General features: G+C 45.6%; 1 protein-coding gene and 3 long non-coding RNA genes across 5 annotated transcripts; 3 read left to right on the top strand and 1 right to left on the bottom strand.

Annotated features, from left to right (window-relative positions):
• Nucleotides 1-10954: 10954 nt before the first annotated feature.
• LOC139436260 (uncharacterized) lies at nt 10955-12390 on the top strand. Its single transcript, XR_011645355.1, has 2 exons — nt 10955-11129; nt 11744-12390. It is a non-coding gene; the product is annotated as an uncharacterized lncRNA (long non-coding RNA).
• Nucleotides 12391-16743: 4353 nt separating this feature from the next.
• Nucleotides 16744-22769, bottom strand: LOC111759066 (uncharacterized). The gene is made up of 2 exons (XR_002793161.2): nt 21169-22769; nt 16744-20881 (listed from the first exon to the last, which is right to left on the bottom strand). It is a non-coding gene; the product is annotated as an uncharacterized lncRNA (long non-coding RNA).
• IRF2BP2 (interferon regulatory factor 2 binding protein 2) lies at nt 22695-28526 on the top strand. Of its 2 annotated transcripts, none has more exons than XM_023582993.3 (2): nt 22695-24277; nt 24905-28526. In XM_023582993.3, the coding sequence occupies exons 1-2, from the start codon at nt 23221-23223 to the stop codon at nt 25618-25620; spliced, it is 1773 nt and encodes a 590-aa protein (XP_023438761.2). In that variant the 5' UTR covers nt 22695-23220; the 3' UTR covers nt 25621-28526. The 2 variants fall into 2 exon arrangements, with proteins under 2 accessions (XP_023438761.2, XP_058165504.1); XM_058309521.1 differs by having other exon boundaries at nt 22827-24229.
• Nucleotides 28527-31757: 3231 nt separating this feature from the next.
• LOC131280859 (uncharacterized) lies at nt 31758-44646 on the top strand. The gene is made up of 2 exons (XR_009188509.1): nt 31758-32034; nt 33585-44646. It is a non-coding gene; the product is annotated as an uncharacterized lncRNA (long non-coding RNA).
• Nucleotides 44647-71357: the final 26711 nt, after the last annotated feature.

A 71357-nucleotide genomic window follows, 5' to 3' on the forward strand; every position in this document is an offset into this window, starting at 1 on the left:
ATTGCAATTTGTGGTAACAACAGCATAAAGATGGAGGAAGACAGGAGGTTTAACAAAATATTTTACATGTGTTATTAAAATTAATATGGGGAAGTGGACTTGGCCCAGTGGTTGGGCATCCGTCTACCACATGGGAGGTCCGCGGTTCAAACCCTGGGCCTCCTTGACCCGTGTGGAGCTGGCCCATGTGCGGTGCTGATGCACACAAGGAGTGCCCTGCATAGGGGTGTCCCCCGCATAGGGGAGCCCCATGTGCAAGGAGTGCACCCTGGAAGGAATGCTGCCCAGCATGAAAGAAAGTGCAGCCTGCCCAGGAATGGTGCTGCACACAGGGAGAGCTGACACAACAAGATGATGCAATACAAAAAGTAACACAGATTCCCGTGCCTCTGACAACAGCAGAAGTGGACAAAGAACAAGATGCAGCAAATAGACACAGAGAACAGATAACCGGGGTGGGGGGTGGGTGGAGGGGAGAGAAAAAAATAAAATAAATAAGTCTTTAAAAAAATAAAATTAAATTAATATGGTAACAAATCAAATGAGACTGTTATAAGTTTAGGATGTTAAATTTAAGTCCCATGATAACCACAAAAAAAAAATTTTTCAAAAATATTCACAGAGAGAAATGAGAAGGGATTCTAAATGGCTCACTACAAGATCAACTAAACACAAAAGCAGGCTGTAATGGAAGAACCAAAGGGAATAATACATGACACAAAAACTAAATAGCAAAAATGCAGGAGAAAGTCCTGACTTACCATAAATGTAAATGGGTTACACTTTCTAGTCAAAAGACACCGATTGGCAGAATAGATCTTTATTAAAAAAAAAAAAAAAAAGCATTATCAAACTACATGCTGCTTATGAGAGACTCACCTTAAAATCAAAGAAACAAGTAGGTAGAAAATGAAAGGATGGGGGGAAAATTCCACACAAACAGTAACAAAAAAAGAACTTTGATGGTTATCTTAATATCAGATAAAATAGACATTAAGTCAATATCTGTTATTGGGGACAAAGAAGGACACTATATATTGATAAATTGTCAGTTATTTGAGAAGATACAACAATTACAAATGTATATGCACCAAACAACAGAACCCCCAAATATATGAAGCAAATATTGAAAGATTTGAAAGGAGAAATAGACTGTTATACATTAATAAGAGACCTCAATACACCACTCTCACTAATAGATAGAACATATAGACAGAAGACTGACAAGAAATAGATGATTTGAACAATGCTACAAACCAAATATTCCTAAGAGACATATACAGAAACCTTCATCCAACAAAAGCAGAATACACATTCTTCTCAAATGCACACAGATCATTCTCTAGAATAGACCACCACAAAACAGTCTCAATAAATGCAGAGACATGAAATCATACAAAGTATCTCCTCTAAACACAATGGAATGACGCTATAACAGAAGGAACACTGAAAAATTCAGAAATATGTGGAATTTAACAATACACTTTTAAACAGCCAGTGGGTCAAAGAAGAAACCACAAAGAGAATTTTGAAATATTTAGAGATGACAGAAAGCAAAAATACAACAAACCAAAACATATGGAGTGCATCAAAGGAAGTGATTAGAGGGAAATTTATAGCTGCAAGTGTTTATATTAAAAAAGAAGAAAGAACTCAAGTCATTAACCCAAGCTTGCTCCTGGAAGAGATAGAAAAAAGAAGAGCAAACTTAGCCCAATGTGATCAAAAAGAAGGAAATAATAAAGATTAAGGCAGAGATAATGGCAATAGAGAATAAACAATAGAGAGAACCAACAAAACCAAAAGTTGGTTTTTGAAGACATCAATAAAATTGAAAAACTTCAAGCTACACTGGCAAAGAAAAAAGAGATCCCAAATAACAAAAATCAGAAGTAAAAGGGGGGATATTACTATCAACTTTACAGAAATATAAAGGATTATAAGATATTACTATAAACACTTGCATGCCAACAAATTAAACAACCTAGATGAAATAGAAAAATTCCTAGAATCACACAAATTACCCTAAACTAACTCAGGAAGAACTAGAAGATCTCAGTGTACCAATAACAAGTAAAGGGATTGAAGGAGCAATAAAAAACCTTCCAACAAAGAAAAACCCAGGGCCAGATGGCTTCACGAGAGAATTTTACCAAAGAACCAAATAAGTATAAACACCAATTTTTCTCAAACTCTTCCAAAAAATTTGAGAAGGGAACACTTCCTAACTCATGCTATGAGGCCAGCATTACCCTAATACCAAAGCCAGATAAAGATATAGCAAGAAAAGAAAATTATAAATGAAGTACTAGCAAACTGAATCCAACAGCACATTAAAAGGATTATACACAATGACCAAGTGGAATTTATTCCAGGAAAGCAACGGCAACTCAACATAAGAAAAGCAGTCAATGTAATGTACCATATTAACAGAGTGAAGGCAAAAAAACTAAACAAAAACCCCACATCATCTCAATTTATTCAGTAAAGCCATTTTTCAAAAATCCAGCATCTTTTCAAAAAAAAAAACAAAAACACTCAGTAACCTAGAAATAAAGAATAAGTTCCTTAACACAGTAAAGAACCTTTGTTAAAAACATCCACAGGTAAGTTTATATTCAATGGTGAAAGACCAAAAGCCTTCCCCCTGTGATTGGGAACAAGTAAGATGCCTGCTATCATGACTGCTATTCAGCATTGTATTAAAGTTCTAGCTAGAGCAATCAGTCAACAAAAAGAAATAAAAAGCAACCAAATTTGAATGGAAGAATAAAATTATCCCTATTCACAGATGACATGATCCTATATATATATATAGAGAGAGAGAGAGAATCCTGAATAATCTATAAGAAGGCTACTAGGGCTAATAAATGAATTCAACACAGTGGTGGGGGTACAAGATCAAACCTCAAAAGTCAGTGGTATTTCTATACACCAGGAATGAACAATCTGAAAAGGAAATCAAGAAAACAATTCCATTTACAATAGCAGCTAAAAGAAGCAAACATTTATGAATAAATTTTACCAAAGATGTAAAGAATGTTATAATTAGACAACTACAAATTATTGCTGAAAGAAATTATAGAAAACCTAAATAAATGGAAAGGCATTCTATGTGCATGAGTGGAAGGCTAAATCTTGCTATGTTGTCAATACTACCTAAAGCACTTTACAGGCTCAAAAAAATCCCAATCAGAATTCCAACAGGCTTCTTTGCAGAATTGGAAAAGCTAATCATCAAATTCATAGAGAACAGCAAGGAACCCCAAATAGCTAAAACCATCTTGAACAAGAAGCTCAGAGTTGGAGGACTCACAGTTCCTGATTTCAAAACTAATTACAAAGCTACAGTAATCAAAACTTCTGGTACTGGCACAATGACAGATGAATAGTCTGATGGAATCAAATTGAGAGTCATAAGTAAACTCTCACATATATGGCCAGTTGATTTTTCACTAGAGTGTCAAGTCCAATTAATGGAGGAAAAACAGTCTTTTCAACAAATGGACCTGGGAAAACTGGACATCCACATGCAAAAGAATAATAGTGGATCCCTACCTCACACCATATAAGAAAATAAATAGGCTCAAAATGGATTAATGACCTAAATATAAAATCTAAAACTATAAATCTCCTAGAAGAAAACAGAGTAGAAAATCTTTAGGACCTTGTGTTAGGCAATGAACTTTACACCAAAAGCAGGGACAGCAAAAGGAAAAATAGACAAATAGGGTTTCACCAAAATTAAAAAATTTCTGTGCATCAAAGATCATTATCACAAAAGTGAAATGACAACTTATAGAATGGGAGGAAATATTTGGAAACCTTGTATCTGATAGGGTATGTATAAAGAATACCTACAATTCAACGAAAAGACCAAAAAAAAAAATTTTTAAGGGCTATCGACTTAAATAGACATTTTCTCAAGGAAGATATGTAAATGACCAACAAACACAAGAAAAGATATTCAACATCATCAGCTATTAGGAAAATGCAAATTGACACCACAATGAGCTGCCACCTCATACCACCTCATACAATAGAATGGTGATTATTAAAAAATGGAAAATAACTAGTGTTGTTAAGGATACAGAAAAATAGAGGAACTCATGCATTGCTGGTGGGAATGCAAAATGTGCTACCACTGGAAAAAGAGTTTGGCAGTTCCTCAGTAATTTAAGGAAGAATTATCATATGACTGGGATATTCCACTTCTAGGTATATATCCAACAGGATGGAGCGCAGGGAATTGGACAGTTATCTTTACACCAATGTACATAGAATACTATTCATAATATCCAAAAAGTGAAAACAACCAACCCAAGTGTCCATCAATGAATGAATGGATGAATAAAATATGAAATACTCGGGAATGTTATTCAGTTGTAAAAAGGGATGAAGTAACTGATACATGCTACAAGATGGATGAAGTTTGATGATGTCATATTAAGTGAAATAAGCCAAACACAAAGGGACAAATATCGTATGATCTCAGTTATAAGAAATAACTAGACTATGCAAATGTATAGAGGTAGACAGTAGATTACAAGGTACCAGGGGCCTGGGTGGTGTGGGGCATGGGGAGTGCTGGGGAGGTCACCGACATGCTCAGTGGCCTTCGCCCAGCCCTCACCTACTCCTGTCTTTTTCTACTGTGTATAGATGTTTCAGTATGTTTCCATTCTGAAGCCCAAAGGGGACTTTGGTCTAATGGAAAGGCCTGTCGGTACCTTGAATCCCAAACCAGAACAAGCAGCCTCAGCTCCTTATCAGCGCAGGAACTCTCAGTGGCAGGGCTTGTGCCCTCACTGGCGTCCTGGGGCAGCACAGCTTTGTCTTTCCTCTCCAAGGTGCAGTTGGGCGTTAGAGGCTCCGTCCACCAACCCTGACCTGAGCCGCTGGCCTCTCTGGGAGAGTGTCCCCAGTGCGCTCTCTTCCCCTGCTCTTTTGGACCCTTTTATGCTGTGTAAGTAATAAAGTGGTCATTTGTTGAGAACCCTTGTTTGCCTGAGCCTACGTTCCCACGACATACCATATAACAACTCGCTCTGTAGGGAATAAATACATATGGGCTATGGAGTTTCTGTTTGGTGTGATGGAAAAGTTTGGTAACAGATGCTGGGGAAACTTGGGTAAAAGGTATGTAGGATCTCTCTGTAGAATTTCTTACAACTGCGTGTGAATTTTCAATTCTCTCAAAACAAAAATTTAATTTTAAAAAATCAACTTGTAGAAAGGAGGTACTAATAATAAAACACACAGCAGAGAGCATTAATAAACTCTTTGTCAACAGCATATAAAAGGGAAGCGGTTGTGGCTCAACTTATAGATTGTCCGCCTACCATAAGGAGGGTCCAGGGTGTGATACCTAGGGCCTCCTGACCCATGTGGTGAACTGGCCCATGTGCAGTGCTGCCGTGCACAAGGAGTGCCGTGCCACCCAGGGTTGTCCCTTGCTTAGGGGTGCCTCACACACAAGGAGTACACGCTGTAAGGAGAGCACCCTTCAAGGAGAGCCACCCCTCACAAAAAAAGTATAGCCCACCCAGGAATGGCGCCACACACACACAGAGCTGATGCAGCAAGACGATGCAACAAAAAAGGCGACACAGTTTCCCAGTGCCACATGACAAGAATGCAAGCAGACACAGAAGAACACACAGCAAATGGACACAAAGAGCAGACAACAGGGGGAAGGGGAGGAAAATAAATAAAAATAATTTTTTTTAAAAAGTACATAAAAAGCAAGAGCATATTTGCAAACTCTATGCAAGTGCTTTAATGCCTGGGAGAAATTTTTCTGGATACTGTCAAATTTATAGTGACCTTTCCTATGAATTCACACATCCATTCAACAAATATTTACTGAGGGCTTCCTATGTGCCAGGCACTATTTGATACTGGAGACAGCTTTTGCCTCATGGAGCTTATAATCCGGCTGGGGAGATAGCCAATAAAGAAATGAACACATATATCAATGAGGCCGGTGAGATAGGCAGAATACAAATCAAGCAGGGCTTTGTATGCCATGATAAAAATAGGAATTTAATCCTAAGAAAAATTAGAAGTCATTAAGGTGTTTATAGCCAAGGGACATGACTTGATTTAAATCTTAAAATAATCTTTCTTAGAGCTATGGGAAGGACACATGTCTCTTTGAAGATCAGGTTCAGCTGCATGGGAAATAAAAAAGTAGCAGTTCATTGGCCAGAATTTAGTTACCTGACTATACTTAGCAGCAAGAGAGGCTAGAAAATACAGTCTTTCACTTACCATGTCTGCGTTAGTAAGGTAATTGTAACTTTTCGAATGAGCCCAACCCAAAATGCTTAATGGCTCAAACACAATAGGTTTATTTTTTTACCAATGTCAAGTCCAAAATGTTCTTCTTTGGCAGGTGCCTCTCCTCCAAGCAGTGCTTCTAGGACCCAGGTTCCTTCTATCTCATGTCTCTGCCATCTTCAATACTGTCTTTTTTAAAAATATATTTATTTATTTATTTCTCTCCCCTCCCCCCTGCCCCAGTTGTCTGTTCTCTGTGTCTATTTGCTGCGTGTTCTTCTTTGTCTGCTTCTGTTGTTGTCAGCAGCACGGGAATCTGTTTTTCTTTTTTGTTGTGTCATCTTGCTGTGTCACCTCTTCGTGTGTGCAGTGCCATTCCTGGGCAGGCTGCACTTTCTTTCGCGCTGGGCAGCTCTCCTTACGGGGCGCACTCCTTGTGCGTGGGGCTCCCCTAAGTGGGGGACACCACTGCATGACACGGCACTCCTTGTACACATCAGCACTGCGCATGGGCCAGTTCAACACGGGTCAAGGAGGCCCGGGATTTGAACCGTGGACCTCCCATGTGGTAGATGGATGCCCTAACCACTGGGCCAAGTCTGCTTCCCAATACTGTCTTCTTACTTGCCTGCATTAAGCCTGCGAAGGCAAAAGAGCATGGATGGTCAGTGTGGGAGGATTGTGTCTGTCAGGACAGGAAGCAGCACACATCACTTCCACTCACATTCTAATGGCTAGAACTGCAGGGAAGGCTGGGAAATTGGGTCTAGTCAGTCCCAAGAAATGAAGACATAGGTTGGTGACTGGCCAGCAACCTCTGTCACTGCAGCAATGAGTCCAGCTAAAACCTAAGGTTCTATTACCAAGAAAGAAGGAAGAATTGATGCTGGGAGACAGGTAGCAGTTTCCATCACAGGAGTCAAGAGCTGAAACAAGGAGACCAATTGGACCGAAGGCCTAGCAAGCATATACTTGTCATTTTCCAGCATGAGACGGCATTCTCTAGAACCAAGAGATGACACAGATCTACCACATTTTGTTTTGCAATGATGACTTGCCACAATTATCTCAAGGAATTGTTTTTTTACCCATAAAATGTTCTTAAAATAAAAATTGCTATGTATCATTAATTTTAATTTTGTATTACATTATTTCATTTTCCTAAAGTCACAAAAGGCTTTTTAAAAGGTTTAGAAGCTACAATATTGTGAATTAAATTAACTTTACTAATTATATATTAGACTGTGGTCAAAAGGGGGACATTTTAAGGTGTATATGCTATAAGAATAAGATTTTTTAAAACCACAGGACTACACAACACAAACAGTGACTCCTAATGTAAACTCTGGACTACATATATAATAATATTTGTTTGTCAATTGTAACAAAGGTACTACTGATGCAAAGTGTTAATAACAGGGAAACTATGGGAGGAGGAGTATATGGGAACTCTATTTCCTGCTTGATTTTTCGGTAAACCTAAAACTTCTCTAATTAAAAATACGGGAGGTCCGCGGTTCAAACCCCGGGCCTCCTTGACCTGTGTGGAGCTGGCCCACGTGCAGTGCTGATGCGCGCAAGGAGTGCCGTGCCACGCAAGGGTGTCCCCCGCGTGGGGGAGCCCCACGTGCAAGGAGTGCGCCCGTGAGGAGAGCCGCCCAGCGTGAAAAGAAAGAGCAGCCTGCCCAGGAATGGCGCCGCCCACACTTCCCGAGCCGCTGACGACAACAGAAGCGGACAAAGAAACAAGACGCAGCAAATAGACACCAAGAACAGACAACCAGGGGAGGGGGGGAAATTAAATAAATAAATAAATCTTAAAAAAAATATATATATATATATATATATTTTTTTTAAAGTTCTAGATGTGACCATTAATCTGATGTTAAGGTTTTTCATAAACTCACATAGATAAGGGTATATGAAGAACATGCAGAAAAATATAGAGTTAAGGACTAAACATAACTGAAATCCCAATTGAATAAACTCCTGATTGTGGACTCATACATATAATGTGCTCATTTTGAGGTACTATTTTTATATTTCTAGTTTCTGCTTCCATGGTATGTTAATTGGGTGTTTTGATCTTGAGTTTTTTTTCATTTACAAAATTTTACCACCTTGAGAGAGAGAAGGGTACTAGCTAGGTGGGTCTGTGTGGCAGTTTCGATTCTTACAATTATTCTTGCCTGAGTAACCAGTATCTGGTGGACATTTACTGTGCGAGTCTAAGAGGATTTAGTGGCTCCAGTGTAAGTGTAGAGCCCTGAAAGGATAGAATACCAGGGCTTTAAAAGTATAAAGAGAGAAAACAAATGTAATTGACCCTGGAAAGAGAGTGAGATTTGCATAGATCCCAATCAATCAATGAGTAGAAATAGTCTAAGTGGGTAAGAGGATGGTTCTCAGATTCTGTCAGGTATTTATTATTAAAGTAGTCATTTTCCTTTTGATTTGGAAAGAAATTAAAATCAAAACACTTTCCTGGGCCCCTAGAAGTCCCATGGGCCCTAGGTACTGATAAGGACTGAGCTAGTGGACTCGTCAGCCCTGGTCAGTACAACGTGTGAGGGGGCGAGGAAGCCAACACACGGGGGGATTGGAAGCAGTAGGTGTGGCTGGCTTCAGAAAGGGACATGTGTGTAAGTGGTGGCCTGCTGCTTCCTTTTTTTTTTTTTAATACTATAAACTAATATTTATTGACCTTGGTTCCCATAAGTGCACAACCTTTGTTCAGCTGAAGTGTGTCGCTATAACGGTTAAACCAATCGTTACTATAGTTTACTGTGTTTATGAAAAGAGCTTTATTTTTAAAATGCATATTCTCAGGTTCTATGCCTCATGGAATATGATTCCGTATTAAAAGGCATCTTGTACTTCTCAAGAGGAGTTATTTTCATGCTACTGGCATGTGAATTTCTATTTTTTAAATTTAATTCCTAAGTCTGAATATATTTCCTGAATAAGGTGAATTTTAGATCTTAAAAATGTAAGCCCCCCCTAAAAAAGGAAACTTGAAACGGGCTAAATTCAACTCTGAAGAATTTCAAGTCTCAAAAGAAGAAAAATATGAACCATACGTAAGTCAAAAGACGTTAGAGAGTTTACTTCATCGCAGCAGAGATTCTAGGAAGGGCAGCAGGAATCAAATATCAAGAAAATCATACAAAGAGATAGAGACTAAGAACGACTTCAACAACTATCTTCAATGACTTCAACAAATCATTTCCGCAAACATTTATTAAGCATCTACTATTTACCAAGCACTGAAGCATCCCGCTGGGGTGGGTACACGGGGTGGGGGCAGAGAACAAACACACACATATGGAAAGAAGCTCAGTACGCACAGGGTCAGGTATTCCTTTAAGAGCCAACGTGAGAAAAGGCATCTAAGGAACAATATCTAAAGTGGCAGAAAGACTGAGAGAGAGAAGGGTTTTCTTGGAGATGATGAGAATGAGGTCACTGGCGCTTTGATGACAGCTACTTCCTTACAGCAGTGGGCGTCTGTGTGGAAGGGATGCTAAGTCGCAGAGGGTATTCCTAAAGTACAATTCTGAGGTCTGGCCGTGAAAGATAGAAGAACTACTTGGGTTTAGAACTAGTGCCGGCTTTGGCCCACTCTGGAAATACCTAACATAATAAAAGCCAATATGAAGCTGAAAAACAACAAACAAAAAAAAAAGAAAAAAAAAATTAAGTTGAGAGCTTCCTAGGTGCATGCGCTGTTCAGAGCACTCCACACGTCATTGACTCCTCCCACCAGTCTCTGCTATTTTTATACCCATTTCACAGATCAGGAAATCGAGGCACAGAAAGGATCACACAGCTGGTAAGTGGTGGAACTGTAACAGGCTTCCTCCAGAGCCTACACTCTTAACTACACCTACCAATACTGAGTGGACTGGGCAAATTATTAAATTTTGCCTTTATTAGGTGCGTTTTCTTATGTGTGTTGTTGTTATACCATTTTACAGAGGTAAGTGAAGCTCAAAAGAGTGATTTATTTTTTGCGAAACAGGGGCAGATCTAGAACCTCTCACAGAACGTAAATTACTTTCCCATGGCTTAAACCACTGCGTGTCTGAAGAGCATGGGATTTGGAGCTGCTGGTACGGCGGGAAATAAGGACAGGAAGCCTGAAAGATCCCGAGATGCTGGGACACTTAAAACAACAAACATTTGGCCAGTCCCAAGCCCAGATCTGTCTCTGCATTCTTGGAACTCCCCAAAAGGGGAAGGCGTTACTTGAGAAGAAGTGATTGTTTTGTCTTCCCGGCCTTTTAGAAAAAGCCAGAATTTCAGAGCCTTTCTTCATAGTCCCAGGTAGTTTTGGATACACATTTCCTCCTTTGCCAAACGGATAGTAAATTCATTCTGGGAGAAAATCATACCATCCGACAGTCTTCAGAAGAAAAAAAGATATACATTAGCCTGCTTGGTTTTTGCTTTGAGTTCATAAGAAGAAAAACACAATCCAAGTACAGAAGGCTGTAATTTGCTTCTCTAGTCAAAAGTTAATGAAATTGCTTCATCAGCATGGAGTGATTGCAACTGACCTATTGGCCTCTCTCTGTCCAGTAGTGTAAATATATGCCTTGGAAGTGTGTGTACAAGGACAAAGAGAAAACTGGATGGATACCTGTCATCATGATTGGGCAATAGAGTTAGAACCTGGCTTCTTTGCCCACAGTAATTGCTGCTTCTCCTACTGCCAGAGTTTAAGGAGAACGGTGGTGAAACAGCCTCAGAGAAGCTGAAAGGGGGCTGCATTGTCTGCTGAAGAAAAGCAGTGGTGCCAGCAAGGGCCTCCGCAGTACGGACGCCAGAGCTGAGGACAGAAAGAGGTACACGTGCAGACCTCTCTAGGGCCATCTGTGTGTATCTTTACAAAGTGTATGTTGACTGCATTTTTAAAAGTTGAATCCTATATACCAGAGGAACTTACTATTTTAAAAAAACACACCCCATGGTCAATTACAGACTTTAAAAAATGTTATTTTGTCATTCTGAATAATCACCCCTCATTTATCTCTTTTCTCAGGGATACAGCATTCCATATAGAATGTTCTTAAAGCTGATTATACCCCTATTTGAAATAAATGGGTCCTCAGTTACAGATCCAAATGGTTATTGGGAAGAAGAGAGGACTTTAACAGGGAATTAATATGAAAAAATCAAATATTCTTTTCCATTATTTTGTACATGGCATGGGGCAGAGAGGGACTGATGTAAAATCCCAAGGCTGTGTGTTCATCTGCAGATGTCATCTCCGCCTGGTGTCCTGGCCTCAAGCTCAGACTTCCGTCCTTGAGCTCAGTCTGTGGCCCCGAGTAGCTCCAAAATGCCGCCTGAGTTCACCAGCGGTTGAGAAGGGAATTACTGCGGTCCTTCTCCTTCCCGGCCTAACTATTATAAAACAAGCCGTCTATGGTGATCTGCAAACTTTGTTTTCTTTCAGGACAACAAAATAAGCGGCCATCTCTTGGGCTCGGCCACCCTCTTCCGGGAGGGGCCGGGGGAGGAGCGGCCAGGGGCTCCTGGCCTTGGAGACAGGATGGGGGGGGTCGCCGAGCCGTCCCGGCCAACTGGAGGCAGGCCTGGCAGCAAGAGCATCATCACGCTCGGAGAGATCTTACTTTGTAAGGGCTGCCGCGAGCCTTCAGACTGTTTACAATGCTCCCGATCCTGAAGCCCTCCTGCCGCCTCCGCGGCCGTGTGTTTTTCCAGCTGGACCTGCACCAGCTTGGGGCCCTCCAGAAAGTTCTCCTTCATTCTGCCCAGGGGGTATCGCGTTGGCTTCTCTGAGGACGGCTGGAAGTTCCAGCGGGAGTCCTGGCCCCCCAGAAAAGCCAGCTCCCTGAGTTTGTAGATGGGGGTCTCAAACGGTGGGTGTGTGTCTGCAGGTGGCATGCTTTCTCCGTTTCCATTGGGAGACATTGAAACAAGCCTATTTAAATACACGACCTTGCCTAAGACAAGACTTAACAGCGCGCGTTTTCTGTGGTTCAGATGCTTCCTCACCAAATCCAGGAGCCAGCCAAGGGAAGCCCAGGTTTGGTCTGAAGACTGGAATCCAGCCCCGCTGACCTGCTGGGGTCAGCCAGTGACCTCTGGGCCCCGGTTCTCCTTGTTCATCTCCTGTTCACCTGGGTCACCAGGGAGGCTGCAGCTTTTCCAGCTGCTGCTCTTCTGGGGGATTGCTGCTAGTTCCAATGGCTGGAGTCACCGCGCGGTGTACTTCGCAGTTCTTGTCTAGGGGATGGGTTTCACCCTTCCGTATTCTACACAAGTAGTTTTTTTGTTCTTTGCGATTCAAACCTGGTGCTGCTCCATTGAGCATTTTTCCTTTGGGTGAATTTGAATTCAGCCCTTCATCCTCAAAAGTTCTAAATGAAAAGGGAATAGACAGCATGTTCTCCATGGCGGAACTTTCTTGGGAAACACCCGCAAGGTTTGGGCAGTATGTGATTAGCTCCCCTTTCTTGATACGTTTACGTTTGATTTACAGCCAAAACTGAGCCCACTTCCAGATTTTCATAGTGCTATCCGTTACTTGATGGTAAGTGCCCTACCAGGCTCTCCCCACTGCCACGCCAACTCCTTACCTCTCCTCCCCACTCCCAATTTCCGGTGCCCCCTCCCCGTGTTCACGGTCATGTATGCCCAAGTCTTTAATCAGCCCCTTCGTGCTATGACATAATGTAAAAAGAAGTCTTAGGACCACTCAAACGTGCAGTACAAAATCCAGAATTTTGACAGCATCAGTTTGGGGAGACCAATTCTTAATGTGTGGCTCCAGAGGCCCTTTCTAAATCATATTCAGGAATAGCTAAGAAACTACAATCTGGGTTGATAAAGTATTTTTCGAAGTATTTTCCCATGAGGAAATCCCACTGGTTTTTGCTTTCTTTCTGGCTTGTTGGTTTCACAAAATGCTTAAACAAGAATATAATGATAATATATCTAAACGATTGTGTAACTGCTCTGAAGCTTTGACTGTATCCCTCCCAGCGCTTGCAGTACTGTAAGTGGTATATATCTAGGTCGGTTACCCATTAAACGACGGTGACAGATCGTATTTCTGGTTAATTGTTAGTTCCTTATGACCTTAGACTTTGCCTGTGTATTTAATAACACCATCTGCTGTCTCGGGTGGCAATACTACCTTTTTACATGAGGATTACTGTTCTTACTTCGTAAACAACAGTGCTCCATCTGAGGTGTTGAAACTCTACCAGTGAATTAGTTAAATTATACGACCTATGGAAGCTTAAAGAAAGAAACGGACTTTATTCCGTATACTGACTTTATTGACGTCAACTAAAAAAATCATAATTTATATACTATAATAAAAGCAGAGGAAGGATTTACAAGTTGTATTCTGGGTCTGCAAAACAAAATGTTTAACAAAAAAAACAACCAACTCTGAATTTGTTATGCCTGTTCTGATTGTCTTTTCCCAGCCTAGTTTCTCATTGTATATAAATCTCTGGGTAATTTCCCAATAAAACAGGCAATTAAAAAATAATCCTCACAAAGTTAAATGAGATGAGTATTTTTTTTCCTTTAACCATGGCCCAAGATCATGACTTTCTGTTTGGTGGCATGTTGAGAATCCTGCTAATGCCCAAGATATATTAGAACATCAACTCACACGCAGTCTATATACCAAGGCAAATGTTGAAATGGGTTTTAAGACACATACCTTTGTTTGGAGTTTACCAGATAGTGGCGCCTGTAAAACGAACCCTTGGTGGTCAGAGGTAGGGAGCGGAAAGAAGCAGAACTTTTAATTTAACCAAGCCCATGCTGTACAGTATACTAATTTAGGGCAATTCTCCAAACCATGAATCAGAACTTCCAAAAAACACCAGGGCTCTATAAATTATATCTCCTGCGTGAGAGGGGAAAGAAACGGTTTCTTCCAGTGTCCCATCAGACTCTGCAAGGATGCAGAGCTGCACCTCTCAGAGTCAGAGGAAGGAAACGCCATCCATTTGCTCATTCATTTGCCCCTTAATACAGTCCCAGCCTCAGTTCGAAAAGGAACTAAAATTGCTTAATTTTACCAAGGAAATTAACAGCTCCTCAAAGGTGAAGTCTTGTTCACAGTAACTATAATTTTTCATTCCTTTACATGGTGATGTTAACAAGAAGCAGGACTGAGCACTGAAAAATAAAACATCCTAGGTAAGGTGTATCTGGCTTGTAAGTCCCTGGTGACCTCTGACAAGGCTCATAGAATGGACCGTTATAAGACCGGCACTCTTACAACCCATAATTTTATGCTAAAATAATGTGGACACTTCACAGAGGGTTTTTTCTTTTCTTTTTTTTTTTAATTACTTGGAAGCAGAGAGGTTGGCCTGCACACCAAACACATGAAAATAATCAAGAGGTAGTTTGCCAACAGAAAACAACTTGGAAAGTACGGAATGTGGAATTCTGAGCCTAAACTATTTGACATTCCCAAAAGGCATGTCCTGACATGTTTTCAGCATAAGAGGGCTTCAGATTCCAGGCTTTTAAAAGAATGGCTCCTGTTACAGCTAAAAGGGGCTGCTCACCCCTTTCCACACTCTGAATTTAAGGAATCTGGAAGTCTGATTCTGGAACACTCCTTTTAAAATGCAGTGAGTAACATTTACATGAAAAGTGGAATATATGGCTTTTTTTTTTTTCGTATTTGAAGACTAGTTGAAATTTTTAAAATTCTACATGTAAGTGCTTTTTCTTATTTCTGAAATGCATAGAATTTAGGAAACTTTAAGTTTTCCATAATCAGACCCAAATATACTAAAGTCATATAGAAAACTATAAATGTAACATTTCATAATGTTAACAAAATCACAAAAATCTCAAAACCTCAGAATTCCTTGAACTTCCCCTCATGCAATTCTTTATGAATTCAGTAGTTAGCCAGTGTTCAGTAAAGATGTCATACAGCTATTAAACAGTGGAATCCTGGGTAAGAATACAAAAAAAAACCCTTAAAACAAGTTTCCACATCCTGCTGACCTATTCAGTCAAATGCTTGTCAGTTCGTGGAACTTTTTTCTTGTTCAGCTAAGGCCTCTCGAGTGATATGAAAGGCCTGTGGAGAGTATATTCAATCTTTGCCCATTGTGTATGTATAAAATAAGGCAAACCCTGGTGGAAAAGAAAAGGTGCAAATATTTTCCATGAGTTTCCTTGACATACTTTAGTTAGGCATATTAATGCCGATATAGATGTTTTTACCCTAGTTAATTGATGTTAAGTATAAGCCGTGGTTTAGACACTCCTAGCCTGGGATTTGAGCCCAAATCCAGCAGACACGCTCTTCTCAGATGATGTGATGATCTGGAAGCCATTTTACCTTACAAGTCCATGTGGATGGCACAATGCCTTCAACAGGCAGGCATTTACTGGTAGTTTTTCTCTGCGGTTTTGTGAATCTATGTGTGTCCGAAGAATCATGGGCTTGGATTTGTCAACTATTCCGTGTTCCCATTTCCCCCCAACCTACCAGATGAAGAATCAGAGCAAAAATGGCATCAAGTCAGGTAAACCCCCTCTTCTCCTCAAGACAGACTCTGGCTCAGAGTGTCCAGGTAACATATGCCAGGTGTATGAAGAGTACCTATGACCCTTCAGCTATCTACTAGTGCAGATATTTACATGTCTGTAAAAAAGCACCTGTGAAGAAAATATAAATAGGAGTTAGCCCACCAGTGGGCTAAAGAAAGAACTGCAGTTTCTTTCTAGCTGTTATTTAACAATAGATTGTCTTTTGTCTCGAGATAAATTCCTTATCTTTTTGGTGCCTCTGGAAGTAACCCAATTCATAAAGTGAACAGAGAATGTTCTTAGTCACTGTTAAGAATAACAAATTGGTCTGGTAAGGCAAGTGGAAACAGATGAACTTATTTAATTAATTACTTAATTAATTTTAAGAGACAGTCTGAAAAATACTTTAAATCTAGTTACCTAAGGATGCTAAGTGATAAGAGCCCCAAAGAAGTTTGCATGTGTGTAGATCCCAGGCTTGTTTCAGCACCAACTTCCTTTTTCAGGAATTTGCTTGAAGGGCTAGGGAAGCTTGCCAACAGGTCCATCAAAGTTCATTTGTATTTGCATCTTAGCTGTCTGTGACAGTCTTTTTAGTAAACACACTAGATTTAGGCAGTTGCTTTAGGGAATCCATTTCACTCTTTTTGGCCACCAGTGGTCTTTTGCTAAGGCTCCCTTTCTTTTTCCCTGTAGGAACTTCTTAATTCTCTCAAGGGTTTTGTACTCCCCCCTAGCAAAGTAGTATTCCATGTGGACATAGAAAAGGATGTGCCAAAACATACAGAAGTTCACTCCAATCAATACATTACAGTCCAGTCCACCATCACTCTTTTAAAGTTTCTTTTTTTTCCCCCCTTTCTGCAAGGAGTTCTCTCTGTCTCCCTTATGCATAACACTGACAAAAAATTGTTTTGGAGGAAGAATTTTATTGTTAAATGTTTAGATCTTTGAGAAATATCACTGGAATTTCCACTAAACACAAACAGTAATTGTTTTAAAGAACAACCCTATTCTTTTTCACTAAGCATATCAGACAAGAACAAGTAACCAGCACAGATTATTAAAACCCCAATGGTAAAGGCCAACTTTTCCTGATGATTGTCATCCTTTTGCAGACTGTATTTTCATCTTCTCAAGAGAAAGTCATTCAGGTTAATATCAGCCAACTGGCACTTCATAAGAAATACAATGACAATGAAAGCTTATATGAATAAGTTATGATGGTTTTGTTTCCTGCGGCCCCTTTACAACTACGAAATTCATATGAAATATGTGGCTTCCTACTTTCTTTTCAGTGTCCTGTAGTCTGTTATATTTATTTGCCTTTATGCAAAGCAGTGAGGGTTGGAGGAATTAAATGATTTCATACGTTTTTTTTCTTTATTTTTAAAGAAATAAGAGGTATATAGTCTTCTGGTTTGGTGACTGCCAAAACCATTTCACCCCCAAATCAATCCCAGAACTGAATTCTTTATCCCAACACCAACATGAGTTTTTATGTAAGGGTCATAAAGACCAGTACAAAATTGTTTGCCACTTAAGGAGTCTCGCTCTAGACGTAGCATTGTGGTAACTGTCCCTCACTTCCACCATCTTCCTCCATCTGTTGTGAATGTTTGTTTTCTTTGGATTGAGTGTCTGATGAATTATACTTGAGTTTTCTTTTTCTGTATAAATACAGATACAGATGAACAAATCTTAACACTTAGGAGAAGTCTCTTTTGCTGGGCCTCTAAATTATGCTTACATGATTAAAAAAAAATTTTTTTTTAATGCAAATAGAATGTTCTAGACCATATCGTTAGACAGTGGGACTGATACCTGGATTTTAGTCCTGGCACTCACTTTGTGCTACTTTAGGCAAATCCCTTAATCTTTTAATTCTTCAGAGTTTTTTTCTGAACTTTTTTTTGAGAGATTGCTATTTATTAGGTTGTGAATTTATGCTTGAAGTATGTTTTTAAATGTCCATATGAAAGGTGCAGTAAATAAAATGCTATCATACTATTCTTAACCTTTTAGAACTGTTACATCATTCTATTTTTTTCAGTTCCCTTTCTGCTGAATGTGCACATAGGAAAGTTAAGTTTTTAGGGAGGAAAGCTAATCAGGGGGAATTTACTGTTTTAAATTTTTCATATCATTTCTGTGAAGTTAGTTCACTGTTTAGTCAGTAACTTCCTACTAATCTCTTTTAGAAGTTTTTACTGAGTATCTTAAATATTAGTTAAAGCCACATCCAGATATTATTCCAGAAAAGTACATTTCATCACTCTCTTTCCAAAAAGTCAATAGGCGGCTTCTGGCATCAAACCGCTGTTGAATCCCTTCCAGTTCTACAAATTTCCTTGCAGACTGAGCGAGGGTGTGACCTCAATCTCTCCTTTGTCTGTGTTTTGCACTCAGTTCCTTAAATTCTGACACAGTAAGTAGTTAGCCTACCTCAAGACCCCAAATTTTTCTCTAAATGGGGGCCTGTACATATGCTTACACAAAGACCGGTGACTAACAGCTTCAGTGTCTACCGTGTGGGTGATTAAGAGCCCTTGTAATTTTTTTGGCTCGATTCTTAGACCCTCCACAGAGAGTTTATCTCCTCCACATGCAAAAGTCTTTTTAATATACCAATGCTCTCTGTGCACAGGGGAGGAAGGCTACAGGGAAAGGTCAAACGGATGGGGGTATTTCTAAAAAGTCTATTTGCAATTTGATAACCTGGAGAATTGTCTCATAAAAACCCATTACTTAGAAGAAAGTCTCTCATGCATATTACAGAAGGTTTGTTTATGTCAAGACTCTCCACAGTACGTGTAGTTATGTTCATATAAACAAATATGCTCAAATATATACTTGTAATTTTTTAATGGAAAAAGCCCCAAATGTGACGAGGGGTCTAGTCTTACGGTACTTTTGTCCAAGAACAAGGAGCCTGGGATGGTATCCATAGAAATCCAAATGACATGTTGTATTTTTTTTTTTCTCCTTCAAATACCCTACGGTCAGAGCTTTAATATGGTTGCAACATCATGTTATTAATAGAAGCTGCATTCTAAAGAGTGAGGCTATGATTGTACCTCTCCATACAGGGAGAAACCCACCAACTCAGCAATCCCAGGAATACCAGCTCCTGGACAGCACCCACCCAGGGCAGGGGGCACATGGCTGCACCCCTCCCACAGCTGCTTGACCTGAGGGCAGAGTTCCATTAGGGTTCTTTGCTAAGAACATTTCTTTATACTGTCCTGTAGGCTGTCAGGACAGGGTTGCAGTGTGTTAACCAGAGGGTCTCAACTGGAAGAGTGGCAACTGGATTCAGATTTTTGATGTTTAATTTTTGGACAAGGGAAACCGATGTAAGGCAGGGTGTTTGGTGTGTGTGTGTGTGGGGTGGGGAGCGGGTCAGATTTGTTATATCCATTGAGCTCTCTCCCTTAAAACTCCTCCCTTGGATTTCCTTTCCTCTCCACTTCCTTTACTCCTGCGTTTTGATAGTATTGTGCTGACTAGCTTTCCTTTTGCTCCTAAACTGGGGTTGTATCAGAAGAAAAAAAAATCTTAGAAATTAGAACTTTTGCTTCCTCTGGTCACAGAAGGAGTATTCCCCAGTTGACTTCCTTTAGTTCTTAAGACAAATGGCAGCACTTTCATGTTCTGGTTAAAAGCCAGCCTCAACCCACTGCCTCACAAACACACTGCTGCTGCCTGCCTGTCCACGTCGGAATGTGTAAGAGCACACTGCATCCAACCCGGTAACCTTGACTGTGAGTGGCAAAGATGATGAGAATTCTCTTCTGAGAGGACCTGGAACCTTAAGCAAGAGGGCAGAGTCTACGTGACTAAAACATACCAACTTCCTCTTTCATAAGCCATCACATGATGAGGTACAATTACAATTCCTGCCTTGTCTCTGCGAATTGCAGACGCATTGCCTCACCCTAGAAACCCTGCTCCTGTGTGTGGAGGAGGCGGCTGTTAACTGCTGCAGCAGCGGCTCTGGAAGGCATCCAACGCCAGTCTGCGCCAGGAGGGAGGGCGGTGGGTGGAAGACAAAAACAAAGCTATGTTTACTTAGCATACATCGATAAAGCTGCTTCAATGCTACAGGAAAGACCCGGCAGCATGAAAGACTTTTGATACAATATAAGGAATTGCTGCCCTGGATCCAGGGCCAGGCTTAACCCTCCTGATCCTGGATCCTTTTAGGGCAGGGAAGCCCAGAACTAAAATAGCCTCTCCATTTTCCAGCGGGCATTTCATTAGGGAAGTTACAACAACGCGGTTTCGACATTAAACGGGCAGTGTAAAGTAAAAAAGGAAATGCTCTTCTTTTGCAGAAGCTCTGTTCTACAAAGATCCTTCCTTAGAATCTTTCAAGACTGAACGTGTATTTCAGTATTTCTATTTTGGGGCGGAGCCGCCGGCTCTGCGGTGAGTTGGCCGCGGTGCCAGCCAGCGATGGCTCTACTGGTGAATTGCGTTTTCCTTTAATACTTTCCAGTCACTGCGGAGTGGGGTCATCTCTCGGGGGCGTCGAGATGGCTAATCTCTTTGCAGCACAGTTACTGGACCTCATCCTCTTCGTGCCGGGGTGCCTTAGGCCAAGTCACAGGTTGGAATTGGTGACAGAAGGTCTCAGCGCGGAGGGCGCCTGGTGGCACAGGCCCTGGAGGAGGTGTGCTGCCCCCCTCCCCCAGCCAGGTGCCCACAGTCACCAAGCCCCTCGCGCCCGCAGCTCTCGGGAGGGACCCGGGCAGGCTCCTGGACCCCCCTGCTTACGAGGGGGTTGAGGCAGGGATTGCAACTGCAGGACGAGGTCCGGGGACACCCTGGGAGCCCTTCAGCAGGCACCCTTCTTCTCTGGAAATCCCCAAGAGAAGACTGGATTATGCAGGGTTGGCCTGTAAACACATTTCAGTCTGGCATGACAGTTTCTGTGCCATTTTTGAGCAGCTTTTTCCTTTCTTTCACATGCTCTAAGCAGCTCCCTCCACTGTCTCTCTGAGGGTGTTTTTCCTCTTCCTCGTGGTTAATCCTTTCGAGCAACCTGGCATTTTCAATAGCAACAAGAGAGACGTCAGCAGGAGTTTTTCCTCTCTCTCCCTCCCAACCCAGTTGTAGGAAAGAGCATATAATTAGCACCCTGTTCCTCTCCCACTTAGCCAGCTCATTCCAGTCGAAGGCAAAGATGTGGGCCTGGGTTCCCAACCAAAGCAGCTCCAGAGGCGGCCCTTCAAGAGCTGAAGGGAAAAACTCCCAACCGAGTGACTAAGCCCGCGCCTATTAGTCAGGAAGAGTGAACACCAGCCAAAAGTGATTTCCCAGAAAACCAACCAGCTCCTCCTCCCGATAAAAGCAGGAAACTCGAGGGCTCGACTCCGCCAGGGCAAAGGCGAGAGAAGGGCGACGGTTGCAGACAACCGCGCTCGCCGCCGGTCTGCACTCGCAGGCCGCCTTCGCGCCAGGCGGGTTGGCACCTAAGGAGGGCGACGGCGGCCCCGGCCCCGGGGACAGAGCCGCCCCGCCCTCCACGCAGCCCCAGCCGGGCCGCCTCCCCGGGGGACGGCCCCCGCCGGCGCCCGCCCCGCTCCCGGCTTCGCAGCCCGGGCGCACCCCCCGCCCCCCGCGCAGGCTCAGCGGGGCCGAGGGCGGGGCCCGCGCTCCCAGAAATAGCCGCCGGGGGGCGGGGCCTGCGCGCTGACGCGCCGCGCTGGCTCTCGCTCGCGCTCTGCTTCCCCGGATCCCTGGAATGTGCATTTCGTTTAATGAGCCGGCAAGTGCCAATTGCATAGAGTCACGTCCGTGCGGAGCGTGCGCACTCGGCGGCGGCGGCACATGGGCCGCGGCGCGCGCGTCACGGCACCTCCCCGGCCCCGCGCTAACCTACATAAGGCGGCGGCGCGCCCCGCCCGGCCCGCCGCGCTGCCCCGAGCCCTGCTGTGCGGCCCTTGGGCCGCCGGAAGCTCGGTGGCTTCGGGAGGGAGTCAGGTCAGCCGTCAGGTGGTCGCGGGCGGCATTGTGCCGCGGGGCTGTGCCCCTGCGGCAGCCACCCTAGAGAGAAGATCCGCACGGGCGCTGCTTTCCCCTCTCGGGGACTTCACGGAAAGCCCACGGGCCTCCCCGAGGCACCTGAACCGGTTCAAATGTTGGGAGAACTTAGACGCACGTGGCTTTTCCCAAGACAAAAGAAAAGCGTAAAAACCTGGTATTAAAATGCTCCCCTGATTTCGTGACAACGCGTCTTTCATTCAGACTCCAAATAAAACTCAAAACAAAAAAATTGCGTACACCACGCTAGATTTAAAATCTCCATCCCCCAAAGTTGGCTGCAGAAACCAAGTGACAAAGTGGCACCGCTTACCCCCCAAAAATGAAACACGATTTTAGCACCATTTGACCCAGAAGGCCGTGGGTGGGGGAGCCCTGCCTGACGAGCGGGGAGCGGGGGCGAGCAAAGCCACCCTTGCAGCCCCTCGGCCCTGGAAAGCCCATCCGATCCTCCCCCGGGGTCGCCGCGGACGCCGAGCGAGCCTCGGGCCGGCGACTACGTCCCCTCAGCGCCTCGGCTCCTGGCACCAGCTCCCCGGGCGCCGCGCGGCGCGGGAGGGGGCCGAGCGCGAGGGCGCGAGCCAAGGGCGCGCGCGCGCGCGAGGGGAGGGGGCGCCGCGCGCAGGCGCCGTGCGCGGCTGTCGAAGAATCAAGTCCGTAGAAGTGGAGCGGCCGCGGCGGCGGCAACAGCAGCAGCAGCGGCGGCAGCGTCGGCAGAGCCGAAGCGGGGGGCCGAGCGCGGACGGCCCGCGGGGGCCGAGCGGCGACGGCACGAGTCGTGAGTGAGCGGCGGAGCGCCCCGGCCGCCCGTGCAGCGCCCCGACTCCGCGCGCCCCGGCCGCCGCCGCCGCCCCGGCGCGGCATGCCCCGCCGCTCGGGCTGAGCCTCCCCCGGCGGCCGCCCCCCTCCCCCCGCCCCCCCGGCCTCCCCGCCCCCCGCGCCGCGCTCGGCGCGGGCCGCCGCGACCTGCCGCACTCCCCGGCGCGGCCCGTGTTCGCCCCGGTCTGGAGACCCGCCGCCGCCGCCCCGGCCGAGCCGCCGCTGCAGCGCCCGCCGCGCCGCGCCGCGCCGCCGCCCGCCCGCCCCCGCCGGGGGGACCTGCTGCCGCGGCTGCACCCCCTCGCCCCGCGCCCCCCGCCTCTCGTGCCCCGGGGGCGCTGCGTGGGCGCCGACCCTTCGCGGGCTTTGCCGCCGCCGCTGCCGCCGCTGCGGCCGCCGCCGCCTCTGGTGGGGGAGCCGCGAGGGTGCGGGGGGAGGCGGGCGCGCGGGTGGCCGGCGGGGGGCGGCAGCGCCTCCTCCTCCTCCTCCTCCCGCTGCTGCACCGCGGGCGCCTCGGACATGGCCGCGGCGGTGGCGGTGGCGGCCGCGTCGCGGCGGCAGTCGTGCTACCTGTGTGACCTGCCCCGCATGCCCTGGGCCATGATCTGGGACTTCACGGAGCCCGTGTGCCGCGGCTGTGTCAACTACGAGGGCGCCGACCGCGTCGAGTTCGTCATCGAGACGGCGCGGCAGCTGAAGCGGGCGCACGGCTGCTTCCAGGAGGGCCGCTCCCCGCCCGGCACCGCGGCCCCGGCCGCCGCCAAGCCGCCGCCGCTCTCGGCCAAGGACCTCCTCCTGCAGCAGCAGCAGCAGCAACAGCTCGGCCACGGCGGGCCCGAGGCGGCGCCGCGCGGCGCGCAGGCCCTGGAGCGCTACCCGCTGGCGGCCGGCGGCCCGGCCGAGCGCCCCCCGCGCCTCGCCGCCGACTTCGGCGGGAGCCGCCCGGCCGCGGGCCTGGCCCAGCCGCCGCCGCAGCCGCCGCCGCCGCCGCCCGTGAACGGCATCCTGGTGCCCAACGGCTTCTCCAAGCTCGAGGAGCCGCCCGAGCTGAACCGCCAGAGCCCGAACCCGCGGCGCGGCCACGCCGTGCCGCCCACCCTGGTGCCGCTGATGAACGGCTCGGCCGCGCCGCTGCCCGCCGCGCTCGGCCTGGGCAGCCGCGCCGCCGCCTCGCTGGCCGCCGTGGCCGGGGGCCCCGCGGGCGGCCTGGGCCCCGCGCCTCCCGCCGAGCTGGCCGCGCACAAGCGCCCGGCGTCCGTGTCGAGCAGCGCGGCGGCCGAGCACGAGCCGCGGGAGGCGGCGGCCAAGGAGAAGGCGCCGCCGCCCGCGCACCGCGGCCCGGCCGACGGCCTGGCCGCCGGCGCCGCCGAGCTGGGCGCCGATGGCGCGGGCAAGGGCCGCGGGCCCGGGGAGCAGGACTGGGTCAACCGGCCCAAGACGGTGCGCGACACGCTGCTGGCGCTGCACCAGCACGGCCACTCGGGGCCCTTCGAGAGCAAGTTTAAGAAGGAGCCGGCCCTGACTGCAGGCAGGTTGTTGGGTTTCGAGGCCAACGGGGCCAACGGGTCTAAAGCAGGTAGGGGCGGCTGTGGGGCGAGCGGGTCTAGGGGAGAGAGGGGGCCCCCGAGCCGAGGAGGGGCCGTGCTTCCCGGGCACCCCGCCACTCCAGCCCCCTGAAACAACAAACGCCCAACTTCCTGATCTGCCCGAGGCGGAACCAGTGCTTAGTGGCAACGTGTTCATGTGCTGAAGCAGCATAACAGAGATGAGTCAGAGCGGGCTGATAGGCCCTGACACAGGCTTTTCCTTTCCCAGCACATTCCGGGACGGGCGCGGGAGGGCCCCAGTCACCTTTTAACCTGTCCCGGGACCTTTATTGTCACATGCACAGTTGAAAACGGGGGTCCATGCATGCATGTGTAAAATCACACCGAGTTGAAAGCAGTTTGGGTAAACCCAGGCAATTAATTTTATACCTGTTTTCTGCAACTTAGTAGTTGTTTTTTAATACAAACGTGCTCTCAGAACCCCATACAGATAAGCGTCTGAAGTGGGATCTGCGCTTAAAACTTTTAAGTTGATGCGTATATGCATTTAGAGACTAAAAATTGTTTACTGAGGTTTGTTTCACTTTGGTAAAAGAAACATTCTCTTCCAGCCCGTTCATTTATTCTCTCTTTTTTCCTTTTCTTTGTTTACCCAGTTGCAAGAACGGCAAGGAAAAGGAAGGCTTCTCCAGAACCAGAAGGTGAAGTCGGGCCCCCCAAAATCAACGGAGAAGCACAGCCTTGGCTGTCCACCTCGACGGAAGGGCTCAAGATCCCCATGACTCCTACGTCCTCTTTTGTGTCTCCGCCACCACCCACTGCCTCACCTCATTCCAACCGGACCACACCGCCGGAAGCGGCCCAGAATGGCCAGTCCCCCATGGCAGCCCTGATCTTAGTAGCAGACAATGCGGGGGGCAGTCATGCCTCGAAAGATGCCAACCAGGTTCACTCCACTACCAGGAGGAACAGCAGCAGTCCACCCTCGCCGTCCTCCATGAACCAAAGAAGGCTGGGTCCCAGAGATGTGGGCGGCCAGGGTGCAGGCGGCACAGGAGGACTGGAGCCAGTGCACCCTGCCAGCCTCCCGGACTCCTCCCTGGCTGCCAGCGCCCCTCTGTGCTGCACCCTCTGCCACGAGCGGCTGGAGGACACCCACTTTGTGCAGTGCCCCTCCGTCCCTTCGCACAAGTTCTGCTTCCCTTGCTCCAGACAAAGCATCAAACAGCAGGGAGCTAGTGGAGAGGTCTATTGTCCCAGTGGGGAAAAATGCCCTCTTGTGGGCTCCAATGTCCCCTGGGCCTTTATGCAGGGGGAAATTGCAACCATCCTTGCTGGAGATGTGAAAGTGAAAAAAGAGAGAGACTCGTGACTTTCCAGTTTCAGAAAAACCCAATGATTACCTTTAACTAGAACTGCTTAAATTGTATATATATATCTCCATATATATATATATATACATACATATATATATATATATATATCCAAGACAAGGGAAATGTAGACTTCATAAACATGGCTGTATAATTTTGATTTTTTTTTGAATACATTGTGTTTCTATTTTTTTTTTTTTTTTTGACGACAAAAGGTATGTACTTATAAAGGCATTTTCTTCTTTTGTTAATGTTATTAGCCTATCTTTGTGCTTTATTATCCTGGTGACAGTTACTGTTCAATGTAGGCTGTGACTTGCGCTGCTTTTTTAGAGCACTTGGCAAATCAGAAATGCTTCTAGCTGTATTTGTATGCACTTACTTTAAAAAGAAAAAAAAAAAGCCAAATACATTTTCTGACATTGTAAGATTGCCTTACTGTCTGTTATTCCTTATTGCTGGCCCCTTTCTTAGGCTGGAGGCCAGTTGGTGGAGAAGGAAAGGAAATGAGTTGAAAGGGGCACTGTTGTGAAGTGGGCATGCCACTGGGAAGTATCACCAAGTTTACCCCAAAACATTGTTCTTACAGTAGTAGGATAAGTAGATTTTGAATCTCTTCAAAGTTCAGTTCTTGGGGTCTTGGTGACTGGGAAGTGCTGCTGAGAGATTTTCAGGATTGTGTGTTTTTGGTGAGGGGGGGAGGTGGGTTTCTTGTGTTTTGTTTTTTTTTTAAGGTGAAGTTGACTGCTGTTCACTGTTCACGTGATCAGTTGTAAGATTACAATGCTGCATGCTAGTTGGTTACATAATCCACAGTTTCAGTGATGGAAGGCGGTTATAATAGATGGCCGGTGTGCAACATGGCACTGCCATCTTTGAACAGAGCCCGGCTCTGCAGCGCCACTTCATCTGTTTAAAACACCCTGGAGCTCTGTTTGTTGTTGCTGTTGTCAGTTTCCTTTGACAAGAGTCCCAAGAGAAGTTACAGTACGGGTGAACTTGGAGATTGTAGGATTGGATTTGTTTCTGTTTCGTGTATTGTTTTGTTTTGTCACCTGTTGCCGTTGGTACTATCACCTACACCCTGTTCCAGTGCGTGTTGAGTACAGTATGGTACAGTGACAGTAACAGCCACGCGTGCCGACAGGCCTGCCCGTGGGCATATCGGTGACAGCCCAGATGTGGGTGGAGGAAACCTGTAATTTCCTTTTTACATGTGTTTGAAATACCAAGTGAATAATACTGTCCTTCTGGGGGAAAATGATAAACTAGTGAAAATTAAAGGAATTAAGGGTTTTATATAATAGACAGGCCCCACCTCAAACTATTTTTAGAAGCCTTTCGAAAACTAATTTCTCTTGATCACTTTTGCATCAGTAAAATGATTTTTTAAACCAATAAATCATCTGTTTTTAGAAATAGTTGTTTCACAGTGATACTGGTTTTTCTTTTGTGCTGTTATGATTTAACATTGACAGGAACGACTTATTTTAAATCCTCATATTCAGGTGTTTGTAACTTGGCCATATAATCAGACTGAATCGGCAAGGTCTATAAATTTATATGTGTGTTGTCGCACAACGTAGCATCTAGTTTAACTTGAAAACAAATTGTTTCCAATTTTAGGTTGTTTTGTAGTTATGTTTTTTTCATTCTTCGGTCGCTCAAAAATATTTTTTAGTGGTCAAATTATTAGCACCTGAAAATTGGATACTGCACCAAATGTAGGGTTTTTTTTCATAGTGTTTTTAAGGAGTGCATCTAATAGTAATGCCGAGCAGTCATGTTACTGGTCGTTGCTGTATTACAAACAGACTTGCATGATTAACCAGTTTGTCATTACACTTTTTGAAAATTGGAGTATGTATGACTCAGATCAGACCGGTCTCTTATGTAAGTGCACACATGCAGAAACAGTCAATTTTAAATGCCCGTAAAGACATTTGTAAAGAACTCAGCTACTATGGGCTGTTGTATCATGTGTACCTAGGCATTTTATTCATAACTAGAATTTGACCTCGTAGATGTGCAAGTGGATCGGTTGTTTGACCCAATTTATTGTAGCTATCTGTATGTTTTTGCAGTCTGAATACAGATAAGCTTTCCAAAATAAAGCACCATTCTGCTAGTTTTGGATAAGTCTGTCCAGCTGTGGAAAAGACAACTTATGATTTCTCTGTGCTGCTGTTCAGAGGGGAGAAGCAGAAAAGCTTTCAGGGCAGTGTGTTGAGGTTGCTGCAGTTCAAAACTACACGCACGCCTGACTGGCCCTTGGGCAGCCTTCCTGGACCGCCTTTGCAGCTGGACATTGTTGATCTCAGTTACTTTCCTGGCCTTCTCAGAAGTTAAAATGGTAACATTTGGGGACCTGAGTATACGCTTTCATTGGACCTGATGACAGGGCAGAGATTCTCCACAGCTGGATAAAAGTGTCAGAAAGCTACTTACTATACATTGGGCAGTATCAGGTTTCAGATCCTAATATTTCAGCTGTGCTTTTAATACTCAAAATATTAGGGCTGGGGTGTTGAAGCTTTTCCCTTTTTTGTTCTCACAATTTATAGAATTTAACAGATGCACTGTCTTTCATGTGGCCTCACATTAAAAGTTATGAGAACATACACATGGTTTATGACTTCTACTATACACCCTTCCTCGGCCACCAAGTATTTTATAAGTGTGCCACCTCTTAACCTTTACTTTTTTTTGAGTTGAAGGTGATACTTTTTCTATATTCGATGATACTTCTGTCAACTGAAGTGAGTGTAATCTCAGATATCAACATTATTATATTCTAAAATCACTCTATGGAAATAGCACCTGCGTTCTGTCATTTGTCAGATTTAAAGTACCTTTTTTTCTTTAATTTTTAGCATTAAATAAAAATAAAATTGGGAGCACTGAACATTTTCTGAGGCCTTTTTTAATTTTTTAAGGTAAGCTAGAAGGGGCTGTTGTTTTCTTCGCTAATGGCAATGTGACTGAGTTTGGGGTTGGGGTTTGACTGGAACTGCAGGAGATAAAAGACATGGAAGAACGAGGCAACTGATGGTAGGGAAAAAGTGCGAGGGGCTGGGGAAAGGGCAGCTGGATAAGGGGAAACATAAAGAGCTGAACAAAGTACAGCCAGAAAGCACTTGTTTATTTTTCAACACGCAGTAGAGCCAGCCATTCTGCAATAGCAGACTGGAAGAAGAGAGTGACGACAATGAAAGGACGGTCAGGACCTGGAGCTGCCCTCTGGAAAGCTTTGGAATCAGAGCCATGTTGGACCGTAGGAAATGCACTAGAAAAAAAAAAAAAAAGCTTTGGAATACAGGAGAGCCAAAGAAGCCATGTGTGCTTTATTGATGTCTTGAAAGCTAAATTTATAGAGACAAAAGGTGGGACGCACTCAAGATGCATTGTAAAACTAGTCTTCTAACATTAATATGAAATTTCCTAGATACCTCCAGGTTTTACTCTTTATTGATCAATGACTTGGCACACTTTTATGTGAAAGGAAATTGTGAAACTAATAGAGTCAGAGGGTAGAATATGCATAGACTTATTTTATGTTTAAAATAGTGATGCAGGTACAATAGAGTCACAGTTAATGTGTACTTAAATACATTTTGCTAGGGGTGGTCTGATGACTTGAGCCCATTGCCGTAAATATTTTAATAATTTTTTCACTATTAGAATCTTCTTTAACACTGTTTTCAAGAAACAGTATTCTAACTAGTTATAAGTTATATAACAGTTTTTCATTTAATAGAGTTAAAAGTAAACTAGGTTAACTTCTAATCAGTTTTTATTTTTGATCTAAAAATACTAAGGTCTCTTAGATTTAAAATATAATACAGTTTGCAGAAAACATGTTTTAAAATGTCAGAAGCTGTTTCCAAAGATAAACTTTAATGATTGCATTCAGACTTTTGATGTGACAGATGTCTTTTTTTATTTCCCAAAGGAGGAAAAAGTTAAGGGGAAAATATTAACTCCTTTTTGGATTCGTAGACTTTTAAGTCCCTCATTATTCAAAGTTGTTCTGCATGTGATTTATAGATGGTTTTATTTGGTTAGTGAAGAGTACTACTGTTTCTCTTCCTGATTCCTGAGAGTCTACGTGGAATCATTCAGAAAAATGTTGAGTCTCATGTAGGCCACTAGAAGTCCTGAGTCACCCTCATTTGCTTGCCTTTGTTCCTAGGGGGCAGTGTGAGGAGACAGGAAGGTACCAATGAATGGAGTACATATTTACCTCGTCATCATCTGAAGTTCTAGAAATGAGGAGGGTTTTTTTAACTCCATCAGTGCCACTGGTTAACCTAACAGCAATAGTGTTAAAAGCAGGTAAAAATGAAGGGTGTGACTTCCCAGATAATCGGTTGTCTAGAACTGTTGATAGCCTGCATTTTCCTCCATTATTAACCCTCAGTGTAATATAACAGGCACAAAATATAGACAAATAAGGCCATTTGTAAATTTCTTGTTAAGAGGTTGGGAGATGGGTAATGACTGGATTTATGGCTGATCTGTGGATTTCTCTATTAATCCCCAGGTAAATCCGTAATTGGTCAGGGATAGCCATAGTCTCCCTATTTACCATTAACAATGTATAGGAAATTTAATGGAGAACTTTTTAACTCATCAGTCTGTTACTTGTTCCTTCCCCATATCAATACAACTTGGCTTAAAATGCTTGATTTAAAAGTTTTCCTTGCTTTGCTAATTTGAGGTATAATTTATCATTAAAAACAAAGGATTGTAGACTGTGAAATTATATTTGCACTAGCTTTTATCACAGACTATTGTACATCTCTGCATGGCACTAAGCAGCATAAAACTATACAAGCTATAGAAAAGGTATTAAATCATTATTTAGAATGCTTTTTGTATCTAAAAAGTCGTTTTTCCATTTTGAATCTGCAGAACTATTGAGTAAAATTTCCAGATGAGAGCAACCCTATTAGAATGATGTAAACAGTTTCTTCTGTAACACAATTGTGAATGTTGCTCTGAAAAAATGTAGACTAGCCATTTAAAACTGACTAGCTCAAAATCATGATATACCAGTCATCAATACAAGTAAAAATAAGTATAAATTTATCAGTTATAGTACATTATCACAAAATGAACCAGGGAAATCGTCCAGGAGGGAAAGACAAGGTCTGGAGACCAGTTTCAGTGGTGAGCAGCAGCGCTGCACTGGCTTCGCGCTCCCGTTGGGATTAGAGTTAGGTGGCATAATCTGAGTGCCTCCTTCAGCGAGTCAGCCCTTGGTGCTGAGATAAGACATGGTATCCAGAAAGAACGTCACATTTAAATTTCTAGTTTGCATTTTGGGGAGATGGACTGTTCTGTGATCTATATACATCCCACCATTTAGCACTTTCACTGAGCAATTAGTATAAATTCATTCTGTATATTGTAACCCTTAGTAAACATGCAGGTGCCCATTAGGGACAGGCGCAGTGCACGACAAACAAGCTATGGTGCCCCACTCCGCGACCAACTTCGTAAGTAAATTTTTAGGTCATTGCAAATTTCTTAGCCTTTTAAAAAACGTCTTTACTATGACAGTTCAAACTCACCGTATTTTGAACTGTGTAAGTGGCTAATGCCTCTGAGGGGGGAGAGGATCCAGGGACAACATTTCACCTGAATTAAGGACCTGAATTTATTTCTTTAATGTGCGAAGTTTATTAAAAGTGAACTTCAAATTATTGAACTTTACCTTCTTTTAAGATTTAAAATATTTGCTCTGCTAGAAAGAGAGCTGCAGAAAAGTACCATGTAGCAGTAGGGATTGTCTCGTTCTGAATCAATCAGCATTTACCCACAGCCTTAGCCTGGCGTTCAAGTTCCCCAGAGCCTCAAAGACTGGGCGAGTGGAGTGAGCTGCAAACCAGAAAAGGGCTGCTTGGTGCCTTAACCCGGGCTAAAAGCCTTTTACCCCATTTTGTTCCTTTTCCCTGCAAAGAGCAATTCAATTAGCTCTTTGGGGTGATAAAAGATAAAGATTTATTGTTCCCCGTATACAATTGAAATCAGAATTTCACAGGAGGGTCACAGTCATTAGAGAAGTTTTGGAACACTGTTCTCTTAATAAGCGCCACATGGGCTGTTGCTGTTATTATTTAACACATACTAAGTAGGCACATCATTTGAAGCTTTAAACAGCAGAATGCAGGCCCCAGCTTTTGTGGAGCTTAAAATCAGTGCCACAGGCAGGGACTGGCACCGCATGCTTGGTTACGAGTACCCAGTACCGTATTCACAAAAGTTAACCAGCAGTTGGTTTCCTCCCAGGAGATTAGCAAATAAGAGTTAAGTTTTTCCATAGAGATTCGAGCCTCTTTCTAGAACTCTCTGGAGGCACGGGCAGGTTCTGACATAGGAACCCACCAGTCCAAGCTGCTTTCGCACCGGTAAGCCCCTTATGCCCAGACTCAGCTTAGGCAGCCGTGGTGCGTGAAGGGGCCGCGGGACCCCATTAGCTTCACAGAAACCGGTTTAAAAACTCGGGGCTGGGTCCAAAATTGTCAAATTGTAGCTTTTCCTGTTATTATTCCGAACGGCGTGATTTTTTAAAAACACTTACTACCAAATCCTCCTAGGGCCAAGATGAAGGACGGGAGGGGGCTCCCTCACCCCGCAGCCGCCCGCGTACACACCTCTCGCCCTCGCGGAGGCCGGGCCGCGGCTGCCAGTGTGGCCCGCTGACTCACCCCGCGCCAGTATTTATTTATTCTCCAACTTTTGCCCGGGCCCGCACCCGCCGGAACCCCCGCCCCGGCCCCGGGGAAGCGCCGCGTCCCCTCCGCTGCCCGCGCCGCCGCCCTGAGCGCGCGGGAGCCGCGGGGACCCACGGCCCGGGCAGCAGGTGGCCGCGGCGGCCCAGCCCGGGGCGGGGGAGGCGGCGGCGCGGAGGCCCCCGGCCGGAAGTGGCCTCGGCGCGCGGGGCCTGCCTCCGCGAGCGCGCCCCGCAGGCCCCGCCGCCCGCCAGCTGCCGCGGCTATAATTAGCGGGGGGCCGCGGCCCCGCGCAGCCGCACCCCCCAGCGCCTCCCGCCCGGCGTGCCCGGGGAGGAATGTGCGAGGGTGCGCAGCAGCCCGGCCTGCGCCGCTCCATCCGCGCGGGCTGCCCGGCGCTGAACCAAATAAAGTAAAAGGTCTGGCTCCGGCCGGCCGAGCGGGCAGGGGACGTGCTCCCCGGCCCAGGGGGGTAGCGAGCCCTCCGTGGCCCGGAAAAGATCAAATGCGCGTCAGCAACTGCCGTGGCTGCCGCCTGGAAGGGTACTGAGGTGGATTTGCAAACTTGGAGATGGCACATGACAAGAGGTGTCCCAAATGTCACTCCCTTTTTGGAAATCGCGGTGCTGACTTTTTTTTTTTAAGGCGAGTGTTCCCTGCCGGTGGAGTAAACACACGTAAGAGGGCTCTGTTAGCCGAAAGCGCGCTGGTGCACGGTGCGTGGTAATAAGCACTTATTTGTTAAACAAATCTCAGGGCCTGTCTATGGGTATTACACCAAGTCACATAAAGTATTTTTTTAAATGTCTAAAAGGGAGTTGACTCTTTATCGAAGACGCTTATATTTGATCTAGAAGAAAAACATGTTTTTCTCTGATCTTAGTACTTTTGGGCACTTGAGTTGTCACCCAGCGAATTCTAATTTTTATCAATTATTCAACTTAATATTCTGCAGTGATATCTCCAAAAAGTAAACAGAATGCCCGCCCCCCCCCCCATCCCACATCTTCTAAGAAAATATTAAAATGACTCATAGCCACAGGTCTTGGAATGGGGGGGGCCTGCTCTCACATGCAGGAACTTCACCGTGAATTGTGTTGTATAATAGTTTAAATTATTACTTAAAAGTCATCTTGGTAGATTGATGGGGAGGCCAGAAAAATAAAGTCTTTCTGGAGGCTTGAGAATACTTAGACACAATCTTGCTGACATGTTTTTCTTTCCAGATAATAGGTGCTTGAGATGGAAATCTCACAAAACAGTCTGCTCCTTATATATTGTATCGAGGAACATGGAAGCCTCTTCGGATGGAGATGTGATTCCTATGACGTTCTTTTTGCTCTTTCCCTGTTTGTCTTGACCTAGCAGCGCTGTTGTTAGGCCTGCTCTCTCCTTTTACAGAGCTCCTTGAGAGAGATCTGTGCTGTGAGTTACAAATTCAAGTTTTTATGAAAGCACACCTCAGAATTGTCCAAATTTCCCAAATACACAAAACCAAAAACTAAAGGTTTGATAATCTCCGGATGTTTGGGGGCCTTATGTGGCCATTGAAGGTAATTCCATTAATGTTTGTGTCTGTTTCACAAAATTTTTTTTAAAGAAACAGACATTTCTTTTACCATATACTTCCCTCAGAGGGTTAGTCCCAATAAACAAAATTGGGCAATCACTATGACAGGTTTTTAGATTTTCATATGTCAACCAGAACTAACAAAGCATCGGGTGTATATCAGTTATTAGGTACTTGGGCGCACCGGTCATAAAATAAGGACTCTGGGTTCTATGAAAGGGGTCATAGCAAACAACTTTGAAACAGTGGAGAAGAGGGGCTCCCCCTGCTGTCATCAAAGAAATGGCATCGTGTCTCAGGCCCCCACTGGGTGTCAAGTACAGAACCAGATGATTTGTGAAGTTTATTATCCTCTTGAGGGGTATAGAATTCCACCGGAAATAAAAATGCAGACTGCAGATGCAGAAAATAAATATTTTTTATTTTGAAGAAGCTCTCTGCTCAGATACATTTAGTAATGAGTCAGCTTACCTATAACCCCACCAAATAGTCTACCTCAGTCCATTTATGGCTTAAAAGCAAGGATGAAAATGTCTGTCTGATTGGTGGCAGGTGGGGAGGGTGTGCGTGAGACAATATATTCCAGCATATTCAGCTTTTTCAAAGCTCTATTTCAATAATGAATCGATAAAAATGATGTATGATGAAAAAGAAGAAACACCACCGTTGAGCTCGGACCTCAGTAAAAGCGTTGGATTTGTAGAGAACGGTTTTATTTTCTTGTGAATCTCGCTTTTCCACACGGGGGTCACTGGATCCCTATGTAAGTTGACAGAGGTCATACGCACTTGAGCTTGAAAGCCACAAATGTGCAGCACTGGGAAGGACTTATCCCAAGGTCCCCAAGACAAGTGTCGATTGAGCCACATCCCAGTCCAGGTGGCCAGACTGAAATCAGGAATCTGTCACCTGCACCGTGTTTCCTGAGGTTGGAGGACTTCGATCGCCTTGGGTTAAAACGCTCCATGGAGGAGCTGAATCATGAGCAGTTACGAAGAAAAAGAGATAACATGTACAAAATCAAGAAATTAGAGCAGAAAAAAATTACAGGAGGAGGACCGTCACATCTGGTCCTGTCATTCCTTCACTCGTTGGCTCACCTATTCACTCCCTCCACAAATCTCTCTGATGGGAAAGAATGTGGGCCCTGGGCTGGGACTGCCGGAGAGTAAATTCCAGCTCCACGTCTCTCTAATCTTACTGTTTAGCCTCGTGATCTCTATTTAATTATCTGTGAAATGGATTAAGGATAGCATTTACCTTATGGAGTTGTTGAGGGGATGAATTGACAGAGGCATGTAACCTGCATACCATAAAGTCTGGCGCACAATTAGATCTTGTTAAATTCAGGTACGTTGCCCTGCAGTACTGGGCTGAGGGCTGGAGTGAGATAGTTGTGAAAAAATCGTTTCTTTGGTTGGCTTCCAGAAGCCACGTTCTTGGTTCCCACCTCTTTGACCACCCCTGGTCAGACTCCTTCACGGCTCCCTCCTCACCTCACTGACCTCCACTTGCTGGAGTGCCTCAGGGCTCATTCCTCAGCCCATCCCCTTTTCCCTGTCTCTGCTTACTCCCTAGTCATTGCACCCAGAATTGTAGTTTTAAAATAATATGCTGACCCTCAAATTTCTCTCTCTAGCCTAGACCTCTTTCCATGAACACTTGGCTTGTACATCTAGCCTACTCAACAGCTTCCCCTGAATACCTAATTGGCAGCTCAAACATAATATACCCCCAAACTGAACTCCTGCCCCCCACAATCTCCTTCTCTCCGTCTTTCCCATCTTACTAAATCGCGGCTCCATCTTCTTGTTGCTCAGGCCGTAGGCCTTCAAGGGCCTTTGACTTTGGCTTCTTCTCACACACCTTCCAGCCAGTTGGTCGGCCAGTCCTCTTGGCGCCACCTTCAAAATCAACTCAGAATCTGACCATCTCTTACCACCTGGTTAGAGCCACTGTCATCTCTTGTCTCGTGTATGGCAGAAGCTCCCTAACTGTGCTTCCAGTTTCTGCCCTTGCCCCCTACGGTTTATTCTCAACTCAGCAACCAGAACCCACCCTCAAAACATTGATTGAATCTTCTGTCTCCTCCACTCCAATCCCGCCTCTGGTTCCTCTCTCGCTCAGAGGCCACTGTGAAGTCCCTACGATGGTCACGGGACCTCCTCCCTCTTAGAGCGTCCTAGCCATGCTTCCAGCCTCAGCCTCGCTGACACATGTGTCCTTGGCCTTCCTGAGCGTGCTCCTGGCTCTGCCGGAAACGCTCTTTCCCCAGGCCTCTGCCCCGGAGCACATTTCCTCTAGGTCCCTGCTCCATGGTACTCTTATCAGGAGGTCATTCCTGCTGTCACCAATAACCACAAGTCTAGTGGCTTAATGCAACACTATTGTGTGATAGTTCTGATCCTGTCGTTCTAGACTGAAATCTAATATCGAGGTGCTGTCAGGACCATGTCCCTCCAGGAGGGAGCAGGGGAGAGTCTATTTCTTGACTTTCTCAGCTTCTAGAGGCTGCCTGCATCCCTTGGCTCACAGTCCCCTCCTCGAGTCACTCCAGTCTCTGGCTTCCTTCGTCACAGCTCCTCCTGCTTCCTTTGAATCCTCTTGATTGTATCACATTGGGCCCAGCTCCGTAATCCAGAATCATCTCATCTCAAAATCCTTAACTTAACCGTGCATTTAAAGCCTCCTTCGCCACTAACCTAACGCGTTCACAGGTTCCAGGGATGAGGTCACGGGCGCCTCTGGAGGGCCCTTAGGCAGCCTACCAGATGCCCTATAAAGGGGAACTGCACCAATCTATCCCAGACTCGGTAGTCACCGTTCCTATTTTATTTTTCTACCTAGCATTTGCCCCCTCTGACATTGTATCCGTTTACTTGTTTATAAATTTTTGCACCCCCCGCATCCCAATCCCTGAATGCCGCAGAGTATAAACTCTAAAAGGCAGGGCAAAGCACCCCCAGGGTTGTAATAATGGGCTGCGTGTTGAACTTTCTCAGTAAATATTGTTAAGGGGGAAGATTCCGTTTCTAATCTCAATGAGAGAAGTATGGGGAAAAAGAAGAAATAACAGGAAAAGAGCCATGATAGATGCCTTCGTATGATTCAGTGGAAACACAGTCAGTCTCTAGCTGGAGAGAGAAAGCTGGACACAGGTCCCTAAGCAGGGCCCGTCGGGAACAGGGGGAGAAGCAGAGCTACGCTCGTGTCTGCTGCATCTTGGTATGTCAGACAAGCACCGTTACCCTACAGGTGCTGTAGGAAAGCGGGGCCAAGCTGGCGGACTCAGATAAGAAAAACTGGAAGGATACAGTCGGGGGGCACATGCTAAATAATCACCCCAGAGTCCGAATCAGAAGGAATCGGAAGGGGAATGTACCCTGGGATGCTTTGTAAGTCAAAGCTCTAGGAGGACTCACTGGAAACAGGTGGGACACAGGTTCCGCTGGGGGGTGGGCTCAGCACATAGAAGTGGGCCCACAGCGGCAGTAACCCTGGCTTCAGATTGTTGAGCCACAATTGGGTGTCCCCACTGTCACTCTGCTCTTCCACCTTCTGGCATGGGAGGTTAAAGAAGGTGGCAGAAGAGGTATGATTCACCTAACAGCTCCTCAGGTGGTCTTAGAAGACGGTTAGCAGCGGGTCACAGCAGCAGGTCTTTCCTCGTCAGATTCTGGTCGGTGGAGGTAGAAGAGCATCATGGCAAATAGCCCAACTGCCTCGATTTAAATCCTGGACACACACACCCTCAACACACACACTTAAATTAGCCATGTGTCGTGGGTTGAGTTGTGCCTCAACCAAAAAGATATGTTCAAGTCCTAACCTCTGGTACCTGTAAAAATGACCTTCTGTGGAAACGGGGTCTTTACAGATGTCATCAAGCTAAGGTGAGGTCATACTGGATTAGGGTGAGTCCTAATCTGATGGCAGGAATCCTTATAAGAAAAGGCAAAATTGGACACGGTGACATAAAAGGGATAAGGCCATGTGGTGGCGGAGGAGGCAGAGCCTGGAGAAATGCACCTACAAGCCACGGACATCAAGGACTGCTGGGACCCACCAGAAGCTGGGAGAAAGGCATGGAGCAGGTTCTCCCTGAGAGCCTCCAGAAGGACCCCATTTGTCAACACCTCAATTTCAGCCTTCTAGCCTCCCAAACTGTGGGAGAATAAATTTTGTTATTTTCAGCCACCCAATGTGTGGTCCTTTGTGATGGCAGCCCCAGGAAGCTAATGCCCTGTGTGTCTTTGGGTACGTACTTACTTGATGTCTCTGAACTTCAGTCTCCTCATCTGTGCAATGGGAATAATTACAGCACCTATCCCTGAAGATTATTGTGAGGGCTAAATGAATAATCTGTGAAGTCACTTTGAGAATGTTGCCTAACAAAGTAGGGTCTTAATCTAAAGCAGGAAGCTTCAGGGGGCTGGGTGGAAGACTTAACCTCACTCACTCGTCCCTACTCGGGTCTACTCTACTGGTGTATCTCTCTGATATCCCTCCTTTCAGTGCCTTTTGAAGTACTCCCCTATTCAGGGCTCTCTATCCAAACCACACTCCTTGCTACTTGGAACCTTCCATCATCACTACCATCCCTTCTCCTGGGAAAGGATTCCCAATCCAAACTCTGCCCTCAGGATTCAGTTGCAAATCTATATGGTTCTCCTCTGCCCAGGCTTTGACCACCTCTACCATGGGGAGCTCTGGTCCTTCTTTGGCCCTGGGGAGAAGACAAAGGAAGGCCACCACATACTAGGAGCTGGGGAGGTTGGTTTGGAGAAGTCTGAGGATGGTTCAGTCTGGTCTCCCTATACATACCAGCAAAGGTTAGGGCCAGTGTAGCAGTTTGATATGGTTATGAATTCCAAAAATAGTTTTGGATTATGTTTGTAATCTGGCTTATACCTGGGCCTGATTGAGTTATGATTAGGGCTTTAATTGGGTCACATCATTAGGGTATTGAGTCCCCGCCCCTTGGTGGGTGGGGACTCACAGATAAAAGGCATGGCAAAGGACAGTTGCAGATTTTCTGATGTTGGAGTTTTAATGTTGGAGTTTGATCCTGAAGACTTAAGCTAGAGCCCTGGGAAGTAAACTCACAGAGGAAAGAGAAGCCAGCCCCAGGAAGAAAGGAACCTTGAACCCAGAGAAAAACAAGTCCCAGGAACATAGGAACCCAGGAAGTCTGGACCCTGGCAGGCGTCAGCAGCCGTCTTGCTCCAAATAGACTTTGGTGAGGGAAGTAACTTATGCTTTATGGCCTGGTATCTGTAAGCTCCTACCCCAAATAAATAACCTTTAAAAAAAGCAACCCATTTCTGGTATTTGACTGACTAATACAGCCAGTTTTATTCTAACTTAACTATGCATATACCTCACCACAGGTATGGAGATAATAATGCTGACATTATAGGATTGTGAATATGAAAATGTACTGTGAAGTAGTGTAAAATGCTGACTTTTACTTTTGACTGGGGATTTCACTACCTAACCAGAGAATCTTTACCTTAGTGATGAGGTACTTAGTTACTTCCTTTTATATATAATTTTAAAAATATCAAGACCTAGACCAATATCTGGAAAACTCCAGTGATGTACTTTTTTCTAACCAGAGAGATATCCATTTCTTTCAATCCTTATTTCCCATAGCAAGGTTATTTATCCAAGATTGTTCTTCCAAAGCCCACGCTCATTAAGGTAATAGCCCTACCTGGGAGCTGGTCTTCATGGCTTTGATGATGTAGAAGTCGCTGTGTCCCGTTTCTACACTGCCTCGTAGAAATGCTTTGCTCAGGTTTGCTGCGGGCCAACAGCAGGAGCCAGGAGGTCAAAGATGCCTGGGAGAGCCTGACAGGTGGGCAGCCCTTCCTTCCGGTTCCCATAGGAAGGCCCCAGGAGACAAAGACATTCTGAATACAGAAATCTAAGGAGGTTGATTCCTTCGGGCAGATCCAACAAGAGAGTAGAAGCCCTTGTGCTACTAAAATACTTACCGTGTTGAATAGGGAGCCAATACAAATAAGAAAGTCTCATTTCATTGTGTGCTGAAGATACAATGTGGGATTGTTAATGCGGGGCACCTCACTTACCTTGAGCCATAATAAAGTATTCATAAAATACAGTGGAGGTGTTGGGAAGCAACACTCACTCTCTTGGGACACAGCGACTAAGGAGACTGCATAGCAGAAGTGATGATGGAAAGTCGAAGCCTAGAAGTCTCTACACTGGGCTCCCAGATTCCACAACAAAGGCTGACATCTACCCCACCTTCCAAACCAATCCAGGCATGAAGAGGACCTTCGATTGCTTCTCCTCGTCCCAGAAGCACCTTGCACCACTGAGTTCCCAAGTGACTTCCTGTCTCTTTCCCTGTCCAAGCAAAGGACCCTTGCCCCTAGAGAAGGCTTCTGGGTAGCGCCAAGGCCACCAGGGCACAGCGCTCAGCTACTCCCTCAGTACATTTCTTGACCCATGTTGACCACATGTTGATCCCTACCCCTAAGCTCTATCCGCTTGCTCTGCCCACCACCTTGGGTTCCCTTTAGGACTGGAGACCTACCTTGAGTTCTCGTCCAGGGGTGAGGACCCTGTTGCCTGGTTTCCTTCCCAGTATCTCCTCCATGATGGCTTTATACCCTGGGTTCCCTGTCATCACGCTATGCCCGCCTATTGAGACTCTGCTACCTCATCTTGGACTCCATGGTGCCAGCCACTTGCTCAACTGAGACTCTTGGAGCCGAAGGAAGCTGCACCTTACCGTTACCCCAGAATGCAGACTTGGCCACCAAATCAGTCAAACCAGTGCCTGTCCCATCCTATCCCATTCCAGTGGACAAGTCTTGTGGCACTTTCCAAATTTTCTTTTCCTCCTTCTCTAGACTTCCCAGACCAAGATGCCGCCACCAAAAATGATGATTTCCAATGCAAAGTGACAGAAAATCCTATTCAAACAGGCTTCACTTCTAAAGGGAACTTATTGGCTCTTGGACTCAGAAAGTCTGCAGACAGGTCAGGCTTGGAGTCTGACTCACTTCAGGTTTAATCTTCATCTTTGATGTTATCTTCAGCCAGGCTTCCCTCCTGATCACAAGATAGCGGGCCTGCTTCCCCATTCACATGCAAGGGGAAAGAGAACATCCCTTCCATAAGGTGGGCCGGGGCCTGAGCTGCTCTCTTACTCCTGAAACAACCCTTGTGGCCAAGGGAATACGTTGATTGGATCCATCCACACTCAACCCAGCAGCCGGGGCTGACTGGCATCTAGTTAGGAGGCTCCTGTGGAGTCTGGGGTAGGAACAATCCCGCCAGCAGGCGTGGCCGTTAGACAATGGCAGGTGTGGACTGGAGGCTGTGCTTCGCTGCAGACCCCGAAGCAGGCTTGCAGCACTGCCCCAATGCAGGGGCTCGACTCAGCACTGCAGCCCTGTGAATGGGGCTGCTGGAGGGGCCTGGCAGGAGGCTTGCTCCCCACCTGAATGGCCAGGCAGCCTTGGCCCGAGCGTGCAGGAGGGGCTGGTGTTTGGAAGAGCGTGCTGGCTTCAACCTCCTTGTCCTTGAGATGCTTGCCCCTTCTACCAGGGAGGGCCTGTCGCCTCAACAAGACCAAACAAACTCACAGCAGCCGGCTTCACAACTATGGAATGTGGCACGTCACTGGGAGCTCCTCGAAGCGTTTTCGAGTCCCCCAAAGAGAGTGATTCATGCCGTTCCGACTTGGGGTGACTTGGCAGGGAGAAAGAATGAAGGAGGAAGGTGTCTTGGAGACTTGTCGGCACAGCCCAGGGCGGGGGTGTGGGGGTTGGTCCTTCAATTGGGATCTGTAATTTGTTTTTGTTTAAAAAAATAAATTAAAAAACCCACACTGAGCTGGCAGGACTCATACCTTAACAAGCTGGAAACTGCCTCCTCCACCCTTTCCCTCGTTCCCTGCTGCCATTGCGGGCTCTGGCACAGGCACGTCACGTAGGATGCCAGGGGACACACTGACGGCTGGTGCCCAGTGTTGCCCTCCACGGGGTGCCAGCGTGCTGGTCAGCCAGGCCTGGTCATCCCCACATGGCCTTCCTGTCAGTCAGCTGGACAAGTAGAGGCTTGGACTTACCTGAGCAGACATGCATCAGTGTTGCACAGAAGGGGCCGGCATCTACCTCGTACCTGAGGAAGACAGTAGGAAAGAATCAACAGAGCTTTTCGATCGACTGAACAGCATTCTGAGCTAGAGAAGGAGGCATTTGGGGGAAGGCATTTGGGTGCTGCTACATGAACAGGCTCACAATTCTAAGTTGTGCAGGGTGAAAATGACCAGGCGGGCTACTCTAGCCTGCTTTGTGGTTTACAAAGCCTTTTCGCCTATCTTAGGTCAAAGTAGCAACCCCTTTACAGAACAGCACACTGAGGCCAGAAACTTCAAATGACTTGCTTCAAGTTCTGCCATTACTAAGGGAAGTCTGTACTTAAGTCCAGATCTTCTAACTCTACAGCAAATTTTTTTTTGTCATTTTTTGGATATTTGAGTATCAATATAGTCCCTATTAAAGCATGGAATATTAGTATCATGGAATGGATTATACAAATCCTCCAAACCCTTTGTTTCCCATTCTTTATGCTTAGTTTGCTCATGTAGGAGTCACATGTTATTGTTTTCCTTATTCTCCCAATTTAATCAGGAAAACAAGCCCCAAGAGCTAAAATGATTAGCCTGGGATCATTAGAAGAGGAAAGAATTTATATTCACAGTGACTGTATTTCTAGTGCATTGATTAGGCAATTTTGCTTTTATGAATCAATTGTGGTGAATGCTATGCTGGATAAAACGTGGAATTGCAATCACAAAGAAAACAAACGATTAGCTTTCAAATCCATACTATCCATGTATGTATCTGGATAGTCTATGGGATGTTTCTGATTCCCTCTTCTTGATGTTTCTTTAGGTTTCCTTGAAGGGCATTATGCAGGTGCCTCAGTTCTGTTGCAATTTGACAATATGCAGTTTCCTGGCATGTGACATTATCATTTAACTTTTATTGACAGCCCAGCCATAGTTGCATGTTGCCATTCAAAGAAAACAATAGCATGCGTTAGGCGGAGATATCAATAAACATGCATACAGTGAATCTGCAACTCCAATCCAGACAACAAGATGTTTAAAAATATATATATGTATATATATGTGCCTGTAGAGATTTTAATAACATATACACCAGCAATCTCATCCCTTATTAACGTGGTATATTTTTCATAGGGTAAATAGAGGTCATTTCTTAAATTGCACATTTTACACTGATTAATCTCCGTAGATTACCTCTTGCTATTGCAAGTATGATAATTTCCAAGAATTGCAATTAATAATCATGGAACTTTATTTCTTAAGAGGATGTTTTAAAAGCTAAATAATCACTTTTAGGAGGACCCTGGAAGATTGGGTAGGGGAGAAGAGAGGTGGATGAAAAAGGAGAAAACAGAGAAAAGCATAATGATAGATATAGTGCATAGAAGATTAAAAATTGAAAAGGCCAGGCTGTAGGAATTAAGAACAAAGAAAAAGGTAATTTACTTAAGTACTATGGGATTTTATGGACTCCAGATACCAGAAGATTCATAAATCATTTCATTCAGCAAACATCTATTGAGTTCATCCTGTATTGTGAGGCATTGGAGATTTTAGAGGGTTTTTTTTTAATTTTTATTTTTTCTTTTAAGATCCAGCAGTCTTGCTGCTTACAGAAAAGGGACAGGACCACAAGAGGGAGAGATATTTGATGAACACAAAGAAAAAGGAGAGAGAGAAGAAAAAAGAAAAAAGGCAGAAACAAACAGCTAATACAAACAAAATCCCCACTGCAAGCCTACTTTTTTCCAAATAAAAATATGTATAATATTTCTTAATGAACACTTTCTTAGTTTTCCCTGAGCAAAGATGAGTCAATTGACAAGTACAAGCATAATGTGCAATTTCTTTAAGTTCTTCCCTCTGGCTGGTGCTTTGAGGAATACGAGATAAATAAGGCTCAGAACCTGTTTTCAAAGCGCCTAGAGTCAATTTGGAAATTTCAAGCTAATGCAAAATATACAAGCAGGTGCAGGGTGCCATGATTCAGGCTATGGGTGCCTAGGAGTTGAAAGAAGGGAGAGGGCTGAGCAAGAGCAGAAGGGAAAGGAAGGGCTTCCTGGAGGCGGTGGACCCATGTGAGGGCTCAGAGGCTTATCGTGAGGTGAAGGAGAAATTAGCACCATCAATTTTGATGACCACAAAGAAGAGACTGCAACACCTACAACTGGAGGATAATTACTAGGGGGTAGGGGGAAATTAAGGTGAAATATAGGGGCTAAGGTGGGTCTTCAGGGGCCCAGAACTTCATGCATGAGGAGGGACCAGGAATCCGGGGATGATGGTGATGACAGCAGCCTGTGAAGAAGTCCATCTTGGCAGAGGTCACTATGATGATATCAACACAGAGGGCGTAGAGCTAGGCAAGCTGCTGGCCGGCCGTTTGACTCATCTAGACCTGAGGAAATGGACCAGGATGGCAGCAAAGAAGGAGGAGCTAGGAGAGAAGATATTGCAAAGGAGTAATGGTTGAGACTTGGAGACTGGCCAGATTTAGGACATGAATAAGAAGGGTGTGTCAAAGATGACTCCGAGGTTGCAAATGTGGGCCATTTATGAGAACTGGAGCAGGGCTGGTCATGGGAGAAGAGTATAAGTACCTAGATAAGTGAATAAAAATAACTTGAGGTTAAACCAGGACGTGCCTCAGCACAAAAAAATAAAATAAGAACTTCCTCCCCTCCCTTCCCTGCTCCCACCCCCAGAGTTAGATGAGGATGGTAGTAGGTGATGCAAAAGAACATCAGACAGGAAACAAGCAAGGCTATGGAGGCGCTGAGACAGACTGAGCTGAGCTGGGGCCAAGAAGTTTTTGGACAAGGAGATCAGGGCCTCCAGATTGATGCATACAAGAGGAACAGAGCAGTTTGTGGCCAGGAGCCCAAAAAAGTCTTCAGGGCACTCAGGACATGTGTATGGAAGAAGTGTCCTTTGGTCATTTGCTCTGTCAACCCATTTTTAGCACTCATGTTGCTCAAACTCCACCTGTTCATTCACTCGTCCACTAACTCACTCATTCAATGTGCACGACTTGATCATTCATATGTCCACTGGCTAAGAAAAAAGGAATGAGACATGGCCCATGTCCTCGAGAGGCCCTCAGTCCACTAGGAAAGCTATATACAGACTTTCAGAACTGAAAGCACAAGGAAACCATCTGAAATAGCCATTTGCGGTACTGAACTCGGAAATGAACCAAAGAGATGCTGTGTTGAATTGAGATGAAAGAGGGTCAAGACTTGAGAGTGGTTTCTCTTTCTTCGGGAATTCTCAGCAGGGACAGGAAGAGCAGAAGGTGGCATGATTGAGGGTTAGAAACTTGCATCTTGGAAGTGGAGCATGTACAAGAATCTAGGGCTAGAGTCGACGCGCCTTGAGGAAGTTAACCAGACAGATTTGGAAATCCAAACCTGAGAGGCCAAGAGGCAAAGCACATGCTTTTTAAATGGAAGGGCAAAATCTGGGAAAAGAAGGATGGCTCATTTTCATCCTCATGGATTAGGAAATGTTTCAGTACTATCTCCTGGATACGTACCACTGTCATGGAATGCAGATTCTCTCCACTTATGCCGTAGTGATGCCCTTACAGTGAGGATAGTAAGCTCAAATCTCACCTCCAAGGCTCCTGGCGCCAAGCCCTGGCCGGCAGCATTCGTTAAGCACCATGCATCAAGTAGAGGCAAGCTCTAGCAGCAACTCCAGATCCTTGCTGACAGCAGACTGATGGGCGGGAGAAGGCAAGCCCCAGGGAGTAGACCCTTTCCTTCATGGTGGAGATGTGCCTGGAGTCGGCAGCTCAGGCGTTCCCCATTTTACCCACAGCAGGGCTGCTGGGCACCTGACAGCATAGAGCGGAGGCAGGAGACGGGAACCCTCTCTTCTAGGGCCGGTTCTTAGGTCTGAATGTTCCCTGACCCCAGATATAACCCTGGGCCGAAATGCACTGCCCTGGGCTTACGTGATGTGGCCAAGCCATGAGGTTCAGCGAGGTTGTTAATAGCCTAAGCGTTGACATCGAAAGTCTGGGTCCAAGCTCTGCCTCCACCACGTATTTAGCTACGAAGTGGAGAACCAGTTCTTTTCCGGGTCTCTGTTTCCTTGGGAAGACTGGGCGTAAGCAGAGCACCAGCCTGCTAGGGGGTGTTTGTGCCTATTGATGCGATTATAGATGTGAAGGGGATGGAGGTCCTGGTATGGCTAAAACTGGCCCTGTGCATGGGCTCCGCATGAGGCCCGGGGACCCGCAGGGCTGCTGGGTTCCTCCTGGCGTCCCTCTCCCGCCACCCCGGCTCAGACGGTGGCTGCTAAAACGCTGACCCCTTTTAAGAGAACCATCTACGTGGTTCCTCCACGTCACCCACCCCACCTTGACCCCCCACCGTTTTGTTTGTCGATTGATTTTCTAACTAATCCGATAGGTGCGCCTTCCCCTTCTCTAGCCACATCACCCCCAGGAAGATGGGGTGAGAGGCTGCACAGGTGGAAATGCAGGCAGCGGGCGCGATGGCAGAACAGCAGCCCAGAAGTAAATCCTGCCCCAGAAGCCCTGCAGGAGAGCTCACCAGAGAAGGAGGCCCTTTGCCAAAGGAGATTTTATTTTGCAGTTTCCAAAAGGTAAGGGAATCCTTCCAACCTTTTTTTTTTTTCCGCTTAGAGGCTAGGAATTTAAACCTAGGACACTGAATGGCCAGGATCTCGGGCCACCCTCGAGTGGCCCAGGCATCATGCCAGCGGCAGGAGTGAGACTTTCTGCCCAGTAGGTTTGTAACCTGAACGTTCCAAAATCCCCTTTCTTAGTAGCCCGCACACATTCTGGGTCACACAGTTCTGAGAATTGTTGCCCTTGTCAGTTGCTATGTCACTTGTCCTTTCACCTGGTCTCTTCCAGTGGTATAATAGTACTTTTGTTCGAGCCTGTGATTTTCACGGTCATCAAAATTGGCCTCCCTTATAATATGAATACCACCCAAAGCTTGCCCTAATCACCCGGAAATATACCATCAGTCCTGTCATAATTAATCAATTCGCAGGATCCCCCGGGGGCTTCAAATACGAGGACTGGTAGCAAATTAATAGATACTTCAGATCATCCCATTTAACTTCATCAAGGAACTGACCCCGTGATGAAAATTTACTTAATTAAGATCATAATCTCATATTTAAAGAATGCCTCAAAGCAAAGCAGTGCATCGATTTTATCTCTTAATTTTCAGATGTCACTTTGAGCCAACTTTTAGTTGAACGGACGTGTTTAGCCCCATTTCATGCGGGAGAGCAACTGGTGGCACATTAACAAGGAAAACAACAATTACAGACCTAGTGAGCTAGAGACATGAACCCAGAGCTGTGGGTTCAGTATTGACTTTATTAGGTTAACTCATGTCTATGAACTATCAGCCGCACAAAAACATAAGACAGAATGAATTTTCTGGAGTGCCTATTTAATGAATAGGGTATCCTGTGTAAATGGCAAGGCCATAAATAGATATCAGTAGTGGAATGTTGGAGTAGACAAATATAGAATCCGCCTTGTGCTCAGCAGTGCCCGACACCCCACGCGGTCCCCTGCTGGGGGGGTAACTGGTCTGTTGGGAAGCTTTTTTATTTATTTATTTTCGAGCTTCAGTTGCCTGGTTGTACAAAAGAGCCTTGTGTTCCGGTCTCAACACTACTATTTATACCCTGTGACCCATTAAGCACTGATTCCTTGGTTGGGGTTCTCCCAACAGCTAGAGAGGGAAAAAAATAAATAAGAATAAGGAAGGGAAAAAATAGCCTGACTGGGGGGAAAAAAAAAAGTCGTTCTCATTTACAAGACTTGAGTCAAGAATTTGGAAACATGACCCTGGCCAAGGCCTTCTCCTATCGAATGTTGTTATTTTTGGGCAGCTTGAAAATAAGGCTTGTGGAGGGGTGGGTGAGCGGCTCGAGGGGCTGTGGCAGGACGCGGGAGCTGGTGGGGTGGAGGGGCTGTGCCAGGAGAGGGTCCCGCGGCTGGACCTGGAGCCTCAGCTGCAGGGACTGGCGCCCCCCAGGCTTGCAAGTGGAATGCATCAGCTTTGCAGGCTGCAGACCTTCTCCTTCCCCCTGTCAATCTCCCGGCCCTGCAGAGCCATGTGACATAGCGACATTTCCCTCCAGGTTTCCCTAAGAGAACTTGGCACTGTTTTCTTCCAAACACCCTGGGAAGAAAAGAAAAAAAATACAAAAAATCTACCTCAGTTAAGTTTGCCTCCCTCTCCACAGGGACTTGTTTCTATTTAAATAGGCAGTCTTGCCCGCGGACGTGAATTACCTCCCCCTTTTGGGGAAAGATGCCTGCGGGAGATATTTTTAAGCTCTGCCTGCCGTGGGTGAAAGGGAATCCTGGCTCCAGTTATCACCCATAATGCCCTGCTCCGGCACCGAGGCGCTGCCCGTGTTTGGGAACACGACTCACCATCCCATTCTAACTCCTTCCAACTCGCTCCATCCCAACACACACACGCCTGGCTCAGGGGCCAGGTCATCTGCTGCTGGGACTTCTGATACCTATTTGAAAATGATCACCGGAGGGCAATCGGTGTGAAACCCCCATGTGAAGATAACGAAGACATCAAATAAACTTTCCTGAGAGCACACTGGAGTGAGAGGCAAGAAGCCTCGACTCTCTTCGTGCATTATTCACGTGCCCTTAGATTTACCTTAGACGGAAAGGTCTTTAAAATATTTAAACTCGGTTCCACTTTGTAAGAAAATCAATGTTTAACTGCCTACCAGGAACCTTGAATATAAGATCTACGCTTGGCACAAGTTTCGGGGTTTTGTGCCTCCAAGGCTTTGCTTCTAAGTGATCCTGCCGCACAGCCTCTCTGTGCTACCCACCAGCTCTTCCCACAGACATTCTACCTGACCTTTAATCTAGCTCAACACCAGTGTCTTCATACAGCCTTCTCTGGGCCCCTGGTAAAGATGGGCACCCACCTCTGAGTGACGCTTAGCACATTCTTTTTTTAAGATTTATTTATTTACTTATTTCTCTCCCTTTCCCCCCCACCCCACCCCGGTTGTCTGTTCTCTGTGTCTATTTGCTGTGTCTTCTTCTTTCTCTACTTCTGTTGTTATCAGCGGCACGGGAATCTGTTGCATCATCTTTTTTTTTTATCAGATGTTTTTATCATGTTTTATTTTTTTAAAGATTTATTCATTTATTTAATTCCCCCCCTTCCCCGATGGTCCGTTCTCTGCATCCACCCGCTGCCTCTTGTTTCTTTGTCTGCCTCTGTTGTCGTCAGCAGGGCGGGAAGTGTGGGCGGCGCCATTCCTGGGCAGGCCGCACCCCCCCCCACCCCCGTGCTGGGGGGCTCTCCCTACGGGCGCACTCCCTGCTCGTGGGGCTCCCCCACGCGGGGGACACCCCTGTGCGGGGTGGCACTTCCCATGCGCACCAGCACCGCGCATGGGCCAGCTCCACACGGGTCAAGGAGGCCCGCGGTTTGAACCACGGACCTCCCATGTGGTAGGCAGACGCCCCAACCACTGGGGTGAGTCTGTTTCCCCATATTTTAGATATACAGACTCTTCCCGTAACAGCCAAGCCATGCAATCTTAATTGGAGTGGCTTTTATGCTCCACACCAGAATACTGCTGCATCATCTTGTTGTGTCAGCTCTCCGTGTGTGCGGCGCCATTCCTGGGCAGGCTGCACTTTCTTTCATGCTGGGCAGCTCTCCTTACGGGGCGCACTCCTTGCGTGTGGGGCTCCCCTACGCGGGGACACCCCTGCGTGGCAGGGCACTCCTTGCGCGCATCAGCAGTGCGCATGGGCCAGCTCCACACGGGTCAAGGAGGCCCGGGGTTTGAACCGCGGACCTCCCATGTGGTAGACGGACGCCCTAACCGCTGGGCCAAATCCGCCACTGCCAGCACATTCTTACTTTTCGCTTCTCAAAGGGTTTCTCATCCTGTGGAGTTTATAAGGCCCCTAAGACAAATCTGTGCTTGTTCCTCTCTACTGCCCCTTAAGTACCTCTAAAGTCCACTGTACCGGTTGGCATTTGCATTGTAGAGACCAGTCCTGGTGCCCTCCTGGCTCATAGTCCTTTCTAAAGAAACCATCCATACATGGGTTCTGCTGAGACAAGCTTCCCCAGTCTGTTCCAGTGGGAGGAGATGGATGGTAAACAAATACTTTCAAGTGTGACGAAGACCAGGAATGCAGACAGGAGCTGTAGCTTGGGAGCTCCAAACACAAGTTCTAACCTAGTTGTGGCGTCAAAGGAGGCCCTGCTAAGAAAAGCAAAAGTTGAAGTTGAGACTGGATGGGTGAGCAGGAATTAGCCCATCAACAAGATAGTCAGCAGAGGTATGCACGCAGAGGGAGCAGCAGTTCCAAACCAGAGACATTCTAGAAAGGGAGAGAGATGTATTAGGTGGGAGTTTTAGTTTGCTAAGCTGCTGAAAGCAGACACCATAAAATGGGTTGGCTTTTAACACTGTGAATTTGTAGCATACAAGCTTATAGTTTTGAGGCTGAGAAAAATGCCCAAATCAAGGCATCACCAGGCGATGCTTTCTCCCCAAAGACTGCCTTCTGGCAACCCTGGAGTCCTCTGTCACGTGGCAGGGTATGTGGTGGTGTCTGCCAGGCTCTCCCTTCTCTTCTGGGTTTCCTTGCTTTCAGCTTCTGGCTTCCATGGCTTTCTCTCTCTCTGTCTCTGCATTTCATTCTCCTATAAAGAACTTTAGTAAGGGGATTAGGAATTACTCCGGGTCATGCCGTACGTGAAGTGATCTAATCAAAAGATTCTACTTATACTAGGTTTACACCCATGCAAGTAGATTAGCTTGAAAACATGATTTTCTGGGGGCACATACAATTTCAAACCACCAGAAGTGGGTAAGAGAAAATGATGGAGAGTGGTGAGAGATGGTTGGAAAAGTAGCAAACATGAATTTAGGATAGTCATATAAGCCAAATTAAAGAGCTTTACTTTAATTTAAGGAGAAAGGAAAGTTGTGGTTTTCAGTGGAAGGGTGAGTCTAGACTGTTTGTGTCCAAAGTAATATAACTAACATTGTACTCATTAAGTGTTTGTAAATGCATAAATGAATATTTACCACTTGATAACAGTTGCAGAGGGCTCTGATAACTTCTGATACAGAGTTATATTTTTCCACTTGTAAGGCATCCAAGTGTGTTAATACAAATAAAATTTACTTTTTTGTCCAGAACTTAATTCCTCACTGGAATAGGCATAGGGTGAGTAAATATGCACATTTACTGGAAGCTAAAGAACCCTTTATTTCCTACTTTCTTGAAAAGGATCATTCTCATCCCTCTTTGATTAATAGATTTGGCTCTTTTTTCAGGAGATTTCAGGAGAGTCATAGCTGAGTAAAACACCAACTATCTCTGGTGCAGAATCATTAAACATTTTTCAATAAATCCCAGAAAAGATGTTATGGGGCTCAAGAAGAATTAATATGAATTTTTTTTAAAGATTTATTTTATTTATTTCTCCCCCCCCATCTTCCCCGTTGTCTGCTCTCTGTGTCCAGTTGCTGTGTGTTCTTCTGTGTCTACTTGCTGTGTCTGCTTGTATTCTCATTAGGCAGCTCTGGGAACCAATCCTGGGACCTTCTGGAGTGGAAGAGAGGCGATTACTCTCTTGCACCACCTCAGCTCCCGGTTCTGCTCCGTCTTCTTATTTTCCCTCCTCTGTGTCTCTTGTTGCGTCATTTTTCGGTGCCTGCTCTCCGTGTTGGCCGGCACTCCTACATGGGGCAGCTTTTCCATGGTGGGCGGCATTCCCATGCCGGCCAGCACTCCTGTGCGGGGCGGCACTCGTGCGCGGGGTCACGCTCCCATGCAGGGTGGCACTCCTGTGCGGGGCAACAGTCCCACATGGGGCAGCACTCCACATGGGCCAGCTTGCCGTGCTGGGCCAGCTCGCCCTCACCAGGAGGCCCTGGGGCATCACACCTTGAACCTCCTGTATGGTTGACGGGAGCCCAATTGGTTGAGCCATATCTGTTTCCCTTAATATGAATTTAATCTACAATTTTAAGCAAGAAATGTGCTCTTTTGCCTTCAAAATACCAAGTATGGGTCTTATTGGGTTTTCTGCTTAACCATCATTTGGAGTCACAAATATGGAGTAGATAACTAATAGTCTCATTCCTCCAGAGAGCAAGGGAGTTTGTTTTTTATAGTAGTGCTAGAGGTACTGCAAGGATTAAGACTGAATTTGTGAATCTTATGTCAACCGATTTTATCTCCCTGTCCTAGATATGTTCTCTCCAATGCCAGGTTGTTTAGCTTACTTAGGAATTTTGTCTTGGCCTTGACTCTTTTGACTGATTCTTGGTGGTCTGTGTATAATTTGCTAGAGTATGCCTCTCAGATTGAAGAGATAACTATCTTGCAAATTGTCTCTTCATATACTATAGAAAGAAAGGAATGCCACTGTTTTTATTCCTCTCTACAATAAGTGTATTTGAACTCTTTCCACACATGCCAAATATATATAACCATCATGTTTGTTGTTAGTATAACTGATTTCCTATGGAAGGAAAACATAGAAATCTTCATCTGTGCCTTTCCCTCTTAATAATGTCTAATGCCAAGAGTTGGTTTCCACCCAATGCAACAGAAAGGCAGAAGATGGAAAGGAAGGAAAGATCACTGGTACTCTCTGTACTAGCTGTATGACAAGGAGATATGCTCAAGGTTTGGGGATTCTGGAGACTCAGGCGAGACCATTTATTCGACTCTCACTCCCATCGTGGAAGCTCCTTCCACTTCTTGATGCCACTAAGGCCTGGGACCAGCCCCAAGAGGCGTGTGGCCTGGGTCAAAACTCCAAAATTCCCTTTATTCTTGAAACGTGCTTTCTGAAGCATGTGTTTTCTTTCAAATTTCATTTGTTTTGGTAAGGAAGACCTAGCAGAAATGAGATGCCCCTCTCAAAAGTAAATAAATAAAATCCTTTGCAGCCACTTAGAGCCCTTCTTTCTGTGGAGCCCGGGATGTAGGAGCATGATGGTTGCTGACAACTTCCCAGGGATGCAAGGGGCTCTTCTGAAGAACCGGCCAATTCCGGTACCCTTGAAAGGCCTTCCCCTCTGAGTGGCTGAGTGGACGCTCTGCAAGTCAGGAAGCGGTGTGGTTTTCTACATCCCAGAGGAAGCTGTCTCCTGACGTAGCCACCGAAAGGGCAACCCTTCAGAACTTGTTTCCTCAGGCCCTGGCACATCTACTCGCGGGCTGACAGCTTAGTGCAGGCTCCCGACTTCTCCTCCCCCCTCCTCTGCAGAAGCCGATATCCATTCAGTCTACCTCAACCCCCTGTATCACCCGCCACCAAGCAGGGAGGCGGTGGAACTTTCCATTCCCATGGGCAATCACGGTCCTGGTCACTGAGACTGTGCATCCTGCTTCAGTCCCTTTGCTTTTCAGGTGGTTTTCGTAAAATAAACTGAAATAGTGCAGGAAAGCTAGGTAATAAATGCCAACCCTTAATCTTCTTATAAATGTGTTCATAAGACATGAAACTTGCCCTCATTGGGTCCTGGAGGCCAGCGAGCCTCAAGCTCTAAAGTACCTCTGAATCACCACCGACGGACCTGGTAAAATGCAGATTCTGATTCAGCAGGTCCGGGGTGGGGCCTGAGAGTCTGCATTTTTCAACAAGCTCCTGGCTGTGCTGCCGATGCTGGGCTGAAGACCGCCCTGCCGGGGTAGGATAGAGACCTCAAGCTCCAGTATTCTGCCTTATTTCCATTTGTGTCCTCAGTACTTAGCACGGTGCCTGGCACACAGGTGCCTTTTGAAGAAAGAAGGAAGAGAAGGGACAGAGGTAGGAGGGGGGACGGGATGAGGGAGAGAGGAGCTTAGAAATACTCGCTTGTGGGAATCCTTGTTCTCGATGTTTACCACACGTGAAAAGCCGAGGAAGGCTAGTGGCAAGTCTTTTTTCTTAACTTTCCTGTGTTTTTTTTTTTAAGATTTATTTTTTATGTATTTCTTCTCTCCCCTTCCTTCCCTCCCCCCACCCCAGTTGTCTGCTCTCTGTGTCCATTCCGAGTGTTCTTCTGTGTCCGCTTGTATTCTTGTCAGCGGCACTGGGAATCTGTCTCTTTTTGTTACGTCATCTTGCTGCGTCAGCTCTCCATGTGTGCGGCGCCATTCCTGGGCAGGCTGCACTTTTTTCACACTGGGCGGCTCTCCTTGCAGGGAGCACTCCTTGAGCATGGGGCTCTCCTATGCGGGGGACACCCCTGTGTGGCACGGCACTCCTTGTGCACATCAGCACTGTGCATGGGCCAGCTCCACACGGGTCAGGAGGCCCTGGGTTTGAACCGTGGACCCCCCATGTGGTAGGCGGACGCCCTATCCTGTGGGCATAATCTTGATAAAGAGGGTTTCACCCGAGTGCCTCATCAGGGCTTCTTCCCAGAGCGCGGGCAGCGTCCTCAGGGCTGGCTTCCAGGTGAGCACATCCCTGTGGGAATGCCAGAGTTCTCCCAAGAGCTCGAGAGCTGTGACGCGCCCAGAGGCACGGGTCTATCTCAAGCTCTCTGAGCAAGAGCTGTGGCTCCAAGTCCTGGGGACTATTGAATGGACAGCGTTTCCTTTAGAAAGTGGTAGTGCTTGTCTTTTGGCAGAGTTTGTATTAAAGCCTTGAGACCCTCAATTCTTTTCGTCTCTGCTCAATTCTTTTCGTCTCTGCTCCTCCTAATTTATAAGACTGAGTCTAGAGTGACTGATCTCTGGAATGCATCTTGCCAACAGCAAGTCAGCTCTTGGAAACCCTCCTCAGCCACGGTAGCTTTCATCTTAAGAAAGTAAAATGCACAGAGCACAGGGGTGGGGGAGGAGGAGGGGGGAGTGAGGGAAGGGAGGTAGTGTGAGTGGTTGGACTGTCAGGTGGTTTGCCTGTTCGTGAATTTTGAGAACTTTTGCCCAAATTCCTCATTATTATTTTAGTAACAGATGCATTTTTTAAATTTATTTTTTAAAGATTTATTTTTTTAAATTTATTTCTCTCCCCTTCCCCCCCAACCTCTCCCCCTGTTGTCTGCTCTCTGTGTCCATTTGCTGTGTGTTCTTCTTTGTCCGCTTCTGTTGTTGGCGGCACGGGAATCTGTGTTTTGTTTTGTTGCGTTAGCAACACAAAATTGTGTTTTGTTTTGTCTTGTGTGTCAGCTCTCCGTGTGTGCGGCGCCATTCCTGGGCAGGCTGCACTTTCTTTCGCGCTGGGCAGCTCTCCTTATGGGGCGCACTCCTTGCGCATGGGGCTCCCCTACACGGAGGACACTCCTTGCGCGCATCAGCACTGCACATGCGCCAGCTCCACACGGGTCAGGGAGGCTCGGGGTTTGAACCACGGACCTCCCATGTGGTAGACGGATGGCCTATCCACTGGGCCAAGTCTGCTTCCCAGATGCGTTTTAAATAAATATTTTTTTACTATAAAACTAACCTAACAACAAACATTTTAGAAAACAGACAAAAAAGGAAAAAAAATTACTTGCATTCATTAATGGCCAGTATGTTCGACACAACTATTAACATTGAGTTGTGTTTTCTTTGTCTTTTTTTTCTTTGTGTGTGTTTTCATGCATATAGTAATTTATACGTAACTGTGACATGTGATATGTGTAATATTATATGTGACTTTTTCATTTAACATTGTATCTGTCGTAAGTACTTTCTATGTTGTTACAGTCTTCATCACCATCAATTTAAATTTCTGCATAATAACCCAGTGAATGGTTAAGCTCAAGTTTATCAACTCAGATATTATTGCAATTAAGTGCAATAGGTCTTTAAGTTGTTTACAAGGTTTTACAAGTATAATTGTGCCAAAAATGTCATTTAGCAAGGGTCTGTATGCCCATGGCATAGGGTGTTTACATTAGCTGATGGGTTTAAGATCCAGAACCGATATTTGGATTCAGAGATTTTGAAAGAGATATAGGGGAGGTGACACCATAAAAGCCCTGAACAAACGATCTCTAGGAAATAGACAGGAAATGGGCAAAAGAGGCATCTCACCAGCCTCTGCCACAGAGAGAGGGAGAAGCAGTGGCCGTGGCGGTGGGGGGCAGCGGGGAGGGGAGGCATTGGCATTACAGAGGGACTGGAGTCGGGGCCCAGGGCATGGCCTCTTTGCCCTGTTCGGTGGCCAGGGAGAGTGTCCCAGCTTCCTCATCCTAGCTGGGCATCAGCACCTACCTGGGGCAGAAGGAAATTCACACAAGCTCTTAGGACAGGGCCTGGCACAGTGTGAGCAATCCAGAAAAACGAAGTGTGGCCAGAAATCAGGGGGTCCAGGAAGCTGGTTCCTTCCTGCCCTTGACGGGGCCGGGGCAAGAGGACCGAGATGGGCTCATCTACCTCAAGCCAAACATTCCAAACTTATAAAGCACACTAACAAAATGTTAAATTAAATATGCTCCAGCCTCCCCTTGGCGAGCAGAGTTTCATAACAAAAAATAGGAAAGTACGTGTGAAGCTGAAAGCTAGCAAAATAGCAAAGAAGAATGACTTTAATCATTTTTGAGACTCTGGGAAGCTCTGTTGTTTCACTAGCAATGTTAGCATGAGTAGTAAAACTACACATATAAATTCATAAAGTATTATACAGTTATTTCATTAAATTCATGCTCTTGCCCTCACCCAAGAAAAATCACTTTTGCATTCTGATTATGGAGATTTTCACATAATTTGTGTTCCATTGATAGCAATAATCTGACAGATTAAAAGTAATGTAATTATATTAAAATATACAAAATTTGAGTATATTTTCATCAAAATGTAAACCAGTGTCAATGTAAGAAACTGAAAGTGTAGTTATGTTTCCAAAAAAGTTGGTCTTCTTCCAAAATACTCAAAATCATCTGCTGTAACCAGAGTTCAAAATACAAATTAACCAGTGACTATCAAAACTTAAAATAAGGTTATTCAAATAGATCTGAAGTTTTTAATGTTATTTTAAAAGATTTAATTACATCGTATTGATTATTTTTATAAAATAAAACTATTTGCGATTGCAGCAAAGTCCATTTGGCTGCAAATGTAAAGAACTGGTTTTGACACTTCATATATGTTATGTCTAGAGCTATATTTATATGCAAAACTAAGAGTAATATGAGTTATATAATATTGCAAAATGTTAGCCAAAATGGACATGCGTAATTGTTGCACATTTTATGTGTAATTTTCCTGTACCTCTGGAATTGGAATGCAAAAGAGAAACGAGAAAATGGACCTTTGGCATCATTGGGAGCCAATTCTTCATTATGTTAGAATCCATTACACTCTTGGTGTACGAGAGGAAGAATTTAACAAGCTAATAAATTTGTCTTTTCTCTTATCTCAGCACTTCCGCTGCTCAAGTCCTCTCGGCGCTCGAAAGTCAAGTCCGTTTCTGGAGTCAGCTGCAGTACATGCACGTCTCGGTCTTCCAGTGCAGTTACATTTTTTTGTTTGTTTGTTTGTTTTGAGGTATCAGGGGCCAGGGTTTGTGCTCAGGACCTCGTATGTGGGAAGCTGGCACTCAACCACTGAGCCACATCGGCTCCCCGCCTTTTATTTCTAGGACAAAAGAAGTGAGGCAGTGCCTCCTGGGACCTGATTAGTTTGGTCACAAGAGGGGTATTGAGGAGTGCAGGTTGCTGTGCCTGTTCTGAGCACTGGCTCTCAAGTGCCGGGTGCCACGGGTGCTTGTGTGTGTGTGTGTGTGTGTGTGTGTGTGTGTGTGTGTGTCTGAGGGGCCCTTGAAGGCGTGAGGCCTGGATCAGGAGCCTCCTTTACCGATTCTAAAGGGCAGCACAGCAGGAAGACAAAAGCAACGGTATAGACAAGTATTTATTGGGGTACATTTTCTGCAGTGTGCAAATCCTTCTTACAAATACCATTATCCTCATTGCCCCCTCATTTGAATATATTCAAGAGCATTTCTTCACACCTTACCCTCATGACTGTTTGGGTGGCCTGACTTTTAAACGTGGGGCCTGTGTCAGGTTTGACATCAATTGTTGGGGAAAGAGAGGAGAGAAGGCCTCCCCTTCCTCACCACCAGGACCGATTCCAGAATGGGACCGCCAGCCCTGCCACAGGGCTGCCCCTCTGGAGAGGGGACCCCAGGACCTAGCGCTAAGGGGCAAGGGAAAGGCTGGAGGAGAAAGAGCTTCCGCTCTGTTCATTAACAGTCTCTTTGAATCTCGCCCCTTTTCATTATCTCTGAAGCTCACTGGAGCTTTCTTTGCTTTATACCGGTAGCCTCCAGCCTTTTGTCAGGGGAAGAAACTCCAAGGAAATAAGGAGAAAGTGCATTTGAATGTGCTGTGGGAGAATGAAATCTCAGCTGAACTAGGATTTGGGACTCTGGGGCCGAGGGTGGCACCTCAGCCCGAGCGGGCCAGGCCCTGAGCTCAAGCCCACCTGCCAGTAGGAGGGGCCATTGTCCAGGTGCTTGTGAAAGGGCATAAGAGGATGCACTATGCTTTGAGTTATTTCACTAAAAGAGCCTCCCTTTTTTGCCTCTAGCTGTTATTCATACATTTACCATCCGCTTAGCTTCGATTTCTAGATAGCCTAAAATGTATTTTTATAGCGCCCCTCTCTACCACAGATTGAGTGCACTGTTCAATTGTCAACACTTTCCCGTGGTCATTTTTCTTCTCTCCGGTTAGGGCAGCGACCTCCTTGGCCCTCTGCTCTACCTTAGTTTTAAATCAACCCCCTGCTGAGGCGTGTGCTAGGGTCCTGTCTTCCTACACTGAGGGTTGCCTTGTGTTTACCAGTTAACCATTTCCTATCACATCAGGATTTCCTTCTTTCAGGGATATAAAGACTGGTGGGAAGGCAGGGAGAAGGGGAAGAGAATCAGTGTGTGGGCCAACAGGGAGATGATCAATCATGTCACAAGTCTCTCTGAGCACCCGCTACCCATTGGATACTGTCCTAGCTCGGAGATACACCGAACTGTGTATAATCGAGGAATAGAAACCAAGTACCCAAATGACTGGAATTGAAGGTAAATTGTGGTAAAGTTATTAAGGATGTGCTCTCCAAACTACTGGAAGCTATTCATATGGATCAGGAAAAGTTTCTCGGGAAAAGGTGTTGAAGATACGCCCCCAAAGAATTGAGAACAGGGACACAAATAGATGTGGGAATAAAAGATTGGGAAGAATGCTGTGTCATGGCAGCATTATTTACCATAGCCAAAAGGTGGACACAACCCGTGTCACCCAGCAGATGAGTGGATAAACAAAACGTAGTGTATATACTATGATGGAATATCATTTGGCCATAAAAAGGAATGAAGTTCTGATATATGCCACAACATGGATGAATCTTGAACAAGCCAGACACAAAAAGACAAATAGTATATGATTCCACTTATATGAAATACCTAAAACAATCAAATCAATAGAGACAGAAAGTAGATGAGAAGTGACCAGGGGCCAGCGATACAGGGGAATGGGGAGTTCTTTCTTAATGGGTACAGATTTCTGTTGGGGTTAGTGAGAAAGTTTTGGTAATGGATGGTGGTGATGCAAGCACAGCATTGTAAAGGTAAGTAATACCACTGAATCGTATGCTCAAAAATGGTTAAAACGGATAGTTTTATGTTACGTATGTGTAACCATGATAAAAATTATAGAAGTGGTTGAAGAGAAGAGAATGAGCAAAGTCACAAAGGGCAGAAAATGCTGGCTGCTCTAGGACTTTGATCTCAACCTTGTTGAGTAGGCTTTTGGGTGCTTGGGTGAGACGTGTACTTAATTTGGTAGGCAGAGGGGAGCATGATGGTTTTTAAATGGGGTGATTTGATAAAAGCTTCATTTAGGAAGATTAATCTGGCAGCAGTGTTTATGATAGATTAGAGTTGAAAGAGGTAGGAGATAAAAGGGCCTGTCAGAAATTTATTATAGTATCTTGGCATGGAATAAATGAGTGTCTGATCTAAGAGGAACAAGTAGGACACTGAACTAAGGCCTCCCGGTTGTAGGGATAGATACCTTCTTCAAGACACAACGATCCTCTCTTCCTGTAGAGCAGTTGCAACAGAGGCCTTGGCGGATTCCATGGGGAGCCCTAGAATCGGCAACTAGAAGACTGGGTCTTTGTATCCCACATCGACCAAACATTGGATGTGGGCACCCCCAGAGAGGGGCAGAACCTCTGATAAAGTGGCTCCCATTAGGAAAGGGCAGCTCCTGGAGAGGGTCTCAGCTGAGAATCCTCAGCAGCCAACTCATGAGGCAGCTAGGGGAATGAGGGCCTCCATTTTGAACAAGCAACTTACAGGCACACTGTAGAATCCAGTACACCATCTACCTTCTGGGGACGTGCCTGTCTGTTTTGAGAACCTTGGGATGGAGCCCAGTGGAGGAAATGTTGTCACCTAGAGCTGTGAGCTCATTAAAGACCAGAGAAGGCACAAACCCAGGAGTTGAGGGGATGTAGGGTGGCACAGCCAGTGAATCCCAGATGGGCAACCAAGGGGGTACAGCCTAATCATGGGTAGTTGGGACAAGTGGTAAGGGTTAAGAGGCCGGGGTCAGGCAGCTTGGTTTTCAGCCTACCGCTATGAGCTGTGTGGCACTGGGCAAATTACGTAATCTCTTTGTCCCTCGGTTTCTTCATTTGTAAAATGGGAACAAAAATAGCACTTACCTGATAGAGTTGGTGAGAAACAAAATGCCTGCCCATAATAAGCTGGGCTTGTTAAGATGAAAAGGTTGCCCTACTTGGAGAAAGACCTTAAATAGATATTGGTAGCTGGCGTCCTAATCCAAGAGGTCTAAGAGTTAGGGAAATCAGATCAAACACAGAAGCCAGAGATATGTATGCGTTCAGGATGGGAAGTCGCAACAAATACCCTGGATATGGGCTATTGTCCCCTGGACTATTATGTGTTCTCAACTATGTAACATGTGGCAGAACCAGCCCTGTTTAAAAAGCCAAGAGTGAGGTAGAACACATTTCCGGTGAGAAAATTGCTGTCTTCTTCATTTTACCATATATCCTTCAGTTATATCTCAGTCATAAACTACTCCTTCCCACTGAGATTTATTTATCCTGGATTCTGAGGCCTGGCTTTGCCATCTACTACCTGTATGGCCTTGGACACGTCATACTACCTCTCTGACCCTTTGTCATCTATAAAATAAGAGAAATAATACTTGATCTCGCCTAATTGTCGTGAGATTCAGAGAAGATATCTTTTTGGAAGTACTTTGCAAACTGTAAAATATAATACAGGTGTCTCTATTATTAGGATTGTTTTGCTGTTTGTTTGTTTGTTTTGATGTGATGCTGGAGAGGGCAGTCACATGTTAATGAGCAAGACAAGAACGAGCGAGAAATCCCTGGTGAAAATGGTTTAAGTAATAGCTTTCCTATTTGAAGGAGGAAGTTGCTATCTTTTGTCCAGTCATGTATTAAGAGCCTCCTTTGTGCCAGGCCCTGTCCAAGGCACTTAGGCCCTAGAACAACTTTAAAAATCATCCATTCCTTCAAGGTATCCATCCATGACACCTCTGTTGGATTCCATAGGTAGCAAAAGAGTTGCACAGGTTCATCCACACTCCATCCCCAAGTCCCTTAATCACCCAGGTAAAGCCCTTATGAGTGCCTTAAGATCCTGCCAGGTGTATTTCATCCTGAATTATTGCCACGCTGGGTGTGGCATCAGGCTTGGGCCAGATCCACACCTCTGGAGTGGTGATACCCAGGTGTAACACACACCCAGACATAAATAACTTCTTAATTAAATTGGAACCAGAGAGTGGTGTCTTTTGACGAGCAGAAGTTTTAACTTTAAGGAATTTTAATTTATCAATCTTTCTTTTATGATTAATGCTTTTTTGGTTTGGTTTAAAAAAAAACAACTCTGCCCCCATTTCGTGATCAGAAAATTTTTAAAGTTTTTATTTTGACATTTGAATCTGAAATCTAACCAAAAGTGATGTCTATGTATTGGGTGACATAAAGGATGTTGCCAAGATGATGGGGAAGATGAATGTGTTGAGAGAAACAAGCTCAGTAGACTTGGATTAGAGATTACAGGAGGGTAAGAAGAATAGGCTGCGGGAAGCAGATGTGGCTCAACTGATAGAGCTTCCGCCTAGCATATGGGAGGAACTGGGTGTGATCCCTGGGGACTTCTGGTGAAAAAGAAGAAGAGAAAGCGTGCCCGCACAGCAAGTCAGCACCAACACAAGTGCCCACGTGGTGAGCCAGCGCCCATACAAGTGCCCACGTGGTGAGCCAGCGCACCGCGCAATGATGACTCATCCAAAGAGAGACAAGGGGAGAGTCAAGGTGAAGCGCCGCAGAAACCAGGAACTGAGGTGGCGCAGGTGACGGGGAACCTCTCACCCCATCAGAGGTCTCCAGGAAAGAAACCGATGAATCCTAGAGGAGAGGAAATGAGAAGAGAAGACAACACAGACAACAAAAACAGCAGGGTGGGAGGAAGGTGAGGGGGAAAATTTTAAAATAAATCTTTAAAAAAAAAAAAAAGACTGGGCCCCAGAGTTTGTTGGGGTAAACTCTTCAACACCAGGAGTGATCCTGGGGTCTCTTCTTGGTGCCTGTCATTTTCAGTTCAGCTCAGTATCTATAATGTTTGGATAAGCCAATGAACTAGGCCACTTCAAGGTGGTGAAGAAGAGCAATTTTCTAATAACCATGCTCTTAATTTGTTCATTTAGTTAAAAAATATCTAGTACTGGTATTTTCAAAGGAGTAAGTAGAATCCCTGCCCTCAAGGAGCTCACCATCTGAATAGGAACACGATTACAACGTAGTTTCCTAAATGGATGAGAGCACCTTCCAGTCATTAAATCTTCAGTTAACAAAAGGACTCTCATACACACTTTCTCACTATGTACTCATAACCCCTTTTATAGGTCAAATTGAGTCTCACAGAGGCTCAGTGACTTGCCTAAAGTAACACTGCCAGTTAGCATAGTGTCAGAGCTAGAATCTAGATTTTTCTCTTTGTTCAACATTCTTCCAACTCTATCTCTTAGCTTCATTGTGCTAAATCTGTCATCTGCTTATTCATCTATTGATCAATCTATTGATGGATGGATCTCTATCCATCCGTCAGTATATCTGTCCATTTATCTATCAATTGTCTATACTTCCATCTACTTATGTATTCATCTGACTATCTACTTACCTGCCTAGGTAGGTAGAGTGAATGATGAAAAGAGATTCCAAGGTCATCACTAGCCAGTGCCTAACATCAAGCAAGTTACCTCATATATTTGTACATCAGTTCCCACATCTGTAAAATAAGGGATTTGGACTAATTGTGCTTTAAAGTGTGGTCTGGTTCTAATATAATTTCCTACTAACTTGTAATCTTAAAGCCGTGTCTCATTTGATACTATTTTATTCACTAATAGGTCATTTATGTCACATTTGCGTTCCTTTTGTCTACAGCTAACTCTCAGACGCCCTCCCTGATGAACTGGTTAGCCTTCTTTGATTGCAAGTGATAAAAGTCCAGCTCAGACTCTCTTGGGCAAAAACAAGACTCTGTGGGTTTACATAGTGGTAGTACTGGGTCGATCACAGAGTTGAAGCGGTAACTAAAAGGACCAGGGCCTCTGGACTGGAATTCTAAGTGGCCATATCTCATTTCCATCCATATTTTCTCTCTGATGATCAGTTTCTCTTTATATGTCGATCTCATTCTCTCCTACTGAAAGGCCTGTTCCATGCTATGGGAAATATTTTCCCTGGCAGCCCCAGCTAGGCAATCCCAATAGAAAAATGCTTTCTTATGGTGTGGGCATATCAGTGCAAGGGAAGGACTCTCATTGACTTCTTACTCTTGAACCTGAGGATTAGAGTATTCTGGCCAACATCCTTTCATCCATAGCCTTAGAAGAACCTCATGGAATGAGAGGCAGGTGTTTTCCCAGCAAAAAAAACCAAAAAAGATGCTGAACAGACCCCACCCCCTCAACAAAAGGAATGTCCTTTTTATTTTTTAAAGATTTTATTTTTTATTTCTCTCCCTTCCCCCCCACCCCCCATTGTCTGCTCTCTGTGTCCGTTCACTGTGTGTTCTTCTGTGACCACTTCTATCCTTATCAGCAGCACCGGGAATCTGTGTTTCTCTTTGTTGCGTCATCTTGCTGTGTCAGCTCTCCATGTTTGCGGCGCCATTCCTGGGCAGGCTGCTTTCTTTCACACTGAGCGGCTCTCCTTACAGAGCGCACTCCTTGTGCATGGGGCTCTCCCATGCAGGAGACACCCCTTTGTGGCAGGGCACTCCTTGCGTGCATCAGCACTGCGCACGGGCCAGCTCTACACGGGTCAAGGAGGCCTGGGGTTTGAACCTTGGACCTCCCATGTGTTAGGCGGATGCCCTATCCATTGGGCCAAGTTCACTTCCCAAGAATGCCCTTTGTATCCACCAATCAAATAATAAGGTAGGGTGGGCAGAAAACACGGCTTCGGAAAGTTAAGGCAGCATCCTGGTTAGGATCATGGGCTGTGGAATCAGTTTTCCTGGGTGAATCCCAGCTACTCATTTATCAGCTCTGAGCAAACTCTATATCCTTGTTCAGCCTCATTTATTTCATCTGCAAAAGGAGGAAAATATATTACCATGTCAAAAAGTTACTGTGAGGATTAAATTGGTACTAAAGGCCAAGCACAAAATAAGGGTTTTAATGGATAGCTATTATTATTATACTACTATTACTATTACTATTAAGAGCATCCAGCAGGTATAAAATAAATGTTAGAGTCTGAACTAAAACAATGCCTTCTGATGCCTAACTTACAGCTCTTCCCACCATGCCATGGGCTAAGGGCAGTTGAGTCTTGGCAGGTGGCAGATGCAACAGCGGGAGAAGCGAGGAAGCAGGATTCTGGAGCTGATGGTCCTAGGTCCTTGTCCTGGGCCAGGTGGCCAGTGGCCTCTCCTTTATTTTACTTTGTAAGTACTTATGGGAAGGTACTATCATTACCCCTATTTTGCAGAAGAGGAAACGGAGGCACAGTGTGATTAGCTTGCTCAAGGCTGCCCAACTAGTCAACAGCAGAGCCACTCCTTTAGGGGCCTTGCTGGTGTATTAACGAAATAAACAGGGTTTCTTAGCTCTCTGGCTAGACAGGATGGATTCTGTTTTCTTTTCTCTGCACTGCCCTTGCCTGGTACACCATCGGCTACGCGGCTGGCACGCGATCTTTTCAAGGAACAAACGGATGGACGTTGACAATGAAAATCGATGGAGAAGAAAGCAGCAAAACGTAAAAGTCAGACTCCACCAAAATGTAGGTTAATTTGAAGTTATGTACAGAAGTGTCCCCAGATAAATAGCTGTCACCACTGCCACTGTTGTTAATGAATGCCCACCTGTATGCAACCTTGGGATTGATTTTTGTTACAAAGAAAGAGTGACCTTAGGTCTACCTAAACACGTTTTCATTCTCATTTTTACAATCCAGGAATTTCAAAATAAAAAAGGGTGTGCTAGGTCATTCTGAGACCTGTTTTTCTTGGTTACTCAATCCCACAGCCTGTCTGCTCTGAATTTCTAGAGGGTGTGTCATCCTGTACCTGCGGCCGAGCCACGATTCAGCCTGTTGAATAACACTCCCCTTTCCCCCAGTGTGACATGTCAACTTTACTTCATTGCTGTGGCATGTCTCTTGCCCTGTGGCTGTTAAACAAGGCAACCCAGTCAGGAAACCAAAGCAAATTCCCTACTTCTGAGTCAAAGGTTTGGTCTGCCAATCTAACTAGGAGACATGCTCTGACAACTTGCTCAACCCTCGGCGGAAGTTGGTTTGTCTTCCTCAACCCCCATGCCTTCCCTCACCCCCAGATTCCAAGAAAAGCAGGCGTAAACACAGAACTTAGACCCAAAAATAAATCCAGGGGGGAAGATTTTTTAGGTTACATTTATTTAAGAAAAAAAAAAGCATCGTTAAAAAAACTTATTTAAAATAGAATATAAGATCACTAGAAGAAGCAAATTCATAGAGTCAGAAACCAGAATTCAGGTTACCAGGGACCAGAGTGGGGGTAGGGGATGGGGAGTTGATGCTTAATTGGCACAGAATTTCTGTTTGGAGTGATGGAAAAGTTTTGGTAGTGGATGGTAGTGATGGAAGCACAACATTGTGAAATAAAGTAACACCACTGAGTTAATATGTTTGAATGTACTGAAAAGGAGAAATTTTATGTGAATAGAATAAAAAACATAGGCCCATACAACACAAACAGTGAGTCCTAATGTAAACCATGGACTATAATTAATAGTTCATTTATAATAATATTCTCTCATCAATTGTAACAAAGCTACCGCACTAATGTAGTGTTCATAATGGGGATGGAATATGGGAACTCTGTATTTTCTACGTGATTTTTATGTAAACTTACAACTTCTTAAATGAAAATTATTAAAAAAATAAACAAAAAAGACAGATCATGAAATGGAGTATTTGATTCTGCAGGTTTCGATTTGTCTGGTGTTTTTAATACTGGCTCACACAGTAGGATCGTGTGACTGCATCATGGTTGGGGCACTAGACTAAGGGTGAGGGCCACGGAGAGAGCGTGGCGTAATGAAGGGACACGGCATGGATTTGGGATTCGGAGTCATGTACTGTCACGTACTGGTTTTGAAAATTTGTGTAAATTACTTCACATATCTGAGTGCCATGTTCCTTAATGAAATGGGGATAAAAAATAAGTTGTTTAAGGTTGTTGTGAGAATTAAATGAGAATATATGTAAAGCTCATGTAATAACATGTCCTCAAGAGACATATATATATATATGAAGGGAATCCTTCCCATTGATTTGCTATGTAGCCTTTGCCATATTACTAGTTTCTGCCTTATTGTCCCAAATGAAAAATGAGAGGAAATTATATTTGCCACTAATTCACGTTTTCAAAAGCTTGACCTAGTGAATGCATAAATCAGTACAGATAATTCTGGAGGGCAATTTAGTATTATCAATAAAAATATTAATATATGTACATACAGTTATATAAATGTATACATGTCCTTTAGCATAATGCAATTGTACTTCTAGGAATTACAAGAAATTCCTGTTACAAGAAAATAATCAGGAATTTATTCATAGGAATGTTAATCATGACATTGTTTATAATAAGGAAAATTAGATCTATAAATCCCAGAATATGAGATCAGTTGGGTAAATAATTATATATCTATATGGAGGAATATTATCTATCTGGCCATTAAAATTGTTATAGAAGAACATTTATTCTTCTGAGAAATATTCATTCTATATCCCTGGGTGAAAAATAAAAAACAGCAAAACAGGATATATTGGTATTTTTAATTTAATTTTAAAAAATGCATAAATGCACATAGGAAAAAAATACTGGAAGGCACATACCAAAACATTAATCATAATTATCTTTGGTTGGACTCCAAGTGATTTTGGATTCTTTTATACTTTTAGTGTTTTAAAAGTTTTCTTCATTGAGCATGTTTTATTTCTTTAATTAGGAAAAATGATTTTAAAATATAGCTATTTGGGAAGCTGCTTTGGCCCAATGGATAGGGTGTCTGCCTACCACATGGGAGGTCCAAGGTTCAAACCCCAGGCCTCCTTGACCCGTGTGATGAGCTGGCCCACGCACAGTGCTGATGAGCACAAGGAGTGCCGTGACACAGGGGTGTCCCCAGCATAGGGGAGCCCCATGTGCAAGGAGTGCACCCCGTAAGGAAAGTTGCCCAGAGTGAAAAAAGTGCAGACTGCCCAGGAATGGCACCGCACACATGGAGAGCTGATGCAGCAAGATGACACAACAAAAAGAAACACAGATTCCCGGTGCTGCTGACAAGAATATAAGTGGACACAGAAGAACACACAGCGAATGGACACAGAGAGCAGACAACTGGGGAGAGAGGGGAAGGGGAGAGAAATAAATAAAAAATAAATCTTTAAAAAAGAAAAATGTAGCTATTAAACTAATCTGGCTTTCAAATGAGCATGATGGTTTTATCCATGGTCTCAAACTTTAAAATGCTTTAGACCTACTTAGGAAAAAACTTCTAAATGTTTGCATAAAAACAAGACAGAAAATACCTTGAAACATTAACAATATTATCTCTGTGTGATAGTTTACGGGCAAGTTTATCTTTCATCTTAGACTTTTCTGTATTTTTAAAATTTCTACAGTCTGCATTTTTTTTTAAATGGGAAGAAAGTGCCATTAAAAAAGAGCTGTTGAATAATTGTTATTATAGAACAATAGTTTCTTACTGCCTTCTATGAGAACTAGGTGATTTGGACAATTTTCTTAGCTGAATTAATTCAACTTGAAAGTACATAAACTGGTTCGGAGGAAGCCCCTGTTTCTGTTTGTGATGCCTAATTTGAACAAAATCTAATTTTTTTTCTTTTAAACCTCTTTCATTCATATTTCAAGGTGATTTGAACGTGCAGTCTCAAGTCCAAGGTGCCAGAGAGAAGAGCCGAATCAGAGGAAGCCCTGAGGACCTTCAGGATGGTGAGTCTGATTCTAGACCCAAGAGGCGCAAGTGAATGCATCCACTTCAGAACACCCAAGCCTTCCAGCTCCTGGAGGTTTGCTCACCCAGGTTGCGACCTGTGGGCAGCTGTTTGGGCGACAAGGGTGTTTGAGATCCCACCTAAGCTGTGGATTTCCATGTCTGGTCAAACAACCAGAAAGTGTCAGCCAATATGAATAATACTTTCAAGGTCAATGCTAGGTTTCTAGCAAAAGAAAAAAGAAAAAATAATTTATCTTCGGGGAGAATAAAAAGTTATAGGTCAATTGTTGAAGCTGTTTGTGCAGTAAACAATTTTAGCAGGGCCTACCTTGGGCCCCTCTTCAGGGACCACCCTACTATCTCACCAGTAAATTGACTCTTATCTTGGATATACACAGACTAATGAACTTGGAGCCAGATCGAATTCTCCTCCATTCCCCTCCCTCCATCTTTTCTCTTTGCTTAAAGGGCAAAGATTATTTTATATTGGAAAACTGCTCTTATTGACAAATGTGAATAATGCTCACTGACACATCCTTATAATAAACACCATCATAGATAAGCAAATGAAAAGCAACCAACCAAGCACCTATTTCAGTTGGTGGCGCTACTGGGAGCTCAGTTGCTCGGACCAAATACCTGGGAGTCATCGTTAAAAAATGAATCTGAACCTCAGGGGTGGCACCTAGGAATCTGCACTTTTGAAAGCTCACAAATACACTTGTACACACTGAAGTTTGAGAAGTTGATGACAGTATTCCTGGGGCCAGGGGCTGTGTTCAGTTCCTCTCTATTTCCTTCACATCTAGCTAATGCCAAGCCCTTCCAGAAGTTGATGATTTTGGACTGAGCTAACCTATTACAACTTTAGGTTTCCCTTTGGTGTTTTTATCTTCTGTCCCACTCGGGCTTCCCGCTGATTCCCTGTGCCCTCATAGCCCGCCTTTCCATTTCTTCCAGCGTTAATGCATCTCCACTTCCTCAGTGGCTGGGCACACCCTGGCCTCTAAGAGTGGCCATCTGGGTGGGGGGCCAGCTAGTGTGTGGTGGATCTTGTGGCTCCCAAAGGGAGACCCTACATGTGTGCCTTGGCTTCCTGCAGAGCCACAGAAGCAGCAGCGAGAGATGACGCTCTCCCCACAGATGCCTGCGTGAGGAGGATTGCAGGAGATTTCCCTTAGTTGAGAGCCCCAGTGTGTCTCCTGCCAGGCTACAGGCCAAGGAGCCTGCTAAGAGCACCCCACGGTCCCAGGTAGCCAGCATCACCTTAACTGTCTCCTCCTTCTCTGACTGGTAGGTGACATCAGAAACGAGGTTGGAACCCAAGGGCCTGGCACCAGCTCATGTCAGGCCTAGAGCAAGGGGCAGCGCCGAGCTCAGCTGTGGCTGTGTCTTCTGGAATCTTCCACAGTTCCAGGCCCCAGGTGTCCGGGCGTGTCAGTCGTAGGAATCTGGGGAACGGTGCCCAGGGCCCAAAGGAGCTCCTCTCCCTGCCCACCCCATAAAGACGTGCCACAGATCCCGCTCCAGCCCCGGGCCCCACACAAGATGCACAGAAGGGCCACTTGGGGGTGGTGGGAGAGCTAATGGGGTGGTCTGAAATCTTCAGCTGCTCCACTTCCTGTCCTGCGGGTGGGGCCAGGGGCAGTGGCAGGCCCAGGCTGAGGGGCAGATCCCCGTTCCTGCGCTCAGCGCAGAGGTCTCAGGTGGCGACAGTCCCCCACTGCCCGGCGGCCCTCCTCCGTCGAGGGGCCTCCTCAGAGAGCAGGCCGCCCCCAGCGCCCCTCCGAATGCACCCCCAGCATCCGCCTCTCTTGTTCCTCTTTCGAGACCAGAAGCTGGAGGATCGCCGCGGGGAAACTTGGCCTGCTCCTTCCTGTTTTGATTACAGACGAAGTGCTTTTGCTTTGTTTCAAAAATAGTTTTGCTTTAGTTTACGCCTGTTGTTTCCAAAAAATTAGCCCTTTCTGATCGGGAGCATCGTCAAATTTGGATCACATACCAGCCAAACAAGGCAAAACTTCTAGGCAGCCGCTCCAGGGCAGGGAGCCCCCGAGGTTCCCGGCATGGGGGAGGATGCGTCACGGACCGTTAGGCAGTTTTCTGGGAGCCGGTGGTCTGGGGGGCCAGGGTTGGGGAGCCTTGCCAAGCTGATGCCTCCCCGATCAAGGGAGTGGGGGCTGCAGACATCCAGCTTTAGCCCCAGAGCACTTCTCACTCTTGCCCTGAAATTTTCTTTCATCACTATCAGCAGCGTCTCTCAGTAATAACTACATTCATCCAGTGTTTACAATGTGCAAGCCGTGAGGCTGAGTGAGTCGCAGTAGATCCATGACAACCCCCCAATTTCACCCCAGGGTTAACCCCATTTACGGATGAGGCCGTCGAGGCGCAGAGGTGTGGGTGGCCCGCCCGAGGTCACACGGTCGGCAGGTGTCGCAGTCAGGATCCAACCTGCCCGCAGGCTGCGGCCAGGACCCTGCACCTCTGCACGCCTGGGCCCGACTGGCAGGAACCCTGGTCCCATCCACTTTTTCGCCTAGGAAGTAGTTCACACTCCTCTTGTACAGCCTCCTCTGGCGTCCTGAGCAGCCTGGGGCACTCAGCTCCCGGCCTCAGTGTCCCCCTTCCTTAGTCCTCTGTAGTACCACCATGTTGTTCTCAAGTTCATTTTTTTTCCTGTCCACCCCACTGAAAGGCGAGCTTCCTAGAGAAGGGCACACTGGAGCCCCTGGCATGAGGGCCTCCGTGGCAAGTCCCAGTGTGCCTCACCCCTCGGCGCATCAC

The sequence above is a fragment of the Dasypus novemcinctus genome, chromosome 13 (assembly GCF_030445035.2).
Source record: "Dasypus novemcinctus isolate mDasNov1 chromosome 13, mDasNov1.1.hap2, whole genome shotgun sequence".
Lineage (NCBI taxonomy): Eukaryota > Metazoa > Chordata > Mammalia > Cingulata > Dasypodidae > Dasypus > Dasypus novemcinctus.

What these genes read in the sequence shown, in the direction of transcription:
- IRF2BP2 (XM_023582993.3), top strand. Translation starts at nt 23,221, where the DNA reads ATGGCCGCGGCGGTGGCGGTGGCGGCCGCGTCGCGGCGGCAGTCGTGC. An exon ending in GGCCAACGGGTCTAAAGCAG is followed by an intron (nt 24,278 to 24,904) that starts GTAGGGGCGGCT and finishes TTGTTTACCCAG; the next exon opens with TTGCAAGAACGGCAAGGAAA.